Genomic DNA, 72089 nt, shown 5'->3' with positions numbered 1-72089 from the left:
AGAGAATATTTGACCCTGGCTACAGTAGCAAACAATTCATGGTTTTTCTATTTTTGAGGAGCCACTCCTCAAAGATAGACATTTCATTGTTAAAGCGTTTGTCTTATTTATAAGATTTTTTGACCAGCACTTCTTGCATGTAGTCTATCTCAATATCAAACCGAACAGATTGACTGCTACTGAAGCTATTTGCAGCTGTCAGGACCCCAACAACCACTTAGCATTTCCTGTCTTCTATTTGGTGTGTAGACTTCAAAGTAAAATCGTACTGTATATGGAACATTGTAAAGAGTAAAGCGGGTTACTTCTCTGTAAGTTGGGCTCAATGTGTGTTTAGCTGATCAAAATCGGATCAGCATTGCCAACTGTAATAGCTAAAACGGGTACACACATTCTATCATACAAACTTCTTTTTTTTTTTTTTTACTATAAGCAAATTTGAATCACTTTGGTTATCCCACCAGACAAAAATTAAAGCAACAAAAAAAAAATAATAATTTAATGTCAGACTAAACTTCACCATTATTACTGATATTAATTGGATTCCCTATAGCTGATGGCAATGATGGACTCAATAAGACTGAACACCTGAATGGCATCAAAAGGCGCTTCGGTTAGACTGATGTTCACAGCTATGCAAGAATGTTGTTCTAACATTAAAATAAAGATGGAAAAGTTCATATTAAAATGTTGAAAAACTGAAACAAACTTTAAAACGATCCCTTAAATTATGTTGATGCTTTTTTCTCATATTCGTAAGTCTGTAAATCTCCTAAAATGTATTTAATTATAGATGATGCTTCCCTTTGTCCTCTAGACAAGTAGAGCTTGTTGTTAGAGTTAAGCTTTCTCTATGATTACAGCCTATTATTCTTCGTGTCTTTTTATTTTTTTTAGGGTTAATAGCTGTATGGTTAGCTTTGGGAATATGTGATCATTATTCCTCTGGATCGAGACAACATAGCCTCTTTTATTGAGGATGCATGTATTTAAAGTCAAATTTAAGCTGCTGTATGAAAAACAAACATTACTTTGCTTTTAGAGACACATTTAATGTGTTTATATGTGAACATAGGGATACAGACACTCTTACCTATTAACGTTAATATTATTTGAGCTTGGTTTCAGGGTCATTAGATCCTAAAGTACACAGAGTGACAGAAAATACAGAAAAGCTGATCACAGAGGACAGAGAAAGACAAGGCTCACACTAGAGTTATTTTTCATACCTGAGGGGCCCCGCCCTCCAAAACGAAATGCTGTACCCTTTTTCACCCAATTATTCTGCATGTCTCCGCTGCCAACACTGATGTCACAGATACTTCTCAGCCACTTCAGGCGAATTTAACATCAGAGAGTTACGACGGAATAGCTTGTTAGCTCAGAGTGGATATGAAATGATTGACCCAGTGCTGAAGCTCTCAGCACATCAGGGGAAAAAAAATATTCTGGAGTTTCTTCATTTGTCTTTAGTGCCAACTAGATTTATTGACACCCCTGGTACAGATGTGTAACAAGCCTTAAATAAATTCAGCTTTTATTGCAGCGGCTTAATCTCTGAAAAAAATAAATATAGTTCCTTTAATGTCATTATAGTTCTTCTGGGAGGACAAAGAAGAAATACACAGTTTGAACACTAATCAGTAAACTGGCTGTAAATATGTTATACGACATCCATTTGCTTATTGAATAGCACTCATTCCATCATTACCAAGAGTCTTCCTGTCTGACTGTCCTCTTTGCTACTGAACCCAACATGGTTTCAGTAGGATGTAGTTTTGGAGGACTGGAAGTTATCACTATCCCAGTGAGGAAACCAAATGATAACCCATTTCAAGATTTCTAACAGATGCAAATGGATTCTTGTTGAAAATCTTCTTGCATTTCAATGTTTAATGAGGACATGTTGTCAAGGTTGCACTTGGAGGTGAATCAGACCCACAGAATCGTAAATCTTTCACCAAATTTAACAGTAGACATGGGATGCTCTTCTACATGGTGTTACACATTTAAATATAAACCTAAAACTTCCAATCTTTTGACCAAAGCACATTGGTTAGTAATAGTCTAAAGATTTAGCAAACTTCAGGTTTATATTTGTGGTAGTAGGACAGCAGAGCTTTTTGATAACCACTAGGATGTCAATGTCATACAGCTTTCAGGCAAACTTCTACACCCAAACATCTGTGTACCGGCTTATAGAAATAAATGCATAGCTTAAAGGTCCGTTTTAAAAGGTGCTTCTATTCAAGGCTGGAGATCTTTGTCCATATTTAAGGATGGTTCTATTTTAATGTACCTGGTTTCCAGACAGAAAGCTGACATGAGTGTGTGGGTAAGCAAGTTTTCACTGCTTACTTATTTGAAAAGGTCAAAGCCAGGTCCATAAATTGTACAGTGAGTTATAGAAAGCCTCGGTGTTACAGTTTCTGATTCTAAAGCAGTGTGGTGTTTGGAGGAGCGAAAGCAGCGCAGTTATAAAGTCCTCTGTGAGGCTGTGTGGGTAGGATGTGGGAGGCTGTGGCAGCCTTAAATCTGGGGTTATGATAGAGGAAAAACGTTGGCTTTCTTTGCTGTCATATCTGTCAAGCTTTTGTTTTCTATCCACCTTTGCAGTCCAGGTGGTGAAAAAAGAAAGGTGTTGTCACCCTAAAGTTTCTGTAACTTTAATGACTCATTGTATGTTGGAAAGAGTGAAAAGGCCTGGCTTATGTATTTATCTGACTGCTTAACCTATACATCAATTTGTGTAAAAAATGTTCCAGAACTAAGTTGGAAAACTTCCAGACTTGCCTACTTCTTGTTTCTTGTGTTGAACTTTTATCATCTCATTAAGTTTTAAAATATTGGACCTTTTCTTAGAAAAAGGGCCTGTTGTTCCTTCACTGGACTAATGATGCCCTTCTGGTGCCCACAGCAGTGTGCTTCTCATCTGCACTCAGAAGGGAAAACAAACAGTTCATTCTCTCCTTCCCCTTGCTTTCCTGTATGCTTTTCCATTTAACTAGTCCCTCTTTGTAAAGAGAGCATTACGTATCTTTTCATTCTGCTCCATTTTAACAGTTGCCCAGGGTTCAGAGACTTTTACTGAGACATTTTTAAATGTGGATACTGCTCTCTAGGTCCTTGTCTTTTTTTCCTCCATGGCTTCTTAACTTTCTCTCAAAGTAATAGAATTTCATTAATATTCATGTAGTTTTTGCATATGGATGGACTTTGAAAAAATGGTTATACTGAATGGGAAAAAGATGTATAATGAATCCTTATGCTGGTTATAGATTTGTATGATATCATCACATTGTAACCTTGACTACCTATCCTCTGCCCTTACTTTGTAGAGAAGAAAAAGATTTAGGGCCCCACTGCAAATGTGATTTATTAAAAAATTTGCAAACTAGCATCTGCTTGCTTAAAAAAACCCTCTTACCTGATCAATTAAAGCAGTTTAACACAAATTATAAAAAATAGTTCCTTCTAATTAAAGAAAAAAAATACACAGCCTCATTATGACAAGCATCTAGTACTCTTTACTGTTATGACCTTCTTCGACACAGGATACTTAGGAACATCCAAATACAGCAAGTAGGTAAGGACTCTTAAGCCAAAGCTCAAGTGCATCAGCTTCTTCAGCTTCAAAGCGTTGTATGAATACATATAGCACATAAGCGCTGAATAGAAATGGCAGAATGTTCCTATTCTAACTGCAATTGATAGGAAACATCAATCTTCCTCCTCCTACTTCTTTCCTTACTGCCAGAACTATTCTGCAGCACTAATCATGGCGACCGTTAACGCACTTCCACTTTGGCTTCAGTGTCCATCATGCTGATTTGCTCAAAATCTGATTGAGCTTTCATCTTTCTGCCAAATCTAGATGTGATAGTAACAGATCCCTTTAAACTACTTTGGTTTTGCAACATTTTTCCTTTAAGATTTTGAAAGAATTCTGTCGATTAAACCTTTTTTCTAACATGTGATGAAATCTTAACATAGATAAAAGGGTACTTCGGGTCGTCTGTCTCAAGCGCACCTGATGCCACTGATAAAGCCCTTGATTGCTTGATTTAGGTTAGGACAGATCCGGATTTTGTAAATGTATGTTTTTACAAAAAACGTTTCGAGGCTTGAATAGACTGAAACTTAAGTGTTTTTTGAAGTAAAGGATTTAAATGAGAATTTAGATAAATACTTTGTAATATTGATTTTACCTATCCAAATCATATTCCATACCATTTATAAGCAAAAAGAACTCTTCTTTTTTTGTGCTTAACCTTTTTGTCTGCATATCAAGATTTTAAAGGCAAAGCAAAGTGTGGAAAAATAAAACTTTAAATGAATGTCACTTTACCATTAGGCTATACTTGTGCTCACAGTTTTTAAAATGTCCTTAAATTTATCCTTGCAAGTCTAAAATAAGGAACAATGAGTCAATTACTTTACATAAAATAATGAATCACAGTAAATACAGCATCTATTATAATTATATTAGGTCTCATAGTCATTCCAAAAAAGTTAAAAAACAAACCACTGGGCTTTGTTTTCCAAATTTGAAGAAGTTCCGCTTCCCATCCAGGAAACTTTTTCAATTCAAAATCTCTGCATTGCGTTGAGTTCCAGGCTTTATAGAGTGGCCCAAAATGGCCTTGTTATAGCTTAGAAAAGATGCAAATTGAACCAAAGGGGTGGACCAATTCTTCTGGAAGGCAAAATTGAAAAGGAAATTCAGTACAGCTGCTAGGATTAAATGCTTCATTCCTACATTTGGTTATCATCGATCAGTTACAGCTAAGTCCAGTGTTTTCACATCAATTAAAAATTTAGGTTTTCTGATGTTTTAACTTAAAACCGAATCTTGCTCCATTATGTTAACTTGAAATTTAGAAGCTGTGGTATGTGGCTAAATCCCATTTCCATACTCTAACAGTTTTATATAGACCATGACAAAATAGAAGCTACTTTGCTGAACTTTCACAAGTTGTCCAAGAAGCATATATGATAAAGAGAATCAAAACAGCAAGTCTCACTAAGAACGTTTTACACCAATGTTATATCTTACTTTGATTAATGGAGCCTAGGCGGACGTTCATCTGAAGAAACTCATTGTTCTCCTACATCTACCTGCGACACCGCCAATCGGCTTTGAACCACACCTCCACGAAAGCCAGTCAGCATCCAAAGTTGATCTTAAAAGGCCTCCAATCCGCACTAGTCTGCTTCTGTGCGCAGGTGGCGGATGCGCTGTGACTTCATTCAGATGACACTGTTTCAACCCACCTCCAGCCCCTCCTCCACCACCATAGCTAAAGCTTCATTAGAGTGTAATTCCTCTCGGACCCTTACTGCGTTCCCTGTCTCATTTGGACCGATCCAGCAGAAGACCGCCATGTTGAGCCTGCTTCTGCCAGAGGTTTCTTCCCAACGGGGAGTTTTTCCTCTCCAATGTTGCTCAATGCTTGCTCATCATGGACAGGTTCTCTCAACCTGTGATATCCAACTGGACTTCGATCTTCCAGGTCCCTGAGTGAAGCCCTAGTATCAGCTCCTGCAGTCCAATGGATCTCCCCATAAAGCTCAGCATACCGTCTCGCTAACCAGCAGTCTACAGACTGACCAACTTCATCTATCTCCACTCCACCACCAGTTTCAGGCCTGGGGGGGAGAACAGCCCTATTATTTGCTCCTGTTCATGCATATCTATCAAAATTAAGCGCTATGTTTTCTGCCAAGGTCTGAGCGCCAAAGACAAAGTTATTGTATCAATAAATTTCTCCTAATTGTATTTTCTCTTTGTGTGAGTTTTTCCAATTGAAATCATCATTTCCTGTTAAAGACCATGCATTGTTCAGTTGTTGCTATGAAGGTGAAGCTCTGTTACTATATTCTGCATTTGCACTCAGGGTCGCTGTTGTAAAAATACGTTACATAAATGAATTACTTTAGATAATATTCATGCTCTGAGGAAGCCTTCCAGCTAAAATGCATTACTAATAATGTTTAGATAAAATATGCTGTTGCATGCTTTTATTGGCTGCCCTATTTTTCAACTCTTCCATCAATGTTTTATTTCCTGCTCTGGACGTCTTGTTTGAAGAAACATCCAAATTATTGAACAAAAAGTGAATAAATGTTGAAATATTAAACCTGACTGATGAATTGTCCACACAGACTTTTGAATCACCTTTTTTTTTTCTCTGCGTGTGTTTCTGTGTTTGACGTGACGTGTCTGCAGGTTGCAGAGCAGCTAATGACCATCGCCTATGAGAGTGGAGTCAACTTGTTTGACACAGCTGAGGTTTATGCAGGCGGCAGGTGGGTGTTTTAAGAATTAAATTGGGGTTAAAGGAATAATCATTTACATACTGATGTCTTACTGTGGATAGCATCTTTACATTTGAATTTGGCACAGAGGTTTCAAATACAATACTGACATGTTGTTTCACACAAAAGGGCAAGTTTTATAATATCATTAAAAAAGACAAGGTATGCTTGTACTCAAGCAAATTTAAGAGGTAGAATAATCTGATCCTGTCTACAATATTCTTTAGGTTTCCTGTTATAGTTTAATTCTTATACTTTAAATGCTGCATAATTTTTAAAAAAAAAACAAACAACAAAAAAGAAAAAGGATCCAAGGAATACATTTAAATGAAACAAAGAAATATATTTATATTTAAGGTTATTATATTTAAGGCAGTTTAGATGGATAACAATTATAAAAAAAAAAAAACAATTGGTCACTTTTTTTTTTTTTATACACTGTTGTGTTTTTTCTACAATAAATTTTATTTGGGATTGTAAATCAGTCAGAACAACAAAGTACATCAGAAGTGTTTGGTAAATGTGTACATGGATGAAAAAGGACATGAAGGAAGCATATGTAAAAAAAAAAAAAAAAAAAAAAGACATAAATAAGTTAAAGAAGGTGCTCCTATGTTAGGAGCAAAGTTATACTTCCTGACTCAACTTTCCAAAGTAAAACACAGTGGCGGCTGCATCATTCTGTGGGAATGCTTGATGGAAATAAAACAGGACATTTCTGGAAGAAAAGAACTATTGTGATCCAATAACCAGTTTAATAACCAGTTTGAGCTCAAAACTAAATCAAATGGAGAATCTTTTGTAATGATTGGAAATTGACTTTCCCATAAGATATTCGTTTAGTCTGATGAAGATAAAGTTAACTACTGAAATCAAATATTTTAGCCTCTGAATGTTGAAAGTAGGTTGACACACCCATAAAAAAAGCCTGCCACTTTTGATATTTATTTTTGGAAAAACAAATAAGGATCTTTTTATTTTGATTTTATAACCTTGAACCAAAGTATTTTGGTCACATAAAATCCCAAATAAAACTATTGATGTTTGAGCATTAGGGAGAATTTCTTTTGTAAGTTATGAGAAACAGTGGACATCATTAATTACCCTTTTATGACCATGATGGTATATACACCACCCTGTTCCATTAAACTGCAGAGACTTGTAACGTCGCGATGCTTTTCTAGTGTCTGTGTCTGACTTTAAAATGGAGTTTAATAGATCCACCTCATTTGTGTTGCCTTGCAGGGCCGAAATCATTCTGGGAAGCATCATCAAGAAGAAATGCTGGAGGTAATGAAGACATTAACGTGTCAGATTGAGTTAGCATCTTGGAATGTAATGGAGATACATATCGAGAAGTTTCACCTGTGACGCACCAACGTACAGCTTTGCATCAGCCTGGATGTGAAACATAGCTTGATATTTGCAGTCTTTGTTTTGTGATTCAAGGTTAAATCGTATATCTGCTTTATGCTCTCCTGTTCACACGTGCATAGGCACACATATCACAGAACTGCAGCATAAAACATTCACTCTATCAGCGTTTGCCTGCAGGCATTTACTTGCAATTTCAAATATTCATTTTAGGGAGTTACTAAAGTATCCCTGGTTATTTTTATTAATGATCTCTTCTGTAATAGACTGGAAAGTGACAAGTTTTACATGTTTATACACTGACAATGACAAATGGAACATTTGGGATCACCGCCTCATTTAATGTAATCTTCATTCAAAAAGATGCTGACTTATTATACAGTAGATCCTTTCATATTGTACAACAGCAAATAATTACGGATTTATGAGCAGATTTATATTTTTCACGGTGTTTGAGATATTATTAAATAGTAGCGTTTACTGCAAAAACTGCAGTGCATATGGGAACATTTAGCTACCACTGCTTTGTTGTGATTTAGCTCCATCATTATGATGCTCACAGTGGTGTCACGTACTGGGCTGACAGCATTACACCAGTGGGCGTTTTGATGCTGCTACAGTTAAGACTCACTGAACCTGACATTTCAGAATGAGTGTTCTCATGAATGTGCAGAGAGGAAATTTAGTGGTGCAGGAAAGAACAAGCAGCTGAGTAAGGCCATTATCCACTAGTGTGATGTTTATGTCAATAATGCAATGAGAAGGTGCAGCCATATATTGATTTGTCCCATGTGACAAAGGCGTCTGTCCTTTAATATTAGGATCAATACAGAAATGACTGCATTATAAATGTGATGCTGTATAGAAAGCGAAGGGGAAAAAAAACTTTTGTTTGTTTTTCATAAGACAAATTTTTTTTACTCGTTTTCTATAATTAATGGGAAGCCCCTGACTGGCAGTGAAGCAGTCGAACCATCAAGGTGATTGCTGAAAAGCTAAACTGCAAGTCTTCTAGATTTTTTTTGACATTCATCTCTTGTTATGAGCTCCAGATTCCTGGAAATTTTTTTCCCTCACTTTGGATATTTACAAACAACAACAAAAAACTGCTGTTTTAAAGGCATAAGGAGATTTTGCCACTCAGTTCATTTTGAAATGTGTTTGAAAATACAAAGAAAAAGGTCTGCTTTTGAATTTTAAGGCTTTCAGAAAGGTAGTTAATGTAAAAAAAAAAGGATGAAAAACCTACAACAAAAGGGACTCATTTCTCATTCACATAAACACTAGATATGGATGATATTTTCTCTAAAATCCCACACTGATGGATAGTTAGCAACATATGTTTCTGATGTTGTACAAGTCATCTCTCCAATCACTTACCGCCCTGTGGAAAAACTGCATGAGAGTCCCTTTTGTCTGGATAAAGAACACACTGAATCACTTTAGTGCAATTTGTGTCGCTCACCAGGTCATTCTGTTCCTCTCTTCTTCGTAATTTCAGGCGGTCAAGCTTGGTGATCACAACTAAGCTTTACTGGGGAGGAAAGTAAGTACGAAAACACATTTTGTACCTGTTAAATGTCTCTGAATAATTCTCAGACTGTTTACCAACCTGGTACCAAAACGGTAGCAATGGGGTATAAAAAAAAAAAAAAGATTTATTATCGACAGAAGGATAGCACTTGTTTATCTATTTTGTATGTAAATGGATCAAAATTATAATATGATTTAACAAAAACTTTGCTTTATTATGACAGGAATACATCATTTGTGTTATTTCTGCAGTAAGACTTGATATTTGTTGTGTTTCTATTTTGTTATAGTTTTATAATAAGGTTTTAAATGTTTTTTTCAAAATGAGGAAACAGGTTGAGTCACTATAACTCGTAGTCATTGTAAGAATCTGACACAAGCTCATGCTCTGTTACATCACATTAGAGGCCGTACAGCATTAGCTATGCTGGTAATTCAATGCAATGTTTATTTTAAGTTATCTCAACTGGAAATTTATAAGACAAATATTTGACAAAAACAGTTTTAAACATAGGGAAATTAGTCTGTAAGTTAATACAAATTATTTTAAAAAAATGGTGATCAGGTCATCTTGTTTTAATAGATTCTTTAAGGAACAGTAAGGAATTATTTTAGCTTTTTAATATAACCTTAAGTTTTCTGACAGATTTAAAAACATCTGCTTTATAACACTCAAAATTAAACAAACACTAACAATCAGAAAAAGTTTTTTTTAAGCTGTGAGGAAGACCCTGTCCTACTGGGTTTGATAATAAGCAGTAAAAACTTTTTTACTAAAAAAACAAAAAGTTGCTTTAGAGAATTTAAAAAAAAAAACATTCCTGCGGGAAAGATTCAAGCCTCCATCTATTCCTGTGCAGCCAGGATGCCGTATGATGTTTAATGCACACTAATCCATTTACATAAAACATCCTGGAATTTACATTTCATTTGCTTCTGCTCTGAGTCAGCCATATGATTGACAAGTTTTAGGAAAATATTAAACCTTTTTCAGCACAAAAATGACTCTGCTGAAATTAAACCTAAATTAAGGCTGAAACTGATTCAGATTGTTTGTATTTTTTTGTCTTTTTGATTCATCAGAGCCGAGACAGAAAGAGGATTGTCCAGGAAACACATTATTGAAGGTGACATTTAAATTTCTGAATTTTAATTTCCATGTAAGCTAAAATTGGAAAATGTTTCACTAACTTTACTTATAATATCCACCATTCAGTTGAATTTTTCATCTGTCTCTCAGGTCTGAAAGGCTCACTACAAAGGATGCAGTTGGAATATGTAGATGTAGTTTTTGCCAACCGTCCAGACAGCAATACTCCCATGGAGGGTGAGTCATCTTATCAATATTCATCTAACCAACCCTGAAACCAACGAAATCATAAAAATCTGTTTTAATATGAAACACTGAGGAACTTCACTTCTTTTGCTTTGCAGGGAGTGATCGCCCTCACGTCTTAATAAACTGTAGCTATAAAAATGTCTGCTGGTCATAGTGTTCCAATTAAACTGGTAAACAGATGCAATGTTCTGCATTGCATAAAGAATAAGCAATGAAAAGTTTTTAAAAGTCATATTTTTATAGAAAGTTTATTGTGTTTTTTTTATGGAAAAGTATACAAACTGTTGTTTCTATACTTGGGAAAGCAAGAAGAAATCTGAGATTCTTTTTTCAAATTTTTTATACAGCTATACTTTGTTATTTTCCAAAAAGACAAAGTATTTTTGTTGTTCAGTATCAAAAAAGATTATTCATTTTAACATACATCTTATTTCACATGGTTGGAGCGTACAGAGGGAGGAATCTTGGATCATCCCGCTTTGTACAGCCTCCATAGATCCTTCAGTCTCGTCTATTCTCATATTCAAAGTGCATGTTGTCTAAAGGGTTTAGGTCTGGGGACTGAGGTTGCCATTTCTCATTTGAAAAAGTTTAGGTGATGATTTGTCAGCAGACTTTATATCAACTGCTGCTGAAGGGCACAAAGTCAATCTACATTTAATTTACTGGTATATTTCAGCGGTTTTTAATCTAAGATGCTCTCCATGAGTCCACTCACCCTTACAATTTTTTTAGACAGGTTATTTTGTGTATACAAAAATAAATTTCGTTTAAAACAGCTCTATACAATTTTATTTTTGAAGTGCGGCCTTGAAAACAGTAATAAATAGATATATAAAAAAAAGTAATTTTAACATATGACTGTATATTACAGTTCTAACTTTTTTTATTTTATTTTATTTTATTTTTTTACACTCACTCTTACAAATTCCCAGGCTCATTAGTAGTGAACAATGCCCACAGGACTACAGGACCTCCACCATACTTAACAATTGCCATGAGGTGTTTTCATATTCATTCGTTCTGTGTTCAGTGCCAGATCCACCAGGAAATTATTTGTCACATCGTATTCATAGAAGAGGAAAACAGGACATCAAGGATTCCCGACAAAATGGTTGCAGAAAATCTGTTTACCCTAACTAAGATTGGGTTCTTAAACTCAAATGCAGATGTTTGTATTCAGTCATTTCATGAAAATAGCATTTCTATGGCAGGTCAGCACACCAAGTTTACACACATTATTAGCACGGCTTTGATGTGGAAGAAATCCAAACTCCTTTAGCAGACTAATGAAATCTGAATTTATTATTCAGAGAGATGAGAAAATAAACTTTCTGATTTGAAGCATATATATTGGGAACGACAATTAATTAGGTGTGAGAGTTAAAACTTTTACCTACAGACAGAAGCAGAGATTTACCTCATACACCTTTAACACACTTGTCTAATTTTAAGCTCTAAATAAGAAGAGGACAAATAAATATATAAAATCATGGATCTATAACTTGATCATGAAGTCATGTGCTACTGCTTGGTGAACTAGATATGTGAGAGATGATTACATTTACCTGCTAACATGACTCCTTCCTCCATTTTAAACGTTTTACAATCTCAGCCTAAGAAGGAATTATTTTGCTTGTTTTTTGTAATCACTGTTTCCACATTTATGGGAACAATAATGTTAACAAAGCTGAAGCATTTGATGTTCATTTTAAAAATCCAGACCTCCTTACTGCTTTGAGGGTCAATCAATCACTTCCAGATTTAGATATGAATTAAGTGACCACAAGGGGGCGTCTTTAGACTGTAGAGCAGAGGTCACCAACTTTTTTAAGACTGAGGGCTACTTAAGGGGTACTGAGTCATAAGAAGGGCTACCAATACGTTCACCTAAACTTTATGCATAAAAACAGATTTCTACTGTTTCTTCTAATTTTCTTTAAATATCAATTTAGAATCTCTATAAATACTTAAAAGCTCTATATGATTAATATGATTAAATGCTCTAAGAACAGCAGAATAAAATCACATTTCAAACTGGCAAGCTCTGGTCTGTTTTCAGAAGACAGTGAGGGCCCCATATGGTCCTTGAGGGCCCCTTGGTGCCAACAGTCACAGCTTTGGTTTCCCCTGCTGTAGCACATTTACACTTCTTTCCCAGATTGTCGGATTATCCTTATTTATGAAAAAACAAATAAACTATATTTTACACTCTTGACCCTTAACTTCAATATGAAAACCCACAAAATGTGCCTATTAACAGTTAGAAAAAATGTCTTTTTGGATGAATGTTAACAAAAAGCACAAGTGTGACATCAGCTTTCAGAACAAACTTATCACTTGCTGATTAATTGAACCCGACCTTTCGTTTGTTCCATTTCTACCTCTAAGTGCATCAAAGCAGATGTGAAAGGGTGTATTTACTCTCATGTGGTGGTTTTTAGACATGATGAATAGTATTAAATTAATCTGAAACCCTGCTGGAAATTGATAGCGTTTGGTCGACACACCTGATTGTGCAAACCTTGTTTTCTTTTTGTTGTTTCTCAGAGTGAGCTGTGGTTCTGAACAACAACAAAGACTTCTCCCTTTCTTATCTCCAGCCTTCTTATTGATTGCTTTTATTTCCCCCACTATGAACTCCCACCGGTTACTTCCTCCCACAAACATCAGAGCTGTTGTCCTGCTTTCCAAACTCGCTTTGCAGTCCCTCCTCCTACATCATCCGGAAATCGTGGCAGGCTGAATTTAAATGCAGGCCCAGCATGGTTGCAAACAAAGAGAAAATGTCAGGAGGGCAGGGCGAGGGCTGGAAACAAACAGCAGGAACAAAGAAATTGGCATCTTGTTGTTTTATTGTAACATCTTCTTTCCTTTGCCAGGATGCAGTTTGGGAAGGCAGACTGTTAATTATCACTTCGTAAAAGAAGAAGAAACAGAAAAGCTTTTCTCAAAGTCTGGACTAGTGAGATTTAAACTTTTTCCTAAAATCCTATGCTATTGTTTTTTTCTCTTCTTGTTTTTATTTCTCCCTATTATCTGCTGTCTTGCCAAGAACCAGTTGTGTGAAGTGAGAAAACTAAAGTCCGGCCACAGTGACTGATGGTGTTATAATTGGAGTGAGCGCATTGTGATGATGAATAACCATAATGACAGCCCTAATTTGAGTTTTTGTTGGCTCAGACTGCCTCAGGCTTGCCCGGGTCAGCAATGTTGGAGCTTTAATTGCTCCGTTAAAAACACGGCAGATTGAATGTGATCACCGGGGCTTTGAGTATGTGAGCTTGTTAGTTAACCCCTGGGTTGTTACTGTGTGGGATGAACCATATGCAGGTAGTGGGTTTTTTTCTCAACTTGGGGGCTTCCTTGTTACACAGATTTGACCTTTCATGGTCACTGTGCTCTGTTTTCAATCATTTATTCTAGATTGAGGAGCTTGCACAGATAAAATGCCTCCTCTGTCATTGTTTCATGGGTTTCATTAATCTCTGTTTGGCTCCGTCTCACGGCTCCTCTTGTTTTGTTTTTGTTTTGTTTTTTGCTGATTAAGAATATGACACCTGCTTAGAAGGCAAGTAACAATAAAAAAATGTGCTGATGGTATTTTTCTGTTTTTTGTTTCTGGAGAATAAAAGTAACAAACCAAATTTATGATATAGATAAAATTTGAAATCTTACTTCTCTCCTTTTGTGATCTGACTTCATTTAGGTGACCATTTAATGTTTTTTTTAGTCCTAAGGACCGAAATTGTTTACCCTATTTAGACTTAGACGTAGACTTAGACCAACTTTATGGTCGTTTTGTGTGCACAGAGTGTATAAAAAACAAAATTCAGTTGCACACAGTTTACAACAGTGAAACAGTTAACATTACAATTTATAAAGTGAAGCAGAATTTAAACACTATAGGAGAAAAGCAACCAGTTGCAAAAGGGTATTATATGAAAAAAGATTTAGTGCAGTGCAAAATAAATGTGGTGCAAAATGCAGAAGAACATTGAGTTGTGTGCTATTTAAAAGGGTTATAAACGTTCAACACGTTGGTAGTGCAAAATAATGTATTATTTACAATAATAAATTGTTAGTATTATGATGACTTTATTCTGAGTTTATTCTCAGAATTAAAAGTGAACTACATAGGACTCTATCAGCAAAGCCCAGGTTTAACACTTTAATAAAGTAGGCATACTTATAAGCCGATATGATTCTGTGAGAATAATCAGTTTCAGTCAGAAATCAAAAGCCTTTTTTGTTTTATCCTCTTCTGTATTAAAGAAAAAAATTTAATTGCACACCTTTTATTTAAAAGATAAAGTTAGCAATTTGTTTATCCAGCTGACTGATTTCATTTAAAATGTGCTCTTCCTGCAGAAATAGTTCGAGCTATGACCTATGTGATAAACCAAGGTATGACCATGTACTGGGGGACGTCTCGGTGGACCGCCATGGAGATCATGGTAAGCAGATCTTCTTCTTAAACCTTTTTAGAGACTTTCATAAAACCGCCAGTTTATTTTAGCCCAGTGCAAAACATTTTATGCCAATTACACCTATATTTAAATGTCACAGATGGGGTTTCTATGAAATTAAATCAGGGTTTTTGCTAAATGGATTAACATTAGGGATAAAAAACCTTTATACCCATATATTTCTAGCACGTACCGGTATCTTAGATCCTGTGAACAGAACCAGATAGTTTTGTCGCCCACAAAGCTAAGGCTTTAGGTGACCGATCATTTTCAACCACACCTCTGTGACACTGGAACTATCTTTCCTGGCTTTTAATGAACTCTGGATCTTCTTTTGAAAGAAAAGCAGCAAAAAATTACATTTTTATAGATATTTTTAGTAAACTATTTCTATTTATTAACATGTTTTAGGACAGCAAACATGTCAATCAAATATGTTTCACATATATGACTCATTGAATTACTGACAAGTATAATCTTAATGTTTCTAATTCCTGTCCCTTTATGGCCATTAACTGCTGACTCGGAAGTGTGATGGCTGATGCATTCAAATCAACATGTTAATGGCCACACACAAACGACGAGATCTCACATTAGGTCCTGATAGGAGAACACATTCTCCATCTCAGTTCGTACCTCTGAGGGGAGTGGAGAAAGAGACAGGATAATTTTCCCCAGAAGGGGATTTCTAATCCAGTCCGATCAATTATTGAGGAGCCTGTTTACCACCTGGCAAAGGTCAGCAACGTGACTTTAAGAAGCAGAGCCAAACATCAGAAAACAAAGGCTCAATAAAAAGCTTGAGCCTGGGTTTACCAGCGTGGCATCATGCCATGAGGCCCAGTGCGCTATTACCGTGTCCTCCTGATAGTTATAAGTATTTAAGACTAGAATGGTTGCTCTTTTTGTGAGAGTTAAAACATCTCTTTGGATGAGTTTTTGATAGTTGTATCAAAAATTCAGCCAGAGATATAGTTCTAGCCTTTCTTGCAGCCATCCAGGTAAAGATCATGGGAAGGGGAGAAAAAGGTAACCAGAAGTACTTTCTACCCAAAGATTGGCAGATAATTTGGATGCAGCAGTAATTCAGCCTTGAGTTAAAATTTTAAGCACACACTACAACTGGCTGAGGTTGTAGGTTTTATTTCTCTTGTTCAGCAGGGAGGAAAAGGATGCTGTGGTTCTTGTTTCGTTACAATATTTGGTCCAGCTGAGCAACAAAGGATCCGGCACTCAGATCTTTGACAATATTCAAAAGTCATTACTGGACCGGAGGATTTCATTAAAAAAAGTCACCAAAATTCACCTGCGATGCTGCGGAAAAGTTATCAATGCAGCTTTGATCTTAAAAAGACAATCCAAAGGTAACAGGACAGAACTCAGGGAGCTGTTAGCCTTATTTCACGGAGTTTGATGCTGCAGGAAATGAAACACCCAGCGACCCTGGACCACAAAGGCTGATTATGTCCCTGCAGGGAAATTGTAATTAGAGGGGGAGGACAATCCTGTGTTTCTCTGAAGATTTAAGATTGGGAGGAGGAAGAACCAGTGATGAACAGGGCACCCATCTCAAGTTGTCTCCTTCACACCCTCTCTATGCACACTGCAATCTGTTCACATCCTCTCTCCCTGTGATCCCACTAAAACGCTGCTTATGTCTTTGAATAACTTGAGCCCCGATGACAGCTCTGTTATTTAGAAAGCCTCGGTAATGAAGGGGGTTAAAAAGGGGCGTCGGTGTGTACGTGATGAGGCAGCTGTTTGCTATATATGTCCTACTGCCCACATGATCAGGCTGTAGGCACATGTCCCAGACTGCTGCACATTAAGGTACATTATGTTGCAAAAAAATATATTACATTTTCAATTTTTTTTCTAAATCCCTGTTTTGGTTTTAATTTCCCTCTTAATTAAAGGTGAACGATATATGAAAAATCACATTATATTTCAATTCCAATACCATCGGTTTTCTCTCTTCTTCCTTCTCTCACCTCTCCAGGAGGCATATTCTGTGGCACGGCAGTTTAATTTGATTCCTCCGGTGTGTGAACAGGCAGAATATCACCTCTTTCAGAGGGAGAAAGTAGAGGTGCAACTGCCTGAACTTTACCATAAGATAGGCAAGTATTTTTCATGGTAATGTGCATGATAAACATCTTTTTGTTAGGCTGACCAATCCTTGATAAGACTGATGATAAAAAAGAAACCATTTTATTCATTTTTCATTCAGCACCTGGACCCCAATCTATTTTTTCCAGCATGAGATGAAGAAAAATTGTAAAGGTCATCCCTTGTTTTGGGTTTCTGTCCCCAATATCAATCTTGGTCTTTACAGAAACCCAGAGTTTATGTTAAAACAACTCAATGTTGTGTATATGCTTATATTTTGTCCCTATCAGAGTCTCTACAGGACAGCATAAAGATTACAACCCAGTATTTTAGAAAACACTCTCACACATCCCTTTTTACACTTTGTTGTCAAGCTGTCTATTACCAGAACTCTTTCTGCTTAAGTTCCATTTCGATTTCCTTCATCACAGGAGTTGGAGCGATGACTTGGTCACCGCTAGCGTGTGGCATCATAACAGGAAAATATGAAAATGGCATCCCTGAATCATCCAGGGCCTCAATGAAGGTAAGCCCCGGGGTCATCTGCTCTGCTCTACTCTGCAGGGCAATGATCCTTAACTCATGCACACCATTTGCTGGAGCAGCAGGGAGAATTTGAAAAATTACTAGACATTAAAGCCTTTTTTATATGGATGCCTAAAGCGTACAACTTTTTCAAATGAAACTGTTGAAGCTATGGGTATATTTTGATGTTGTGCTCAAATATAAGTAGAACCTTCTGGTTAAAACAGCTATGAAGTATGCTGATCCTTGTGTTTGCTCCCTGATGACTCCCCTGTGTTTGGGCATTTTTCTTTATACTTAACTTCTCTACTTTAAAAGTCTCCAGTAAAGCAGGGTTAAAGGAATAATAGCTATGCATATATGTTGTTTTGCAACTGTGAAAAATATTTCTTTGACACTTTTCCCTTTGGATACAATTATTTACCCTATCTGTGGTCTTTTTTTATTCTACATCTCTGGAAATAACTTCCTGTTCTATTGATTTTTCATTCTGTCTGTCTGTTTTGTGTCTCCCGCCAGTCGTATCAGTGGCTGAAGGAAAAAATAGTCAGTGAAGATGGAAGGAAGCAGCAAGCCAAGCTGAAAGAGCTCAACCACATTGCAGAGAAGCTGGGCTGCACTCTGCCTCAGCTGGCTGTGGGTAAGGATGAGTGACAGATGCTGCTGAACCAGCAACTCAACTGTGACTGTCACCTTTTAAAGAAACAATCAAATGTGTTTTACCTAGCTGGTGATAAAACACCTAAGTAGCACCTTTACACCCTTTCAAACTCCCCTGAGATAGCTGCATCTACTTAACAGAAAAACTGATTCTTTATCAAATTCACTGATTCAAAACAAAAATATTCAGTGTATATTAATGATCAAAGGAGGTTTTTATTGTGATTCCCTCCAGCCTGGTGCTTAAGAAACGAAGGAGTGAGTTCAGTTCTTCTGGGAACATCCAACCCTGAGCAGCTTACGGAGAACCTCGGGGCCATTCAGGTAGCGGCACGCACCTTCCTGCTTTCATCTGTGTTTGTTCATATACATCTGGGTCATCATAAACATTTAGGGTTAATGCCATGCCATGTTAAAGTGATCTATCAGAATTTTGAATTGCTTTGTTTTACTGCTTTGGCACTTTTTGGGGGACAATTTTCTTTATCATCAACAAGTACTTTAAAAACTGTAGCGACTGGTCTGACTGGATACACATAATACGTCATGCTTGAAAAAGTTCAGTCTGGGCAACTGTACATGAAGTTTTCTAGATGTTTGAGTAGCACTGAGATTAATACAGTGTAGGTGTAACAAAGAATTAGGGGAAACAAAAGGTGTCTTGTTCCCTCCCACTGGATTGGCCAACGATAATAGTAGTCGAACTTTATTGATCTCACATTCAGAGTACCTCTGAATTTGACCCATGCCCTGGGCGAGCAGTGGGCTGTCATTACGTGATGCCCGGAGAGCAGTGTGGGGTTAAGGGTTTTGCTCAGGAACCCAGAGTGGAGGCTGTGGGGATCTTACCGGGTACTTGCAGTCCTCTCAGAAGACAAGCACAATGGTCTGACCACTAGGCAAACACTCCCCCCTCATGGGCCAAGATTGAGCCCCGGACAAGGTCATTCTTATACCCCATGAACCCATGTGTTGCATTATGTGGATGCTTAACTGTCCGTATCAGAAACTGACACACCATCCATGCCTTGACCTTTATGCATCTTGCCTCTTTAACCCCAGGATTACACATAGCTCTCCTTTATCAGTCCGGCTCCAAGATGTGCCCATATCCTGTGTATTTTTAAAGACACGAAGGCTGTCCTGATTAGATGGCCTCCGTACACACAGTGATATCAACCATGTGAAGGAAGGCCTTCTACTCTTTCTAATCTGGCTAACAAAATAACAATGCACATGATGTATAAAGAATAAACCTAACACTTGCAAAAGAAGAAAGATGGTTTGAGTGAGGGGTTAAGGAAGCCATCTTTGTTAACCTAGAAAAACCATTTCTCAACAGAGGAGGTGGTCATAGGAGGTAGATATAACCTTTCACCCACCTACAAAACACTTTTAGGATATCCAGAAGATTCACCTCTCCCCCACCTGACTCACAATTCAATGAGGCATGTGACCGAAACCACTCTGACGAGGAAGTTAACGAGCCATCAGAACCCCCTAACAACCATCAACACCCCCCAGGTGACCTCCATGGCCAATCTGGTAGGAGAGATCAGAGCCACCTTTAGTTCCCGCTAACGCTTTGTTAGACCTACAGTACAGCATATTAATCTCAGTGCTCCCCACCCGTATTTAGAACTGAAAAAGCTTCTTGGATGAGAGGAGAAACATCTTCTAGAAAAAAAATCACATCCAGTAGCTTAGACTGAACTTTTTCAAGCTTGACAAGCTTGACTGAGAATCTTCACAGATATAATCCGTCATGTTCAGGACTTTTTGGGAGGAATGTGCATCCAGGTCACTGATCTATTTCAAAGAGCTCCTACAGATCTTTTTTTTTGACAAAATCCCTTGTTTCTCACAGTTACAGTTCTTTGTGTTTTTTTTTTTTTTTGCCAACTTTTATTGAATGAATATAAAGCTATATGAGTTATTTACTCTAGTCCGGCTATGTAGGTGAAAACTTAGAATACAGAGGCTGTTAGGAATGCTTACCCCCCCCATGTAAAGACCCTCTGTTCTATCCAGATCCTTCCTAAGATGACCTCTCACATTGTGTCAGACATCGACCACATCCTTGGCAACAGACCTTACAGTAAGAAGGACTACCGCTCTTAGACTGCACTGATGGACCAACTACAGGTCTGCTGAAGACTACCTGACTACATCTCTACCTTCAACTCTGCTTTGGTTTGGAGTTCAGATCCACAAGTTCTCTCCTTGGATGTGCCTAACCAGCTACAGACCACTCCAGTCGGAAATGGATAACCATGCTACATCCGAGCATTGCATTCTTTAACAATGCTTGGTCGAGGCTTCTGCTTCGATCTTCTCTAATACTGAGGTTCATCTCAAGTGCGGTTCAGCTTAGCCGGGAAAAGCTCAGACTTTCCAGAGCTTCACACGCAGCTTACTAGATCTAAACCTTCCTCCACTGATCTTCGAGTCTTTGCTGGTCAGGAAGCTTGTAAAGAGGTTTCATTAATACAACTATGCAGAACTTAGAGTAGCTCAGACCCAATAGCATGCTAAAACACACATTCGGCTTTAGAAAAGATGAATTTAAGTCAAAACTTTAGCATGTCCACAACTACGACTCATTTTGCATTAGACTCTACATTATAGAACTCTTTCAATTCAAAGTGCCATCTTTAAGAGCACCTTGATTATTCATCTGAAGACATATAAAGTACTTGAATCAAAAACCTACTTAATCCAGGCCTGTTTTCACAGCTAATTTAAGCACAACAGAAAAAAAGTTCTTTCTTTATATTCCACAGCAGGATACAGAGGCAGCGTATGTATTCAAATTAGACAGACCTCAGATGAGTGGACAGGTTGAGCCCTCACCTGCATGCTGATCAAGTTCTTTATTTACTGCTTTTATTAACATGCCAAACAGCGTGGCAAAATAAATGACCATATGTGCTTCAAACTCTCACCTCCTTTGTCAGAGGTGCCTGATCCTACCCTCTTCTTGAAAGGTAGTCTTTACCAACAGTGACACACCAACGCTTGAAAACCAAGCTTTATGCATATAAATAAGACCAACAGTCATCTGCTCGGGTCATCTTTGAAGCCCTCTAAATATAATCAATCCAATATTTTACAGAATATTAATGAGTAGACATAACTGGCTGCAGATCCCGGAGTATAGCAACCAATAGATGCATGTTTCTCTGCTACAGTGTGCCTCTTTCCTCTTTTTGATTAGTTTTTGGAGGGAAATGCTGCAAGTTCACCTGCTGTGCGACCCTGGCGAAGCAAGATGACTGTGGTACCAGAAAAAAAAAGAAAAAAAAACTGGACATGCTAGAAAAGGGCAAAAAGTAAAGCATGTCGCCCCCGTGTGGAAATGTTAATAAACTGCATCCATGCTTGACAAATAAGGAGACATTAAATAAAATGTGGATTCCTCAGTTTGAAGTTATAGATGAGATAGCCTTTCTATGGAAGCCAAATCAGCATTAAAGAACATTGACTGTATTGCTGAACGCTTTTGGTTATTTTTTTTGGTAGGGGTTAAAAAATACATTCTTAGTAATGAGCCCAATGTATTAGACAAAAAAAAAAAAACTTGTTATAAACTGCTTATGAAATCTGAAAATATATTTTGACATTGTAAAAAGAATGGCTTGTACAAGGTTGTAAAATGTATATAAAAGTGTAAAGCTTATCCTGCAACATAAGCAAACTACCAAGAAGCCTGTCTTGCATATGAGGGCTTTCCTGCACTGTAAGACAACTCTATAAATGAGATGTAAATAGAGATATTTTATTGCTCTCCTTGCAGTGTTGCTGCAAACGTTGCATCAATTTAATCCTACTCCCTCAGAGTAACTTGATAAACATATAGTCTTTGCTTTTATCTCTGGAGGGACATTAAGCTCAATAGGAAGAGCAGAGGTCACTTCCATTGTTTCCTTAATGTAACATTAACTATGAACTGGCCTGTAACATGCATTACTCTTGCACCCCAAGCTCCTACTATCATCATTCTTTTTCTGACTCCCAATAGTTCAATAGTAAGCTATCTTTGGGATCAGTGGAGATGTTGGCTGTGTTTCAGAGGAGTTAATGTCCTTCCTTGGTGTGCAGCACAGTTGGCCTCTAAATCTCTGCAGTGGCCGTTTCTGTGCTTGCCAAAATGGTTTTACACTGAAGTCAAATAAAAGGCCGTTTTTATCTCACAGCTTACTTTGAGTCATCTAAGACTTGGACCTTGGATATGTTTCAAAACTAAGGTGTTTTAGGGACAGAAAAGCTGAGAAAGTACAAAAAAAATACGGTACATTGCTTTTTGTGCTAATTGCTTTATGGTAAAGCTGTTATTTGTACTCATGGTACAAGTAAATAAAAAACAAGAAAAGCGTTTTCATGATCTCTCAAAATGTTGTCAGAGTGCTCCTGTGGTTTAGAAGTCGTTTTAAAGGGATCTCACTGAAATTGATATAGTGATGAGAATTTAACCTCCACCCCTCCCCTACTTGTTGTAGAACAGCTAAATTTTACTGTTTTAAAAAATGTTTTGGTTGTGAAAAACACTGGGTGCTGTGTTGTGGAAACTTTAGAAGAATCGTACAGACCATGCTTGTGTGTTACCAGAGAAAACATTTTCAGGGTTCCATTTTCACCTTACATTTTCTTCCAAGGAGGCAGACTCAATTTAATTATTTTTTATTTAATTCAATTTTTGCTGCCTCAAGAGATTTTTACTACAGTACCTGCAGCAAATCATATGAAGTCATTACACAAAATAAACACAAAATAAAGGAAAAAAACTGATGGTAACAACCAGTTTTTCCTAAGGTAAGGTAATGTTTAGATCTTTTCACATTAATTTATTCTCCTATGCTTGCAATGCAGAATTGGTTCTCTCTTGTTCAGATACAGGGACTTAAAGTCAGAGGAAAAAAAATTATAAGATCTTTTGAAAGTTTGAAGATCAGTTGATCACAAAGGGAAAAATCTGCATCATTAGAAATTAACAAAAGAGACGTTAGGCCCGTTGTTATGTAATTGAGGTCGCAGCCCTCATCATTGTGTTAGTCTATGGCAGGGGTCTGCAACCTGTGGCCCCAGAGCCAATAGTGGCCATTTGGACCTTCCTATTTCATAACTCTACTTAAAAGTTAAAAGGATCAACCTATTGTTTATACCTCCAGATATGTCTTAGTGAATATATTAAGTTTTAACATTAGAATGACACCTACAGTCCTATCAATAGGTTTCCTTTTTTTTTGCAATTAGGCTGGAAACTATTCATTTTCATCTTTTTTTACAAAAAAATATCCTATAAAATGAAATGCAGCCACCCTATATCAGCACAAGTTTTATTTTGCTTTAGTTTAAAATAGAATAGGAAAAAAAGTTGTGCTTAAAAAAAAAAAAATCTATCTTGCACTTAAAAAAAACCTATATATATATATATATATATATATATATATATATATATATATATATATATATATATATATATATATATATATATAATTGTCTCTAATGGTTGCAGACCCCTGGTATGGCCAAACAGTGTCTTAATGAGGAAATATGTTCAGGGATGTCTTTCCATACTAGTATAGAGGCATTTAAATTTTTAAATAGTATAAATCATCAGAAAAACGTCAGAACAGAATCTTGAGAATCAAAGCTGTATTCATAAGTAAAAACTAATGTTCTACTTTAGCTTATTTTTTAACATGACAGTAAATAGTAGCCTGCCTTTTTGATTCCAGTTCAGTGGGAATATTTTTTGTTTCTGAGCTCTTTGGAAAATAGAAGGAGTTCCTGCAAATGAAGGTGGATCGTTTATGGAAAAAAATGGGGAAATACATCTTTTACCAATTACTGGATGCGGAGTATGTTTGTGTTTCTGAACCACTCTGCCCCAAAGACTGCAGCAAACTATTTTGGACTAAAAAGCCATACAAAAAAAAAAAAAAAAAATGAATAGATAATGCCGGTAAGATAACAGGTAGACCTAACACCTGTTGCCTGAAAGAGAAAAAATATTAATTAGCTGCTATGCAATAAGATCCAAACACAGGTTTAAAATAAAAAAAGTCACTGATCCAAAAATCTATTTTTTAGTGAAATATGACACAAACAACCCCCATTGTTTTCTACCTTCCTTCTGTTTCTATATTTAAATGTCAAACCTAAACGTCTAGAATATTTTTTTTTATGTGTGACGTTCCAAACATCCGTGTAATGTCTCTTTGCTGAGGAGTGCTCTCTCTGTAAATATCCTACGAATGTGTGATAATAAATACATGCATTGCCAATGAAAACATGGTCTTTGCTTGATATGTTGAACAGGGTGTAACAGTCATAGCAAAAGTAAAGTTTCCATTACTGTCATATATGAATAATTGAAGCTTTGGTGAAACAAACTTCAGGATTTGTTGAATGACTTGCTCTCTAACGTGGCTCAGGCCTGGACTTTATGCATATTTAGGAAAGCTATGTTTTCTATACACACACACACGTTCCAGGCACGTCCCACCGGGAGGAGGCCCAGGGGGAGACCCGGGACACGCTGGAGGGACTATGTTTCTTGGCTGGCCTGGGAGCGCCTTCAGATTGCCCAAGTGGCTGGGGAGAGGGACGTACGATGGATGTTTTCTATACTTTTATTTTAGTTTTGATATCTTTCCCATGGATCTTTAGGAATACAAACAATGAAAGGAGTGTAACTTTGCGATGAACGTTGGTGGGACACTCCTAGGGTGGTGGGTGATGGACCTACAGTTACTCGACACAAACGCTTTCAAAAAGGTTTGTATTTTCCAAAAATGAGCTCAAACATTTATTGAATGCTTTCCTATTGTTGAGAACACAAAAAAGCCAAAATACACTGATAATTATATTTATAGGTAGACAATGTATATATATATATATATAAAAAAACGGCCTATTCTGATGCCAACAACAATATATCATACCTCCCTAGTATGTACACTATTTCAGTTTCATCCATTCATGAAGCACTCCAGAAAAATGTGGACTGATTGATGGATGTTTTCCCTTTCAGATACATTAGTGTTTATCCTCCTTCAAAACCAGAAAAATCTAATTTAGACATTCTTGCCCTATTGCCAAAGTCTATGTATTGAAATAATTAGTGGGGACCAGTCCTTCAGAAAGTCACGCCTGTGCTTCTGAGGCCTTTCTTTGCTTCTCATACACTTTGTAGACACTTTCTTACGACCCTGTGGCATTTTCAAAGAACCGCGTGAAAAAGGTTAGCTTCAATAATTGGCTGAAAAAGTAGCTCACACATCTACACCTGAAAGTGTACATGAGCAGAAAAAGATAGCAAGCTGGGGACGACGTAGGGCGGCCGTACGTAAACATATCACCAGAATGATTGACAGTTGGGAGGACCACTTATTTAGATGATCGGAAAAATCCTTCACTACACCTTTAACATACGGGGGTGAACGGTGGGCTATATTTCAGGTGTTTTTGCAATTTATCCATAGATTGCAGTATCTGCCCTTTAGCTGAAATCACTGAGCGGCCTGCAATCTTGATAACTATCAACTGCCTGATAGTTCAGATTGGAGAGAATCACCACTGAACTCTTGTTAGATGAATAGACCGCAACGATTGCCTCTCAAAGCTCATCTCCAAGTCTTTTCCTCTGTAGCATCGGGGTAACGCAGTAAAAACTGCTTTTAGGGAGCTGGTTGCAACTGCTCTGTGCTTTTCCCAATAAGAGTTATTAAACTGGTCTGAACAAAGGGAAGGAAGACAAACAGGTAAAGCTGGTTGCTTTATTTGTTACAAAAAACAAACAATTTTGTGAAAGTGAAATGTGGTATTCTGAATCTTTTTAAACCACAACAGAAAATGTTGATCCTTTGTCCTTTTCTACTTCCTAACCCCCCACCCCCCCATATTAAACATCAACCCCTTGACTTCCTGCCGATCTATTCTTGGTTTACTTCGATCCGGTGGACAGAAGAGCAATGAGTCCCGAGGAGGCACTGATGGACAGAATGTAGTTGCTGGGAAACATTGGGTTAAGGAGAAATAAATCCATCTTTTCCAAACAACAAAATGTTCTGATTATAACTACCCTCATGCTTCACAAACGATGCAAGAGCAGATGTTTGATCAATAAAATTTCTGTTCAAAACAACCTAAAGAGAATTTATTTTTGTTAAGCAAACTAACTGTTAAAAATGTTTTGCATTATTTTTACTTCGGATCATCAGATATCTCGTAATAAATGCTGAAACTTGAAAGGATACACAGTTGGGTTGAAGTTCTTGAGCAAGAAGAAGGAAGCGACGATGACGAGCACCAGGAAGAGGGTGTTGTTATAAAAGATGGAGAAGGTGGTGGCTTCATAGTCAGCCACCTCGTTCTTCTTCCACAGGATCCTGGAGGAAAAAAAAAACAACAGTGAATGATAGTTTCACTAGTGTTGTTTAGATATTAATTTAGTTTAAGTTGTTTAAAAAAAACCCACAATATTCAGTATAATTTTATTAATAAAAAAAAAAAAAAAAAGTAATTTCACCTCTCATCTTTCTCTTTGCGTGACATCTTGCGGTTGTCTGCTTCAGACAGCTTCCTGGTTACCTCCTTAGAAACGGCATCCTCACGTTTCTGGGCGACTCTGTAGAACAAAGGAGTGTTAACTCCACTCCAAACTGTGCTTTAGACCAGATTTAATTAGCCAATAAAAACAAGTCGATCATAAATAGCATATGAGCTTTCAACATTTCCCTTAATCGTCGACATGATCTCAATGAGAGCTTCTGATTATCCTTCTTACTTGTGTTTGAGCACAAACTTGACGTTCTTGTAGGCGAAAGCCACCAGGTATGTGCTAACCAGAGTCATCACTGCATACAGAACCGCAGACTGGACAAGGTCCATGTGCCAGATCCTCCAAAACAACCCTGTGAGGATAGGAAGAAAAAATATAGAATATAGTTTTATATCACAGATCACACGTTACAATTAGTTTAAAGTCTGCAAAAATTGCATTGACACCAAACCCAAATTTCAATATTGAATCATGGAAATCATCCAATTAAAAGTCGCTGCTTCCTCAAATCATCTCCAGCTGCATGAAAAGTTTAGGCAGAACTTTACACATAAATCATCAAGTGATATTTCAGAAGTTCAAAGCGCTTTATTTATGTAAAAGTTTAAACAAACAACATTCAGCTTATTTGGGTTGGATGGGAGTTTCTGAATATCTTTTAATGCTTTGATTGGATTTAGGTCTGGGCTTACTGTGCTATTCTTACACATCAATATGTTTTCATCTAAAACCTCCAATGTAAAACTGGCTGCATGTTTGGACATTTGCATCACTGGATTGTGAACTTAAAGCCTTTTGCAACATCTAACAGTTCAACACATCTTCCTCTCAGATCTAAACACTAAATGTAGAGCAAAAACACTCATCTGGTCAGAGCATCTCTTTTATGGGTCCGATGTATCCCGTACCCGTTATCTCTTAACATCTTCCCTTAAACGCAGCTTTGATTGATGTCTTCTCATCACATTCTTCAACCTGAGCTGTTGATGTTTGTAGCTCCTCCAGAGTTACTGTGGTTCACTAAGCTGCTTTGATCAATGTTTTCATTAACCTGTTGATGTTGGAGATCGGCCTGTTTTCCAGTGTAGTCCTGTTTCTCTGACTGTGACTGGCTGGATGTGCTCTCTTCATCCTCTGACATGGGAGCTGGCTCGGAGCTCGTCTGCCTGGCTGTGTGTTTTCTAGACGGCGCTGCCTTTTACAGTTGCTTTTTCTATCTCTGCTTCTGTCTCCTTGAACCCCAGTTGGCCTCAACAGATGGCCGCTCACACTGAGCCTGGTTCCGCTGGAGGTTTCTTCCTGTTAAAAGGGAGTTTTTCCTCTCCACTGTGGCTACAAGCATGCTTAGTGTGAGGGATTGCATTCGAGTCAATGAGTTGATGCAATAAACTGGTTTTCCTTAGATGGAAAACTTTGAATCCATGTGACTGGATGATCTGGTGAACTGTAAAGTGCCTTGAGATTACATGTATTGTGAATTGGCGCTATAGAAATAAACTGAATTGAACCTGTCAGCTAATCTTAGTAGTTTATAGTCGTGCAACACTAAGTTTAAAAGGTGAGTTAAAGAATGCTCCAAGAACAACCTAAAAACTGCTTTTTACTTTTCCCTAGTCTGTCTATTCTGTTCATTGTTCTTCGTGATGCCATTTCATCAATCTACTGTTCATTTTGAACTAATATTGATTTCTGAGTTAATATTCTTTAATATAAAACGTGACATGACTTTTCCAATCCTTCCAAGACCCAAAGTTAGCTTAAACAGTTAGCAGTTGCTGGGCTACTCACAGATAGGGATGGCTGAGACGATGAGAGCATTTCCGTAAAACAAAGCCGTTGACTTTGCCGACAGGTTTCTGCTGAAGTCCTGCAGTAGAAGGTCCTCTTCGGACTGCTGCTTGTTGCTGCCTTTGGGGGGCATTTTTCTAGCTGAAATAATCTGTGCGTTACTCTGAAGCGGACAGGAGAGGACTGACACGTCGGTGAGCGAGAGGAAGACGGACGCGTCAGCATAAACCCGGAACTACATCGACTCATTTCCGGTGTAAAACTAGGAGCTGTTGACGAGTGCTGCCCCCTGCTGGAAGACAAGGATAGCGGATTCGTAAAAAAAAAAAAAAATGTGTTAAAATAATTCACTTTGGCCCAGCATAGTTTCTATATTTGTGTTTTGCTTTTTTTTAGAGTAAACACATTTCCAGTAATATACATTAAAGCACAGCAGTGAACTGAAAACCTAAGATTTCTGTAGGAGACAATTATTTTTTTGTTAAAAATTAACAAAATTTTTTGTTTTTGTGCATAATCTAGCTAAATTTATTTTACTTTATTGTTTGGTATCTGTTATGAGATAATGGTTTTTGGTTATTTAGTCATGTTCCTTTGTTTTTGGTTAGTTATGATTAATTTGGGTGAATTATTTTTATAAATAGGCTGTCAATGGTAGGAACCAGCATACGGAAGATGATTAGGGCCACTGAATAAAAAAAAAAAAAAAAAGAAGAAGTTAACTGATTGTTAAATTTTATTTCAGGTTAATATGGGAAAAAAGTCAGAATTCTGAGATTAAAGTCATAATTCTGACAAAAAAAAAGTCAGAATTCTGACTTTTTTCCCATAGTAAACTGAAATAAAATAAAAAAATCAGTTAACCTTTTTTTTCTTTTTTTCTTTTTTTTTTTTTTAGTGGCCCTAATCCTCTTCCGTACCAGCATGCATCTGGGTGGGCGTATGTTGTTTTTTCTTTCTTTTACCAGCGCAAGAGAAACTTTGAGGAAATATTTGTCCTTTTCTGTGTGCTTGCATGAAGAGAAAATAAACTGAGAAAACAAAAGGAGTTTACCTGGAACATTTTTTCTTTTGCCTGGGTAAAATCAATCCATGGTGCATCTGTGGCCTTTTTGGATTTCCACTTGTTTTGTGTCATCAAAGCTGGGCCACAACAAATACAAAAAAAAAAAAGAAGAAAAATCACTTTTTTGCTGTTTTCGAGTGTCCTTTTTTGTTTATAAAAAAAATACAGATTTTTATAAATTGAGGCTCTGGTTAAAGTTTATTAGCACTTATTATCTCACCTACAGTGGTTCTTTTTTTTTAAAGGAATAGTACACCCAAAACATGATTAGCCTTCATTTTCTACTCACCCCCATGCTGAACAACACTCTGGAGTACTTTTCTGATATCTCAAATGCATCTGGAGATCTGGGAGGCTTCTTGCTGTCTGCTGACATTCAAATAATGGAGGTCTATGGTGACCGAGACAGAAAGGTCCATAAAAGTCCACAACGATCACGACCCTACGGAAGCCGGCAGACCAAACCAGATGAAAGTGCGCATTCAGCTCGGCAAAGAACTCATGCTCTTCCTCAACACTGAAGTCCTCAGATATTTTTCTTTCGTTGTTTCTTTCTTTGCACAGGTAAACAGGACATTTCTTCTTCTACGCTTGCATTATTGGCAGAGCAGACGCTGAATGCGCACTTTCATCTGGTTTGGTCTGCCGGCTTCCGTAGCGTCGTGAGCGTGCATGTGCGCGCTTTCAGGAAATCCTATACACTACTGTTTATGCTCTAAAAACATTCTAAATGACTTCGTTTCGAGTAAATTCTGGATGCTACCCACTCAGGACACTTGGAATACATTGGACGAGCAGTATGGAGGAATATTGACACGTTTTTTGTGGACTTTTATGGACCTTTCTGTCTCGGTCACCATAGACCTCCATTATTTGAATGTCAGCAGACAGCAAGAAGCCTCCCAGATCTCCAGATGCATTTGAGATATCAGAAAAGTACTCCAGGGTATTGTTCAGCATGGGGGTGAGTAGAAAATGAAGGCTAATCATGTTTTGGGTGTACTATTCCTTTAAGCTCCCCATTTTTCCTTTGCATACATTCTATGCCTGTCCCCTGGATAGGCATCTTTACATTTAAACAAATTGTTTCTCACACAGAACATAACACATACACGTTAAAAGATGTAAACATAGCTGAACCTTTGATTGAGAGCAACACTTTTTAGTGCACAGGGTGGCCTCCTGTCACGGGCGTCTTTCCTGTAGTAAAAATCTTTCAGTTTTGCTTCTGGCAAGTTTGTCTTTTACTTTTTTCTAACAAAGGATGACTTTGGACCAACCCATAATATTGCAGTCAAAGCAACATAAAAAGAAAATCTGAGATGTTTTACATTAAATTAAAGGACCAAGTCTCATTCATCATCTCTGGTTCGTTATCTAAGAAAATACAAAAAAGAAAATTATATACACAATGACACCAGATAAAGATTATTTAAAACCAGAGGTTTTCTATTCCTTACATTTTTAAAACAAACGTTACTTGTTACTCTTGGCTTCGGTTTTATGTTTACAAATATTTATTTCAAGTCATGTGCGCCATCCAATGCAGATCGTTGGCTCCATCCACATCTAGTGAAAACTAGTGTAATTGGATGAGTCATATAACGCAACCACTCATTGGTTATCTATTCGTCGAATTTGTGCCGACGCCAAAGGATATCATCAGAAGCAAGCAGGTGTTCTTCAAGCTGCAAACGTGAATTGTCTATGCCATGCTACAATGTCAGATTCAGAAAAAGATGTTGAAATGTCTGAAAGGTCAGACACAGGCGAGAGTGTATCGGGAGATGGAGACCAACAAGACCTCCCTCATCCTTGGCCCTATCTCAACAAATTTTTCTAAATAGTCGAAAAATTGAGCTTCATATTCAATTCATAACGTGCCATCTGGCTGTTTTTTAAAGATTCCTTTATACTTTTACACTTTAAGTAGTGTTTGGAGCACATACTTTTTCACTTTTACTTGAGTAAAGAGGTCAAGTTGATACTTCAACATTTACTAGAGTGTTTTTAAACTGCAGCATCTATACTTCTACTTTAGTAACAAAAGTGTGTACTTTTGACACCACTGTTTAAAACAGTGATATTAGTGAAACTTTTGCCTTATATATAAAAACAGAAACATCTTAAACACATAATTTGGCATCTATTAGGTACAAGTTAACTGAAAGTAAAACAAAGTTTTTTTTTTTTTTTTTTAAGGAAACTTATATTTATTTTAGTTAGGTCTTTTTTATGCCAAGCTCACCATTTTAGCCTGGTCTGCACACTTTATTTGGAAGACTTGCATATATATTTAACCCTATGCAGACATGCAGAGGATGAGGAAGTAGGACACAAAGCTATTTGATGTTAAGATAAGATGTTGTGGCTCTCTCTGACCAGCATTTTTGTAATATTCTCTTGAGTATTCATTTCAGTGTTCATACAGATGACAGGTCCATTATTCTTGAAGAGGTAGGCAGTGTGTCTGAGACGCAATGTTTTAATCAATTACATTATTGAACTAATATTAATTTATAACTGTATCTTGGAAATGTAGGACTGATCTCTACTGATTAGACTGGGACACTCTGTCAAGATTTTAATCCCCCCCCCCCCCCCCCCATGTGTTACGTTATCTGTGTCTCTAACTGCAGCAGCAGCCATTCTTTCACTTCACAGAGCCAATCTGCTTTCTGCACTAACCAGCCCTACTAGTTCTTCTTCCAATGCTAATGTTCCCTGGCCAATAAAAGTTGTTGATGTGGTGTTGTGGTGTTGTCAAGCAGCTCATCCAGTCACTGAGCAAGCAGACCATTAAAATGTAAGCAGTTCTGGATGATCTGACATGAGGTGTCTCATTAAATGTGTCTGATTATTAACTTCCCAGGACAGTAAAAAAAAAAAAAACATTAATAATAAACTTCATGTTTACAATTGACTGTAATTCGCAAGGGTAAAAGAAACATAATTTACCCAAGGTGCTGAAGCTTGTTTTAGCTCAGGGACTCCACCCTGAAATCATGATCTATGGTCTGTTACGAACTTCATACAATTTGACATTTGAATCTCACATTGCCATGATCTTGGAGCTGATGACCGGCTTAATTATTCATTTCATTCACCTGTCTGCCCAGTTTTTAATTGCTCCTCCTCTAATCCACCTGGCCTCTGTTTAAAGTGCTTGCATCCAGTTATGGGGGCCAGGTTATCTCGTTCTCGCATGCCGGTAGTGAGACGATTTTTAGGCTACGTTCACACAGCAGCCTGAAGTGACCCAAATCACATTTTTTGGCCCATATGCAACCTGTATCTAATCTTTTCATGGCAGTCTGAACAACACAGATAACATTTTTTCAAATATGACCCCGGCCACTTGGCTATGTGGTCCTGAATCTGATGCGAATTGGATCTTTTCAAATGCGACCTGCGTTTGAATGACAAAGTCGCATTCATCCGACCTGAATGCTATTAATACCCGACAAATGTCACTATTCTGGGTCTTGCTATGAAGAAGCGGCAAGAAAAACAACAACCATGGCGGGCGATGATGCGGAGAGCATTATTTATGTTTAACCATCTTGAAAAGACTGGGTTTTTATGGTTGGGAAAGATCGCCAGATGCACACCGGCAGTACCATCCATGTTTACTTCCCTAAACATAGAGCATGCTGGCCATTGCATGCTCTTCTGTAGGACACTTGCATTATATGACTACAGTTCACACAGGAGATCACATACAAGTCGCATATATTTGGAAATGTGAACGCCAACGCAAAAAAATTGGATTTCTGAATACCTGATCCTGACCTGTTCTTCCTCTTAGCCACTGAGCCTGCCTGTTCCCTTCTGAACTGTTTGCCTGAACTGTCTTTAGACTCCTGGACCTCTGAATCTGTCTGTTCTTGCTCTGATCTGTTTTCCTGACCTGACTTCGGTCTACTGCTTGTTCTCTGTTCTCCGGGCCTGTAGCGTCTGGATACTCTTGGCGTCGCCCACCGCATCTTGTTGGCAGCCGACAGGCTGGATCTTACCTTGTTCTCAGGACACGGGCTGAACTGTTAAGCCAGGTAGACGCCCTAGCCGCTGCAGCTGCTGAAATACATCTGTGTTTTAAATAAAAGCTATTATCCCACTGTCTGTCTCGCCTTGAATACTGGGTCCTCCGTTTTGAGTCTTGACACACATTATTCTATACTACACTAAAAAAAAAAGCAAATCAAGCCTGTATGAAAGGGATCAGGCTTTAGAGCGGAAAGCAGTTCTAAGTTATTTGCAACAATATTTTTTCTGCTCTTTTATTTCTCTCGAACATCTCACTGGGCTGATGAACTGCCATCAACCAAAACAATGTCCATGGTGTATCTCTGTGTTGCCATGACAACAGCTTGTAAAAAGAGAGGCCTTCATACCTTTCACCTTCAATTAAGGCGCCTTTCATATTTTTAAAAAGCAAACTTTAAAATCAGACTGAAATAAAAATGCACAGGACAGCAAATACAAAAATGAAGCTTTTATTGGGAAATTACTAACTTTGTTGAGCAAACAGGTTGAAAACATAGCTGAACATGTTTCAGCACCACCTATTATCTCAGAAGTTTGACAGCAGCCAACAAACTAAAACAAAGAGGAAGAAGAATCCAAAGTTTCTATAAAACCACCCATTATGAGATCAGATTGCAGATCAGTCGATTAGTGACCTGTCAGGTGTGTCATCACTGATAAATATCATAGATTTTATTTATAAACCACTCTACATTCACAGAAAATCAGAAGGAGCTTTAGTTAATAAAACAAACAAAATAATAAAACTAAGGATCTAAAGCATAAGCAAATGTTAAAAAGAACAATCAACAATAAAATAAAAACGGAATATTGAAGAAATAATTTAAAACATGGTCATTATTAGTATTATAAAAAAAGTAATTCTGATTCAGAGTAATGGTTCAGTGAAGGAGTTTTTCTTTCTAGTTTTTTGGTCCAGCTGCTGAGTGGAACATCCGCCCAGAAGCGAGTCAGAAGAATCTTTTTTCCTGGGTGGATATTCTGTTGTCTGAGTTTCCCCCATTCAAACTGTAAAGCAAAGAAACCACTTCTTTCATTTTTTATCATTACTTACTCTGAAGTTTTAAATCAGTTCAGATTTATTGTTAAATCCAAACAAAGTCATTATAGTGTCAGAATTTAAAGTCATGCCAACATGAAAAGTGAAAACTTAAACTAGCCTTTAACGCTCTCTTGAACTCAATTGGCTTTGTTCAAAATGGACATAGACCAATGGATCATGTTCATGCTTTGGACCTTGTGCTGAAATATGGTATTGATTATGCAGAAAAAAATGTATTTCCTTACAACTCTGTCCTATCTGACAAGTTTTTTTTTTTTTGTCTTTCAAATAAAATTTTGAAAGAATTCTCTTTCCCCAAAATAAATTTTGCTGTGGCAGATGTTATCTCATCATGCCATCTAACTGATTCCCCCTAACAAATTAATTATTAAGTTGAAAGAGTAACTTCTAAAACTGTCCCCTGAAAAATTAGCAATTTACTCATAGGTAACTAGCCTTTTTTGATTTAGAGCTACTTTGAAGAATAGTTTTCCTATTTTAACTTTAGGTAATTGGCTTCCTATTGAATCAGAGTATAATTTAACATTCGTCTTATACATATAAAACTAAATAACCAAACTCCATCTTAAATCTGAGTTCTGATTGTTTATTAAGTTAAGAAACAGAGCGCTTAACCTATTTCCAGAATGCAGGTTTACAAGTGATCCATACAATTATAATGGGAGACAGATCTTTTAGTTAGAGAAATATTTCTTATTTTCTTTTAAACTGTAATTTCATTATTTTGAGATTCACACTTTAGCCACTAGAGGCCCCTGTCTACTGGTGTTTCATATTTACTTTCCTGCAAACGTGTTAATGGTTTGGCCATTATTGGGTCACCTTATCAGAAAGTTCTGACTTACTAGAGTTTCTAGATAAATTCAAACACAGAAAATCAGGAAAAATATATTTAAGGAACTGCTTTGATTTTTTTTTTCCATAAGAAACTGAACTGCCAGCAGAAATCCAGGATGATTTGTTTTCTTTGAGATGATAAGATAAGATGGACTTTATCAATCTCTTGGTGGAGGAAAAGGTGCATTGGGTGTATACAGTATATATATATATATATATATATATATATATATATATATATATATATATATATATATATATATATATATATATATATATATATATATATATATATATATATATATATATATATATATATATGTTTATTTATTTTTTTTATACATGCAGTATATACCCCAAGTATATATTCATTGCATCCAGATACAGTATATACAGCGGATCGAGAATAAACCTAATAAGGCAGAGATTTAAGGTGATTTATGTACATTTAAGGGGATTTAGTGTTGTACATTAAATTAAGGGTAAGGAACAACTGTGAGGTAGTGATATGACTGTAACAGCTGAAGTCTCTTATTTAACAGGATTATTGCACAGGTTACTGCACAGGGCATTAAGTAGTAATTACAACTTAGTTTTTGCACAAGTTGTTGCAGTTATAGTGCCGTATTGTAAACTCTGATCGCAGCAGGGATGGATGGCCTGCGCTTGTCCGCCTTTTTACAAACGAGGGGTATAAGTCTTTTACTAAAGGAGCTGCTCAGCTTCTCTACAGTGTTGTGCAGGGGGTGAGAGGTGTTGTCCATGATGGAAGTAACAAGTGGATAAGTTAACTGCATCTCCTCCAATAAAAAAGGAACCAGTAAAGTCTTCACACGTCAGATTTAAATGGAGGGTTTCCTTTCTTATTCATCAAAGGCACACATTCAGTTTGCTACTTAAAAAAAGAAAAAGCTCTGCAAGATATTTCCATCTGACAAATATGTCACATCCCATGGTGTATCTCTGAGTGTGACCATGCCATTATAAAAGCTAAACTTATTAAAGACGAGCCCCTCTAAATGTCCCTTCCACTCTTTATCTCATCGTCAAAGTCTGTCACATCCCTGCCACCGGGGACGTTTCAGGAGCGGGGAAGGAAGAAAATAAAGAAACAGACAGATATGTGTTCTGCTGCTGTGGCTGACACACTGCTTAACCCCCTGCTGAGCTATTTTCTTCTTGCTTCCATGAGAATAAGCTGCACACATGTGCATCTGAGTGAGTGCATGCGTGTGAATGGCATGGAAGAGGCAGGTTTGCGTGATGTCCCTGTCTTTAAATGCGGATAGGGCTTATGGATTATCTGCTCACTTGAGGAGAGCAGAAAGGAGGCAAAGTGTTTCAGAAAGAGTGAAGAGGGAGATGCCAACACTCTGCCTGGCAAGACTGGCAATCCCTGTTCCCTCATGTTTATGCCTTCCTGATTACTTTGGCTTTGGTGACACCACAGTCATAATCACCAAAGGGCAAAAGGCGCACACATTCAGAACCGCCCAGACCAATTTGAAGGGAACAACGAGGAAACAAACATTCCTTTTTTACCAGCCAGCCTGGTAACATTTGCTGTCACTCATTAGAGACGTGAATAACAGAGCTATTCTTTACATTCCTAAAGCTAACAAGACTATCGCTATATATACAGTGGTGAGTTCTAAGAAAGTATAATGAAAAAGGGTACATGTTTTTTTTTTTTTACTTTTAAACATAAGGATTAGAAAGAGTGTGGCTTGCCTTTATGTTAAACTACTTTGTAGAAGCACCTTCCAATCATGTTACAGCTGCATCTCTGCTGGGTTGTCTCTCTGCTGCCAGTGTGCACCCATAAATGAAAAGATGTTACTCCTTTCCTCTTTTCAAATTAGCAAAAGTTAACTAGGACCACATGGAGAGTGATTGTTGACATCATAATTCAACTCTTAACAGAGATGGTCAATAAGATTTGGGTCTGCACTTAACTGGACCTTTTCTGACAAATAAGGATTCTGCGATTATTATTTGATGACTATTTGATACCCTGTGCAATAACCTGTGTCTCTACATTTGACACCCAGTGCAATAACTATATATATATATATATATATATATAAATATTCATCTATATAAATACTTATGTAAACACCATGTGCAATAACCCTGTATAATAAACCTACAAAAAAAAAAGCTGACATATGTGGACGCCCTGTATATACTGTATATATCCCATGCACCTTTTTATTCCTGTGGCACCTTCTTCTTCTCCTTTGACTATTTGAGCCGATGTGACGAGTAAACTTTCTCAACTGTGACATACAGTAAATAACGACAATCAATCAATCAATCAATGATCTAAACCCCTTCTTTGTTGGTCTGCCTGTATTTTTAGGCATTATGCCTTGCTGGAAGATGAACCTCTGGCCCACTCTGAAGAGTTGTGCTGTTTTGGTTGTCTTGCAGGTTTGCCTTTCTGTAATGTAATGCAATGTAATGTAAATCCCTTTATTGTCCCACAGTGGGGATATTCACTATCTGTATTTGGCCCATCCCCTTGGGGTGCAGTGGGCTGCCATTGTGTGGCATCCTTTGAGCAATGTGGGGTTAAAGGTTTTGCTCAGGAACCCAGAGTGCAGGCTGTGAGGATCAAACCTTGTCAGAGCACAAGCTCAATGCTCAAACCCACCACGCCTTTTGAAGCTCCAGCTGCCCTTTCTGTTAAAACATCCCTTTTTGGTTGCAGATATTTCCATAACAGGTTGCACTTTTGCATGTAGGCCAGAAAGTTAAAACTAATGGTTTGCAGCTAACTTTAAAGAGTTTTTCTCAGGGCTGTCTTTCAACAATAACTTTGTTCTTGGCACTCATTTTATAAAGGCCATATATACAGAGTCCACAACTAAAAGTTGGACATACCTTCTCCCACTAGATGTGGATGTCTGCAGCATCTATTTCTGGAGACATCTTGGCTGCTTCTTTGATGGATTTTCTCCTTACACCTTCAGTCAATTAAGTGGAGAACATTGTGATAGCAGGAGTGCAGTTGTACTTATTTCCCTTTAGGATGCTGCAATGAAAAGTGTTCTGTGAGTTGTTCAAAGTTTGGAAATAATTTAAGAACATAGAAGATAGCCCTACTTTTCAATTCCCACACGACACAGTAAATTCTTTGATGTTTTATTGAATCCATATTTTTTTCAGCTAAGCTCAGTAGCAGCATGGAAATCCAGTAAAAAAAAAAAAAAGGAACAGAAAGTCTTAATGCATCAAAAATAATCCAAGTAGAAAAATCATAAAAAGTTGAGCAAATTGTCTGGAAAAAAGACTTGCTCAACTTTTTTTAACAAGAACAGAAAGAAATATAAAAATGTATTGAGTATGACCAAAGAGTTTAAAAATATTAAGGCGATGCTCATAAAGTGAATTACTTTTACAAAGCTTTGAATATCATAGAAGTCCCCTGCAAGTTCCATTTCACAAATGGTAAACACAATTTACAAGCCTAAGTGTGGTTAAACGACTTCCTCTGCCTTCTGAGGAACAACAGAAAAAAATATACTTAGTCATGTTTTATCACAAGCATGTGTCATTAAAGGTCTCAAGTTAAATGTCTAGGGAGGAGTTTAAGACTTTTCTCTTTTATTAGAAGGTATATAAATTTATACCTGTAAGTTCACATTGTTCACATTAAAGAAAATAATACATTAACAACATTCAAATAACACCAAACTGAAAAAAAGTTTTACCAAATTAACCAAAAGATAATTTTTTCAAATACATTATAGATAGTGCATTTTTGTTTAAAAATAATTCTAAAAAAAAAACATCCATGGCAGATTAAATTACCTTTGTACTTTTGTCAATTTCAGTGTCTGATGTTTTTCAACCTTTAATTGGAGGGTAAGTAGACCTTCAAGCACGACTGTCTATTGACACGCAAACTCTGGGTGATTAACTTTTTTATCTTATCGACCTTTTTTATGGTCAGAATAATGCTTAAAACTATGTTTTTAAGGTTAATATATACAGGTTTGTCATATTTGGGACAAACAAGGATTTTAATTCAACTACTGACAACCAAACTAATTCTATGTAATCCTCTCACTTTGAACTTAATAAGAATTTAGTTGAATTAATATTTTCTGTAACAGTTAATTGGACTAGACTTCTTGATATTTCCCAGGATGCTTAGCTCATGTTTTTAGATCCTCTGTGGCACCAGGAGTCAGATGGAACTATTTTATATGGAGGTGTCTCTTAGTTAATGTTAATTTATGAAGTTTTGTAATTATTTCTTTTTAACACTCCATTATGCTATTAATTAGGTTTTTCTTTCTGATAAGACAAGGTTAGTAAAACTTCCTAGATGTTTTAAATATATACTAGGAAATATTAGGAATTGAAAATATTGTTATTAGTGAAATGGTTATGTCACCTTGTTCCACAAAGCTAGGTGGCTTAAGTGTCAGGAAAATAGGTAATCAAATAATGCACCTTCATAATATTAATTAAACTGAACTAAATTGGGAAAATTAACCCTTTTAAGCACCTGTTGATTATTATCCTTCACAACATTAAAAACTGAAGTCTGCAATACTGGACTTATTGATAATAATTTGTCTTCATTTAGTTATTATGATAAATGTAAATATATAATACTCTTTACATGTAATCAACTAGGTTTACCAGAACTAGTTGAAAAAAATTGTAAATGTAAATTTAACAGGAAATGTTGAAGAGTTTGAATATATTAGATACCCTGATAGCAAATCCTGAATGATTATGAAACTAAAAATAAATGCTGCATGGTTGTCAAAGTATTTTGCACAACAAAAATCTTAAAGGTAGGATTGATTTGTATTATGACCCTTAACTTTAAAACTCATAAATAAAAGACAGCCCAATCAACTGTTACCTATTTAATAAATCTAGTTAAAGAAAGCTGCAAGAGAGTCCAAAGAGCTCTGCTGGTGTGCAAGTCATAATGATTGAATGCGGCCACTCACAATTGGCAAACATTGCAGTCTAGACGTGCAAAGCCCAAAAGGCTTGCAGTGAAAGGTTCATCTAGAAAGTATTTACCCAGGGAGGCTTAATGTAAATGTACTTAAAAATTAAAAATTGTTTAATTTACAAAATCCAATCCCATATAAAGTTAATTGAAGTCTGTGCTTGTGATGCAGCAAAATAAAAGAGGCTCATGCTGTATAGTTCCTTTTGCAGGGTGCTGCATTTAAAAAAAAAAAAAGAAAAAAGAAAAAAAAAATATATATATACATATTTATATTTAGTATATATTTTTAGCGTATAGTTTTCTGTAGAAACTTGCATTTCAAAGGTTTTACTATTTTTGGTTTCCAGCACCTCAACTATATCCAGGTTGAGCAGTAGACCCACTAAAGTTTTCATTTAACAGAAATTAAAAAAATTGAAAAAATAGGCAGAAACAGATCTGTAATACTCTCTAAGTATCTATTTACACTACTCATATAAACGTAAAAGATCTACTAATTTTTAAGAGAGATTTTAGAGAGCTCCTAAACATTTATTTTTGTTAAAAATTACCATTATTAAAGTGTTCCACTTCCTGATGGGAGATGGCCTAAATTGTTCATTAGGAGACAAAAAAACAGAACAAAAAAACAAACAAAAACTACCCACCCATTTAAGTATAGCCAGCAGCTCTGCACCCGTTCACCTCTCTTCTCACGAAAATTCACCCAGACACGGTTTCATGTGATGTTTCTTCAGTATTAATGCTTCCCGCCTTGGCTCTAAAGCACAGAATTGAATGTGGTGGAAGTGGGAATGGAAGGTGGAGCACAAACAGGGAGGTGAGCATTTTGGATTCCTCTTCAGAGAATACAGAAGAGGAGGATGAAATGGGGTGAAATATTTGTCTTTTCAAAGGATGCCAGACATGTGTTTACACTTTCTGCCCACTTTCACCATAAATAGCTTCCTTAAGCCTTTGGCTTGTGTGCTTGCATGTTAACCTCCATGTGACTGTGTGATTGGGACAAAAAGAGGATGGAAAATGTTGGGGTTTGACTAAATTTAAGATTTTTTTGTAATTAATCTAGATTACTTTCTTTGCTGTTTTAAAAAATCTGCAGAGACTCGGAACAAATCAGAAATACACTCCATCTATTAAACATTTAGGATTGTTTTGAAGAAAAAAAAAAATATATATATATTTTTTAAATAATCATGCATTCATCATTAAACATCCGTCAGTTTTGTTTGTTTCCATCCAGTCACAGCTTCTCTTAAAATCCTTCCTGGATCTACTTAATCTTTTATTACTGAATCCAATTTCTGGAAAATTCTCGGAATCCACAGAGCACCAGAGGCAGATTTATTAATGCATTTTAAGCATCAAAGTTTGACTTTATCTCGGGGTCACTGGATTTATCATTTGCTCTGTTTATAAGCTGATAATAGGAGTGATGACATGCAAGCATATTGTAGGTGTTGTGCAGCTGGAGTCTGATAGACAATTATTTATCAGGTCAGCTAGACCCAGGCAAGGAGATTCAAAGCTATCCGGACTGGGATGACTTTTCCTTCCAGGGCTGGTAGAGTTATAGTGACCCGTTCAGGCAGAGCTCAGTCCCAAAAGAAATGCTCACATGCTTCCATTCCTTCACTCTAATATGGCCCAGATTTCACTGTGTACCCACACAGAAACATTCAGATAAGAGTGTACGGCTGTGCTTTAATGTGTGAATAACCCACAGAGGGAGTGCAATGTGTCCCAGTGCTTGTCTCTTTACAACACTGTTTGTTTTTGACTAAATGACATAGGAATTTATAGCCCTAAATAAAAAAAAAAAAATGTGAACACTACGCCCAGAACAGTGTGTGTGCTATCAGTGAGCCCATGTGGAAAGACACGAAGGCTAACCTGCTGCCAGCTTGGTGTTCCTAAGAAGCAGAGCGAGCACAGAAGATGTTGACATTTTCTCAGTAGAGGGAATCTGCTGCTCCATCTGCATCTGAAAGGTCAGTGCAGCCGTTTTTTGGGCCGCAGTGTGCGTCCTACTTTATGTACATGTGCCACCACAACCGCCAGAAGCGATGTGCTTAATGTGGTCGCCTTTCTTGTTCATTCCGTGTGAAAAGAGCAGAAGAGGGCTATAAGCAAAGGTTGCTGGAAGTGTTTGGCATAGCACAAACAGAATAGCAGGAATCCACCCCCCCACCACCATCATAACAACACATACGACATTTACACATTCTTCTTTTAAAAAAGGAACTATATGGGGAAATCTTGCAGTATTTGGGTTTGGTTCTGACTTATCAGTGCTGCTCTTTCATACATATTATTTTACTTGTATTTATAGAGTACTATAATATAACTTTCTAGTTAAATGAGTCAGTGTGTTAAACTATGTGTTGCTTACTGTTAACACAACATGTGGCACAAACAGCAAACACATGTTCATATTAACTTTCATCTCTATATATTTTTTTGCTATCTTCCAATAAAGTAACTTTCAAAAGCATAAATATCTCAATAAAATTAATTAGACTTTGTGCAGTAGTTAGTAGCACATCCCTGAAGACAAAAGACAAATACCGGTTTATGTGCCCGGAGATGTTACATACACTGGTTTAATATTTGAAACATAAATAACTCTTAACAGACAGTTGATAAATCTGAATGCAGATATACAAAACCATTAACAAAGATAGTTAGTCCATTTTTTTGAAAGAAGGCTATTAATAGTGTTGCGCCAATGCTATTTTTTGGGCCCGATACCTGGCTGTGCAGAATCGGCAGATACCGATAACATCTGTTTGAAATTGATGCGTGCGTATATATGAAGAACTGCATACTACTTGGATGTTAAATAATTGCCACCACGGCTTTGTCAAGCTGCTGCCTAACTTTGTGAATCAGAAAAAAGACTAATACAAAATGAATTCAGTAGAACTTTTTATTGCCTACCTGGAATGGGTGACAATAGTTGAATAAACTTTTGGCTCTCGAAATAGTATCGGTGCCATATTTGTCGGTACTCGCAGATACCAATACCACCATTTTAGTGCTGGATCAGGCCCCTGCCCGATACTGGTATCGGTATCTATGCAACGCTAGTTATTAAGGTGCTTTTTTTCTCCATTTTTGTGCATCCGTCAATCCATCCTTATTAACCAATTTGTCCCAAAATGTTGAGTGCAAAAGATTTTAGTGAAAAAAATATATTAAACTCTCTGTGTTCCATAAAAGCACCAAGGCCCTCATAAGCTAAATTATCAAATAATGAACTGCTTTTTCAAGCAAGAAATTTTATGTCCTATTACTAGATTTGTTGCATGTGCAGTTGAAAGCAGGTGCAAAAATGGTGGAGACGGCCCTATTGAAATGATGATGTTTACTTATGCTATGGAGAGTTTGGAGAGTAGATTTTTTAGTAGGTACTAAAAAGTAGCAGAAATTTGCGACAAAACTGAACACAGGTGGCATGTATGACTGCTAACTGGAGAAGATGCAGACGGAACATAAGAGAAGGGACATTTTCTGTTGAAATGAAACAAATGATAAGAACCTATTGCCTATTAGGTGACTTTGAGGCACAAACTAGAGCAAAAACCTCAGATAACAGGAATTTCACTTTTTAACTATTGCAACATTACAACTTTCTGAAAGAAATGTCACTTAGGAACAGCTGTCACCTCCTCTTTCCATACACCTGTAGATTTGAATCTGTTTATAATTTCTATTATTAATGGAGAATTTCTCTTTCTCTCTTTCAAAAATATATGGGTGAAAAAACTGATAATTTTTTCATTTGCCTCAACTTTCTAACAACATCAGAATTTACTGTAAGCTGTAAACATCATGTATTGTAAGACCATTCCCACGAACAAATTCATTCTTAAAGCTACAGTGTGTAATAATTACAGGGATATAAAGTCAGAAATTTAATATATTATACATAACTATGTTATTTATCATCACCTATGAGCTCAGCCTTTTAACCATAATATTTGCGTTGCCTTAGAATTCGTTATTTATAATTCCATATGAGCGGGTCTCGCAGCCATGGGGGCAGACATCTTTGCGCTACGGCAAGCGCAGAGGCAACAAACTAGCGATTGCGAGATCTCCCATTACACTCAAAAATAACTACGGCAAGTTGAGAGAGATTAACTGAGACGGTACTGAACAGTAGATGGCAGTATTATGCCTGAGAAGCGTTTAGTCTGCCTGAAACCAAAGAAGAAGAAGAAGCAGGTATACTGCGCTTCAGTAACAAGAAAGGTGAACAAAGCGGCAGGCGTGAGTGACTTTGCAAACTGTTTGGCACTGTGTGGCCAAACATCAGACGAATGGAGGATCATGCCTACTCTGTATCACAACGAAAAGCAGCGGACACCGAACCCCCGTCATCTAAGAAGCGGAAACACGACGAGAATAAACGCAAGCGTGAGAAGAAACGACAAAAAACACGGACCAACATTGGCACGGCATTTACACGATGGAAGTCACTGATGGAGGAAAAAGGTTTTCAAAGTGACGCTCGGACAGGTAATTAATCCTACACACACAATTGTCTAATATCACTGCAGTTTTTGGAGTACAGGATGCTCAGACCTGTCTAAAACCATAACATGCTGCGTGATGATGCTGTTACTCTCCAGTATACTTATTCAGCAACGTCCCTGACGTTTCACAGGTAATGATTCAGTAATTTTCTGTAAAATAATTTTCTGGATATATACCTCGGTTACTTCTCTCCGGCTCCTTTGGAGATCTTCAAGCCTTTCCTCCTCTGCTCTATTCACCCCGCTGGCACCGCTCCCTCGCCTGGCCCTAGCTGCACGCCCACCCCGGCCTCTCTGCCCTCGCCCTCTTCCTCGCCCTCTTCCTCGCCTTGTAACCCCAGTGCCACAAACAAGACTTGGACTCTGTAAACGGGGAATATATATTCTTCCAGCGAACACAATCTCGCCGTTAAACAAATGACTACAATTACTTCGTTTGTTTATATCACCATGCAAAGCAGCTCACCAAAACGTCACAACGATGTAGAAAAAATAACGGGTATATTTATTATCTTAAGCCAACATGAAATCTATACCCTACACGGACTAATGAAATACTATCTGTAAAATTATCTATGTAAACAAACCTCATCACTTGAGAAGGTAGGTGATGCGGACGTCGTGGAAGACATTTTGTCCCATAACGCTCGCCGTACTGTTGGGGGGAGAAGCGGTGGGGGGGGAGACGTTCATGTTGCTGCAGTCTGCAGTCTGGACGTTAGATGTCGCTGAAAATTACACACTGTAGCTTTAAATGGTTTGTATGAGTGATTTAGGAGAAAATGTCGCATTCACCATTTTTTCTCAGGTAGGAACACATACAACACAAGTCCTTTAAACTTGATGTAGGAGTCTATCTATCTATCTATCTATCTATCTATCTATCTATCTATCTATCTATCTATCTATCTATCTATCTATCTATCTATCTATCTATCTAACCTATCTTTTTTTTTAACAAAATGACTACACTTAACTACATCATTATATATTATACAACTCTGTAATAATAAATTAAAACTTTATTCTATCAAAAAATACTTGCAGCTGGCTTGTCAGTATCTAGGGGACAATGGTTTAATTTTTTGTCATTTCTTCGTAAGAAAGAACTGTCAGAGATCAAGCTACAGTATGGTTGGAATAAGGTGGAACAGAAAACGGAAGGAAAGTTCAGCAAAGCTCCTCGAATGTTGAGACTTCCATTAATTTCACTCCATTGCACCTTCCTTGCTTATAAATGCTAAATATTATGGGTTTTGGTCTCTCTGAATTTGTTAAATTTGCCGAATATATGAAATATATGAAATTATATATTTGAGATCACCTTATCTGATTTAAACAAACAAGTAGAGAGTTTTTGGGAGAGCATGATGTTTCTGGGGGGGGGGGGGGGCTAAAAAGTTAAAACAAAGTTTAAAGACTGCTTGCTGATGTAAAGATTAGAAAACATACCAGTCTGTGTTTTTTCTTTTTTTAAACTGAAGATGTCCATTCCTATGTTGTTGGGTTTCAAAAGACATATCACCTACTAATGGTGCTGCAGGTAAAATAAATCAACCTTAGCATTTTTATTAGCATCTTGCACAATCAGATGTTAAATACACAAAAATCCTTGGTATATCATTGCACAAGCAGGCTTTTAGCTAGAAATGCATACGGCCATACATTGCACACCTTTACTAAGAAAATTACAAATTGTACACCCTGTTTTTGGAATGTTTGCCACCGGAAAACTCACTCAATGTTCAAAATTTCACAAGCAGCAGCTGCTGGAGTTGGAGAAATTTAATTTTTGTTACTTCACTCATCCACATCAGCCAATCAGAGAAGTGCTGGTGAAGATTCTAAATAATCCAGATTATAGTCATTACAAAAAAGTTAAAAATTAAAAAGCAAACCACCAGTTTGAAGACATTTCGCCTCTCATCAAGGAAGCTTTTTTAATTCAAAATGTCTGGATTAGCCTTGAGTTTCAGGCTTAAAACTCAACACTAATCCAGACATTTTGAATTAGCAGAAAAGGAATGCAATCCTGTTTTTGATGGATCCTTGTTGTTTTTTTGCTGCCTAAAACAATCTCATACCAACAATTAAACAGTTTTCAGATAACCTATTCAGACAGTGTGAACTAAGCAGATGTTTGTTTATTTTGTGGTTGTTTAACACCATCATGATGGTAAGTGTTATAATATGTAGAGGCTCATAAGGATTAACCTGCTGTTAGGATGTTACAAATGGCAGATTCAGATGTATTCTTTGCTTTTGCCAGCCAAAGCTGCCAGAAATCTTGACAGATGATCTAGTGTTTTGGAAGCAGCTTAGATAAGCAGCATTCATAACATGTTACCTCCCACTTAAAGTGGCTTCCGTCCTAGTTTATACTTAAACAAGCACTCTAAGGCCAGGTAGTAGAGCCCTTCTGATCCGCACAAAGCAAAGCCTCATTTATTTTAATAGACTTGGATTCCATCCTAATGATGTAACTATGCACAAGCTTTTCCCCAGTTTAGAAGATAATACATGTATAAACAAAGCTCAGCTCAGGCTGCCACCACGTTTTTGATCTGCCAAAGATGAATGCGTTTGCAGCGAAATACGTTTGGAGGGTGGAATCCGTAAGTTCAAACCGACTTTTCAGGCTTGGTCTGAGAGCATTCCTGGCTTTAAGTCAAGCTCTTTCAAGCTGGACGTCAGCAATTTATGATGCTTTTGGACGAGAGGTGAAGATATTTTTTTAAAGATGTCAAGTGATATTACATTACAACATCTCAGTCATATAAAGAGCCTAAGCTTTTCATCTCACTATGTACATTTGACTAAAAGTAGAGACTAATTGCCTTGAACTGGGTAAAGAGGACAGTCATGTTTTTAAAGGATCCATTAAGTTGAAATAAAAACTAAGTGTCTTTTTCACATTTTAATAAAGCATTTAAAGAAAGGAAAATAAACCCAGAGACCCAGAGACACACAGCGAATATCTCTAACATGTTTGTGCACAGCACACCAGAGTATAAATGATTGGACATGTGGCTGCAACACATGTGTGAGATAACAAGAATTCCTTCTGGACTTACTGTGTGTTACATATTAAAATCCAGGATCAAAGCTGTGCAGTTTTTTCTGCTGTTCAGGCACACCACCCTCTAAATCTTTGAAACATGGCATCTGTCTTTATACTGCTTTTTTGCCTTACTTATTGGTTATAATAAAGCATTGTTTTTAATTTTTTTCATCTTATTTTTCTGCTTCAGCCTAGGTTTAGCTTTTGGAATTTTTATGCTGAAGATTTTGTGTTCAGGTAAGTAAGGGAAACAAAAACATGCTTCTTCAGTGCAATGCAGTGCGAATTTCAAATTTGATACATGAAAATATTATAATTGTTGTCAAGCCAATCTTTCGGTCTAAAAGACCAACAAAATAAGCAAAAACAAGAAGCTCTGTTATGTTTCTGAAAGTTTGTTCTTTTGTCAGTGTATTTGACTGTCAATGTCATGGTTTTGGTTATGTTATGCTTTACTTTGCTCCTTGTTTTCTAGTTTTTATTGGTTTAATTCCTATTTTGTTGTAATTTCTAGATTTATGTTAGTTCTCTTGTTGTCCTCTGTTGCCCTCTTGTGTGTGTGTGTGTGTGTGTGTGTGTGTTCCTTTCCCCTTGGCTCCCTCGTTGTCTCCTCACACCTGCTCCTTGTCAGCTCGTTAGCCCTCCCTTTGTCTCTGTCAGCTATTTATGCTCTCCCTCTGCTCTTACTCTTTGTTGGTTCCTTTGTTGTTGCTGGTCCTGTCTTCGCTGTAGTCGTCTCCCCTCGTCTCTCACTGGCTCCTTCTACGAGTTTTCTAGTGATGGTGAGATGAAGCCTCATGAGGCATTGAACTGTTTGGCCAAATTGCTTCAACGAACCCCACAGTTCATGAGGCTTCATGTGAACACGTCACCACCTACTGGTGGAGTGCAGATCCACAGTTTGTAATAAAATCTGTGATTTTTTTTTTTTGTAACTGTTTTTCTTTTTTCCCCTTTTAAGTTCCTTTGAAATTATTAATGGTTGGTGTGTATAATAAAATCTTTTGTAAGTTTTTTTAAGTGTAAAATTTCTTAGAACAATCATTTAAGGTGCACCGTTTTTCTGCCATTTTAGTGAAATAAACTCAAGCAGACAGTGAAAGTGTTTGTGCAAATTGGGTAATGATGAGCAGAATGAAAGGTGTTAGTCATTTTTATTCAAACATGATAGTTTTTCCACGTTTTTTGGTTTTAATCAGGTTGGAAGTTGTGTTCAACCAATCTTATGACTAAACCGACCTAATTTTCCCAATCTATATTTTTACTCGGGCAAAACAATGCAAATTAGTCTCATCAGCCAAAATAATTAAGTTTAATCGCAACTTTCAAAAGAGAGAGACAGGTCTTGAACCATCAACCTCTAGCATGAGAGACTGTCCCTTACAGAAGACGCCACTCTTGTGGTTAGTCTGCTCTGGGAGAAAATACTTCTTAACACTGATGTAATAACACTGGCTTTGTCTGGTGGTTTGCTAAAATTTTTATCTTTACATTGTTTATTCCAACCAAATTAGCTTTAAGCAACTAGATTGGTTGGAAAAACAAGCAATTTATTCTTAGAATCTATCCAAACTTTATCCAGCTGACAGCAGCTCTCCTCCAAACTCCCACATCTTGACTGAACACTGAGGCTGTTTAGATGCCTGTCAAAATTCTTGCGCTTCCCGAACCACATACCGAAGCGGTCACGTGGTTTCACGGTAGCGAGGCCTCGGACGTCATCAATTTTGGACCCTCCTCTAAATGAATCGCGCCTCGACACGCGCTTCGGGGAAACGCCCCCTCCATTACTCGACACACGCCTCGAAGCCTCGGCTCATCTCATAACATCACTAGAGTTTTCCCTTGATGTCTCCATGGTTCTGGTCTGTTACATTTTTAGTTGGATTTTTGGACTGCCTTTGTTAACCATTTTCATTAAAACTACAAGTATTCACCTCTGCCTCTGCATTTGGGTCCTCCAAACCACAACCAACCCTGACAGTCAAGCCTGTTTACTGGTAGAAGTATTTACTATAGGGCTGAAACTAATCATTTAATCTATAGATTAATGGCAGATTAATAATGGGACAGCCAAAGCCTCCTTAAGAAAGACTCTTTACGAAATCTAGCCAGGTAAAACTATTATCTGACAAGCTTGTCTCGAGTGGTGCTGGTGCCTATCTTCAGCAGTCAATGGGCGAGAGGCGGGGTACACCCTGGACAGGTCACCAGTCCATCGCAGAGCAACACAGACAAACAACCATTCACACTCACACCTAAGGACAATTTTAGAGAAGCCAATTAACCTAACAGTCATGCTTTTGGACTGTGGGAGGAAGCCGGAGTACCCGGAGAGAACCCGCGCAAGCTCAGGGAGAACATGCAAGCTCCATGCAGAAAGACCTTGGGCCGGGAATCAAACCCAGAAACTTCCTGCTGCAAGCCAGCAGTGCTACCCACTGTGCCACTGAGCAACCCCAGGTAAAATTAAAACTCTTCCATCTGGGGAGTTCTGGATAAAGCATATTGAAAGGCGAAAAAGTTTCTTTAATCTTAGATGCAAAACTTTTACATATTTTTTTACAATGTCGGTATAGTTACTGCTCTAATTCCCTAGTTTTATGATTTTCCATGTTTCTTCACCATTAGTACAGCTCTGGTTGACTCCATGTAAATTGTCCTTCTTTTTGTGAAAGGCATTCCAGTTAGCTTATTATATTCTATAGAGATATTTTACACTGTTTAGGTTCAGTTTCTTAACAAACATAAGTGTTTGTGATATTTACAATAACAAGACAACGTGACCAGATATTGGCAAGCAGGCAATGTGTAAAAGAGGAAGTAATCGAGTCAAGCAAGTCAGCAATTCCTCAGTTGATGAATAAAAAGAAAAAAAAAAGTCCAAGACCAAGTTTGACAAATAGAGCAAAAAATACTGAATTCCGGAAATGTTCATTGAAGCAGGAGGTAATTGATGCGTGACTAAGTACTATCTGCAGATGCCGATGGTGAACAACTATGTTTATGTTTGCCGAGGAAAATCCTCTCTAAGGTTCAAAAAGGACTAAGTAAACATTATTAGGAGGAATTTTAAGAAACTAGGTCCCTTTAAGGTAACCAGGAAGTTCAATTACATCATATGCTGCTGTAACAAACCCCTGATCTGCAGTTCTTTGTTTTGTTTTTTGAACTGGATGTTTAGATAAAATGAAGTCTATGGTTAGTTTTAATTACTACTAATTAAATAGCAAGTTCATACCTATTACATCACACAATTTTTTTTGAATACATGTCCTATCAGTAAAGAAATACATCTTGTTGTTGATGTTTTGCTTTGATTTCACAGTGCGTGGATGAATCAATGTTAATTGTCCTTTTTTGTGTGATATGTCTTTGTCAGCTTCTTGCTGAGACAGGAGCCAAAGGTCTCATCAAGAGAAGCTGTGCGTGCCTGAATGTGAGCATGCAGGAACAAACGTGTTACTGAATGAGAAGCTAAGTGAAGAGCCAGGCAAGTGTGTTAGGTGCATGTGTGCTTTCAGCAGCCGCCCTAATAAAATGTGAAAGCCCTTCAAGTCACCTCTGCCAACTCATATCAACCATTCCATTTTTTGTCCCCTCTCCTTTAGTTTTACACACGCTTTCCCTGTTACATTTAAACGCATGCATGTTGTGTTAGCGTGTAAAAGAAGCAGTTCAGAGCGCTCCTTTGTCGCCTTGGTTCTGTGAGCCAGGCTTTCCTTTGGTATGTTGATAATTCAACTGGTAATGCCATAGATTCCAGACACTCACACACGCATGCATGCAGACAAAGGCACTCTAGGCATGTGGTCATGAAGCTGCTGGCATGAAAGGGAGACACCAGGGTCTCACAGCAGAACAAAACAGCTTCCCTAACATGCACCAATAAGAAACACAGTATCAGAGAAAACAATGGTGTGTTACAGTGCTAGTGTGCGTGCAGATATATCTAGAAAATGATTGTACATAAGCTTGTTTCACAATCTGACAACGTGGAACTTTTTGATAAAGACTGAAAATATTATTCACAAGTCGTCACAACAGAGGAGACATGTTTGGGATTAGCGCTATATAAATAAACTGAATCAAATGGAATTTACATCCAGGCGGTTAGTTTTTCCTTTAATAAATAAGTTCTTTTGAAATCATTCATCATGCATCAGATCCAATGAGTCACCAAAAAATAGTTTTATAAAAACATTTTTCAGAGAACACACAAACATCTGTACTTTTGGATTTGATCCCGCTCTTCGTGACCTGATTCTGATTAACCTTATCTCCTGACCCTTCTTAAGAAGAAAACCCAGACATCATCAGCAGTGATTAATGTAACATGAACATTGACCTTGATGTCCATGTTAGCTGGTAATGTGCATTTAACAGCTGGCTTTTATTAGAGAAGCCTTCTTTTACATAAATTGACAGTTTTTCAAGACAAAAGCTGAAATGGTTTATTTTTTAAGAAGGCTAACACAGTGACCTGTGTAATAACATTTTCAAAACTCATTTCAAAATTGTTTTCCTTGAATAAAGATAATCCACCATAAAAAAACAGAGAGACAGTCACAATGGAGTTCTGTATTTAAGGCTACATCAGTTGTTACGTACTCCTTGTCTGACTTTGGTGGGGGGTTTTTTCAAAATAAAAAGTCAAGTCAAGTCAACCGAGTATTCTCCTGTAAAGTGTTTTTAATTTTTTTTCCATAACATTAAGGTCTAAACTTTGACTCAACCTTTCTAAGACATGAAAATGCTTTGATCTAACTACTTTGGTTCTGCTGCCACAGTCTCAAGTGTTTTGTAACCTCTAATAGTTGTTTTTCTTGCTGTAAACAACTCCTGCTGTATTTAGCTCCACCTACCTTCCTGTCAAAATCTCAAAACATTGTTCCTGCTGAAGTCAATGAAAGAAATTCTTTGCCTTTTGCAAACTGTGACTATTATTCCCCTCTTTCTATCAACAATCTTGATCCCCCCCCCCCCCCCCCCCCCCCCCCCCCCCCACTCTTCCAGAAGGATAAATAAAACTCAAATCTTCCTATTTGATTTGTGGTGCTATGTAGCTCCCTCACAATTTCCTCCATTACTTTTTCAGTTTTGAATAGAACCTTAAGATGACATTTTTTGTCGAACAATGGTCATATTAAACGGAATTAATGTTCCCTAAATCACCTATGAAGTCCTGAAAGAAGGGCTGCATTTATACTGGGGTTGCACATTTAAATATTGAATTTGAGTTGTTGTAGCATTTATATGTGCCTCATGGCTCTGGTCTATTTGCTCTTTATTTCTCCTGCCTACTCTGCTCAGTATCTAATTACTACCCATCTAATCCACCTGCTTTTGCTTATATATATAGGACTCAGTCTCAGCCATATAGGGCCAGATCATTTAGGTTTAGACCATTGCTGATGCTATAGTTAATGTTCTCATTCTTGGGGGCCAGTGGTGAGAGAGAGTTTTGGTGTTTTGTAGCGTTCCTGATTTCCTGATCATGTTCTGCCTCTTATCCACTGAGCGTGCCAGTTCATGTCTTGGCTCAGTGGAGAGAGCGAGTTTATAGTGTATCATAGTTCCTGATATCCTGCCTTGTTCTGACTGTCAACCACTGAGCTTGCCTATTCCCATCTGAACATTCTGCCTGAGCTCTCTGTGGACTCCTGGAACCTGTTCTGATTGGTATCACTGACTAGGCTTTGGATTCCTGGACCTCAGACCCTTCCTGTTCTGATTGGTTTCCCTGACCTGGCTTGGAGTCATGCTTGCCCTCTCTCACTGCAGCATCGGGGGACACTCTGGGCAGCACCTGCTGCATCTAGTTGGGAGCCCTCCGGCTGGAGGTGGACAGAACTGACAAACCAGGTAAGTGGCTTACATGGATAATCATCTTCCGTCAGATTATCATGGTCACTTACCTGTGTTTTTCTCCACCAGAGTTTCCAGTGATGGGCGGTGCCCCGCCCTAGTCGCAGCCACTGCAGATCCGCCGCTCAGCTTCAGATTTTCAATAAACGCCTTTTAAGTAATCACTGTCTGTCTCGCCTGAATTCTGGGTCCTGCTTTCTGAGCTTTATTACAAAGACATAGTTTTTCAAGTTGTCTGCATCCATACTCTACTTGCCAATGGTGTATTTTCCTTGTTGGATAAACTTTTCATTTATTTCATTTATATTTGTTTACTAGATAAGGAGGAGAGGTGTGGGCTTTTAAGGATGTGAATAAAAGGGAAAAGATGGGCTGATTCTAATTAATATCTTTGTCTTATGTTGTAAACTTTTTTCATGCTGAGATTAAATGAAATTTACATGGACTACATCAATGAAATTAACTATCAGACTAACAATCAGCCGGAGGCCTTGGTTTTTAGATACATTTTTCAAACGGCTTGAAAATAAAATGTTTTCACAATTTTTCCTACTATTTGTTCTGTTACAAAAACCTCATAATAAAAGACATCAAATTGTAAGATTATTACAGAGAAAAAAGTTAAAATGGTTGACTAAGCACAAGCATTTCTGCAAGGTGTTTTTTTTTTTATTTTTTTTTTTGACTCCTACTTTTTGACATGACTATAAGTTGAAACTTGATCACATCTACCTTTCAGCCTCTCATCTGTCTGCCATCCCATCTTCTCCACACCCATGTTTTCCCTCTGTCATAGCATCTTATGTTTCCCCTTTCTTCTTCCAACCATGTCAGGTCCACCTTGCTTGTCCTCCTGTGTCACCAAATATCCATCAGTAATGGTGACAAGAACACAAAGACATCACAGAGATGGAGGGAGAAGAAGAGAAAATGATTGAGAGAAGGAGAGTGGTTGGTTTGTGATGACATTTCACCTGTACTGACGGAAGAGCCTGGAGGAGCGGTGAAGGGTGACAGGATGACGCTTTCCTGCCTGAAAGGACAGTTTGGCAGAACAGTCGGTCGGACAAATATATATATAACAATGTTGACAGAAAAACAGCTTGTTGCCAGGATGGATTATTCATTTATGGCTTCCCCTCTGTCCCTGTAATGCAGGGTGTAAAACCATCCCCACATGCTTTCTTCTCTGCATTGTTCTGATGTGTGTTTGTTTGCATGGCAACCTCAGCAGGCATTCAGTAAAGCAGCAATATGTTATATATAAAACCAAAGGAGATGGAGCTAAAGGTGAGAGCTTGTGTTTATGTGTGTGTGCACATGTTTTTAAGGCAGCATGCGGAACATGTTTCGCCCACAGTTTATTTGTGTTTGTTGGAAAGCTGACTCACGGGGTGTCTGAACTTTATCCCCCTGTTGATTCTGCACAGGAAGCATGTGCACAGCAGTTGCCTTTGTTTTGAAGCAGGGTTTAAAATCAAATCAGTCTCCTCATTTCCTCGTAAGAGGACAGTCGGGAAGAGGAGCAGAGGGGGCAGCAGGACCACCAACAGAAGGGGGACAAAAAGCTTTGGTAACTTCTTCACGACAGAGTGAGGTGAGTGTGGGTGGCAGCATGGGCTAATGAATGAAAACACAGTCCTCAGTTGGGAAGTTCATGACCTTCTGAGGATAAACACACTCCCCATGAAATGTCCTTGGGTAAAGCAGTAATTCCCACCTGCTCTCTGGAAGTGTTGTTATGGGTTTTAAATCAGAACTCAAGCTGTGCCTTTACAGGAAGGAAAATCAGTGAGTTTTTTCTCCACAGGGAGCCAGTCTCATTCATTTATCTTATTTATGTTAGTACCAGCCATACTTAACGATTTTAGCATTTTGTCATGCTCTATTGTTCTAGTACATCCACTGGATATTTGTCTGGGGCCAAAATCTTGTCTTTAAGTTACCGTTTTAACAAGAATCAATTCACACAAACCCTCCATGTGTTTGACTCCAACACTGTGACCAAGTCAGAGCTGAAATATCTTATCAGAAACTGATTTGTCCAAAACTAAACTTGAGACTTTTGAACAGATACTGTTTGAATAATACCAAATGTCTCAAATGGGGTAAAAGCTCTTGTTCATGTTCATTTTGAACATTTAGTGAACATATGAACAAACACTAATGTTTTTGTGTAGCTGTCAACGATGTTTCTAAGCATGTATCTGGTGCCTATCTGCAGTAATGGTTGAGTAAGTAGGGCCTATTTAGGTCAGGTGGTCTATCACAGATCATTGAGTTAAACTGGCTTAATATTTCACATCTCAAAATGCTTTAGCAAAAACAGAAGCATGTTAATATATCTGTAGTTGTAAGGATGATGTGATCTTTTCATGTGATGCTTTTTGGAGAGAGCCAATTTAACAGCTACAGGCTATGTGGCTTTTTGTTAAAACGTGTTTTTAGAAAACTTGTTTGTATGGGTAAGTTAAAGTTCTGAAGAACTGTGCTTAATTTTTTTAGTTTCTTTTATTCTAAACTATTTACATATCTTTTGGTTTAGGATGCCAACTAAACTTAAATATCAACAAACCAGTCAACTGCTCTTAATCCCCCTGAGCATCCTAACAGCAAACCCATGCAGAAGGAACTCCTCAGTAAATGTTTTTCACTCATTTTCTGTCAACAGAATTAACAGAAAAGAAATTTAATTGTTGGAAGTTTTATGTCATTATCTTTATATCTTGTCAGTTCTATCTTTTGGTGAGCATGCTGTTCAACTGCTTAATAACGTTTAGGAAGCTGAATGTAAGTCAAAGCTCCATAGAGGCTCACACAGCAGCTTTTCCTTTAAGAGAATAATAATATCAGCTTCTAGGGACTTTTCTCTGCACCTCGGGACATGTCGTGTCAAATCAGAGGAGACAGAACAAGGGACCACCTTAAAAAAGTGATAGGTTTCACAGGAGAGTTACCCTCCCCCACTTGGAGCAATTTGACCTCTTTCCATTGTCCCCCGCTCTATACACACCAGTGCTACGGCAACAACAGACAGGCAACATAGCTAAACAGATCCTGAGATCTAATAGGCTGACACCGTAGCCCACACCTCTTCTTCCTCTTCCCCTATGACAGGGGTGTCAAACTCATTTTCACTGAGGGCCACATCAGCGTAATTGCTGTCCTTAAAGGGCCAGATGTAACTTATAAATGTAACTAAATGTAATTGAATGTAATGTAAAATAAATGTAACGACTCCTTTATGTTAAATAATTCATTATTTATTATAACTTATTCAAGTGACAATTACAGTTGCATAGAAAACATATGCTTGCTTGTTACTCTAACACACACGAGTCACACAGCCGCTTCCTACCTAGTCCTCCTCATCGGTCTCTCCCCCTCCGCCCGAATCACTATCATCGATATTTTGAAGCATTTCTAAAACCTGTTTCACTGTTAGGTTTCTTCTGAACGCCACTTTTTCCATATTAGCCAAAAAGTTCTAGGTAGAATGTTGGTTGCTAGGCAACGGTACCAATCGTCAATCAACCACGGGAAGAATTTACAATGCAACTAATGGAGTGGCTCATCTCTAACAGCAGCGATAAGCTAGGTTACATCTTGCTGCAAAAACAACCTCTTTTGGCATGTAAGTCAAAATCCTTGACTGATTCTTCTGACAGGAAACGCAAGCTACCTATAATTGACAATGAAGTTTACTCTGGAAACAATACATTTGGTTTGTGCAAAACTAGAGCAAATATAGTGAGCAGTTTTAAAACATGCTTTGGGTTTTCTGTTTTTTTATGACATTTGGATTTTATTTTATTTTTTTAAGTGTTGGAAGGCTTTTTAAACTACCGTAAATAGGAAAGTCAATGTCCCATCTGCATTTTTAGTACAAATTGGAACAAAATGCATTTTTAGGAATTTGGTACAATTAAGATTTGGTTCATATATTACAGTTCCTTTTTTTTGTTATTTTTTTGTGTTGAAATTTTCCCCTTTTTCCCCCTAGGTAATGAAAATGTGATTGAAATACTTAATTGTAGTCCTGAATAAATATGTATAGCTGTACATCTACCAGGTTTTAACAAATGGGATGGAATACAAATATTTGTGTGACTTCTGAACAGCTTTTCAGAAATAATTAAAATACATCATAATCAATATTGCTGCTTTTGACTCTAATAGACTAAAGTAATACATCTTCGGGGTCTTCCACTCTTAGCGAGGTGGAGAAACATCCAGTGTTTGCTTTGTTGCTTTTTCCTATTAAGAAAAAAGACTTTGATCAACCAAATGTACTAATGAATTAATTACATATGGCCAAATTAAGAATGGTATTTATAAATGAAATGGTGAATAACATATTATTACATAATACCTCCTTATAGATATATAGATTAGATTAGATTTTACATTTTGTACTTTGAATAAATATTAACATTAGAATCTTATTCATTTTAAGTGGAGTTTGAGACTCATTGGAAAAGCTTTATTATTTGAAAGGCTTTATTTACTGAATAATCTTTAAAACTGAAGTAAATTTGATAATCAGTGAGAATGGTTAAATTATGGAGATTAAAGTTATTAAAAGTAACTTTTATCTACTGCATGAATACTCACCCAATAAAGCCATGTGTTGGAGCAGCTCCTGTCTTTGTGCAACTTTCAAATGTATTTGTTGAATTCATGAGAAAGCTGTTGCCCATGTGTAACACAGCTGTGCACATGGGTATGGTACATCTTTTTAGATGTGTATGCATGTGTTCTCGCTAAATATGGGCGGTGAAGCCACTAGCTGAAAGTTTTTTGAGGAATGGAAATAGTTTTCCTCCAACCACAGAATTCAAATTAAGAAAAGCTGTTGGTTCAGCAAGGAGAAAGTCACTGGCATTTGGGTTTCATATAAAAAGAAAAAAATATCTCTAAAAAATGTTTTGCATTCTAGGGAAGATAGAAGAAGATGTTCTGGCATTGTACATAACTCACACTAGGGCCTGTGTCATATGGAGACATGATGCTATCTTATAGCCAGGTTCAAGGGTGTAACTTTGAAATGAACATTGGTGGGGACACTTTAAGAGTGGGGCTGATAGACCTACAGTTAATCGACCCAAACGCTTTCATTAGATTTTTGTATTTTCCAAAAATTAGCTCAAACATATATCTATTGAATGCTTTCCTATTGTTGACAACACATGAGTACCACAATACACTGATATTTATATACATAGTTAGACAGATGCATTTTAGTGCAAGATATACATATATATAGGGCCCAAAAACATTAAGGTATTAAAAAATAACGAATAACAGCTGATTCCAATATCAAAAATCGATATATCATGCATCCCTAGAAGGACAATTTCAATTCCATCCATCCAGAAAAATATGCATATGCTGCATTTTAAATATAGCATAGTATATTCTTTTCCTTGTAAACTTTCTGGTAAACTTGCCGATATATTTTATTGCATGTTGCATATCCCAGTAAATCTGTTTCACCTTTAAATCTGCAGCTCTCCCTGTTTCTCTCTGTGCTCTGTTAAAAAGATTTATGAACCTTTCACTGATATAACGATATATAATGTATGTAGAAGCTCTGCAGTCTGATTCTATCTGTACAATAAGAAAACGTGTTCATTTTAAGCTGTAGCTGAGAGTCATGGTCCTCTGAGAAGCCAAGCTTTTTTTAACAAGTAAAGAAGAACATTCAAACTATGTTTTCTCAAGGTTCATGCATTATAATACTAACTTGTATAAACTTACAATCTGTTGCAATTTTTAACTGAAAAAGCTCCGGATTTCTAATGAACAAATTTTTCGGTGGCATCTCTAATTTTTTTAACTAACTCGTCTCCTAACTTTTATGTAAACATCTAGCTCCCGTTTAATGCTGCTGTGTGTCTCTCCTCCAACCATGTACAGTAGCTACTTTGTACGTCAGTGAAATGCAACTGCAAATCAGATGTCTCAAAGCGAAAAAACTGATGATGTAACACCGAGAGGCGGGACATGGGAGCAGAGCGACAGGGGAAAAAAAAACACGGACTTAAAATGCTCTGAATCCAGATAGCTGCACCCAAAATCTGTTAGCTTTGGCTAAAGTAAATGAGTAGAAAGGGGAAAAAAGGCGGACATTATTGGTTTGGGATTGTCCCCACATGGCTAAAGTTGGTGGGGACATGTCCCCACCAGTCCTTCAGAAAGCTACTCCTGTGGTCAGGGTAATCTATGGGATTAAGACTTTAAGCCTTTCCAGACCTAAACTTGCATGAATGAGAAGCATTAATATCTGTAGTAGCAGTTTTAAACATTCAAATACCAAAAAGATACCTTGAGTATGTATTTTATTTTTATCTGTATAGTGTTTTTCCTCTCTGAGATGTATGCTTATATCTACAGTAGTCTTTAACATTTTGTCTTTTCTTATGTATTTGACTCTTATGTACCCATAAGCTTTTTTTCTGTCTAATCGGTTAAAGGCCAAACTCTTGTATTTCTCTTTAATTATTTTTATAAATATTTAATTGAAGGCGATAAGAAGATCAAATTTATTATGTGCAATAAAATAATGCCCCCTTTAGACTGTTTTGTGGTTGCGAGGACCCAGATGACCAAGAATTTATACAGGCAATAACCCCCTTGCAAAGTTTAATGTAAAACATAAGATCTTGACCTTATAAAATAAGGGTCATATCCTGCAGACTGCTTAGTAGAAATATGAATAGGGTGGATAATCCTATGGATTTGGTTTGTGCTGTAATATAGGTAAAATAGCTGCTCTTAATCTTAAAATGCCATTCAGAAAACATTCATATTTCCAGACCATTTTCACCATTCTCAAACAAAAGACCATTGATAAAGACTTAGGGAAGTACTCTGCAGAAGCATGGTCAACAAAAATCACTGAAACAGAAAAATCGAGGGATGAAAAAACTACAGAGAGAGAAATTATGAAAAATTGGACAAGCATGATGAACAGGAAACAAATTTCTGCAATGTATGTCCTGTTTCTCTGCGTCATTATTTACGATGTAGCAGAGAAACATAAAATGGAAGTGAATCTGCAGACTATGACTCAGTTTTGATAAAGGCAGTATAAGTGTCAACCTATGTGAAGCCTTTTCACATCTCCTTCTGGTTCTTTAATACTGGAAATAAAAGAAAAACAGGCTGCTGAATACGTTGGAAAATTTGCAACATGAGCAATACAGTTCTAATTAGGGATAATATTTATAGCGCATATGTACCACCTTACCAAAAAAAGTGTGATTCGAATGTTACAGCAATGATCCAATAACAACATAACTTAATCTCATACTATGCTATGCAGTCTTTCTGTCAGCACTGATGAAGGTTCAAACACAGCAAGGAAGCCCTGCAGTTGCTAAGCTCCACAATCTCTGATCTCTCTTGTTATTAATTATTTGACTTTGTGATGTCCCAAAAACCTGCATCAGTTCTTTACACTTAGACTCACATAAACACATTTTTAGATATTCAAACTTACATAATGATTTCGAGTATACATTTTATTAGGCGTACTTTGTTCAAATAAACCTGGAGACACATCATTTTAAAACTACCTTGATAATTTGTTGAATTAATTTGACAAGAGTCCCTTAACTCTTCCATTCTGAAATTAATCTAACCAGACATGGGTTCCCATCTTTCATACCCTTTTACTTGAAATTCAGCAAGTCGTCTTTGTGCATCGCATTTAGATGATTACATGCAGAAAATATAGACCGTTTAAGTTGTTAATAGGGGGTTTTCAGTGACGTCACTGGCCAGCTCCCGGTCCGCCATCTTGGGTGGCATATTATCGTATATTAAATATATCATGTCGCGAATAGATAAGTACGCCAGCACGCTAGAGCCACCAGATCATGGAACATATCTGAGGAAATGTTCCATGATCGACCATATGGACCCCTATGCCCTCCACGGTGCCTTGTTTAGCACTAATCCAGATGATTGGCCAAATGTAGAGCACGGTAACATAGTTCATTACCCGGTGTTCAGTGAAAACCCTCTGCACACTCTGGAGGAAATGAGAGCGTACAAGGGTCTAGAGGCTCACAACCAGTTCACATCTGGCTGGGTACGAGATGTCGAAGTGATGTACATGAAGGAAATCGCCATCATACGTGGATGGGTGAGTTTTAATAAGATGGTAAAAATGTAAACAATCCGACGCAGGGCTCGCTATGCTAGGTGGCTAACGGCCGGCGGTGCGCGAACAGTTCCAAAGCTACAAGTCCTTGGATACTCATGTGCAGTTTACGAATGGATGGGTTCAGGAGCTGCAGCTCATAAATGTTTCAAAGGTTTGGTTAGTAACGTTAACTGCCAAACCTCCCTAAACCCTCCAGGTTTCTCACATATTTGAGCCTTTTCCCGCTGGTTGAAATCAAGTTAAGGTGAAATTAATCAAATTAAAACACGGCAGAGAGAGGGAGTCCAGTACGCGGTGGTCATAGGCAGTAGTCTGAGTAGCGGCGGCGGAGACGGTCAACATTGCGGCCCCGGAAAGTAATACGTCATGACGCCCAAGCCCTATTATTAATATATTCTTACATGTTTTAAATGCTTGACAGTTAATTACCTGTGACAAAGTGAGCACTGCAGACTCTGGCGTGTTCCAGCTTAACACCGTCCAAATCGGACCTGGATATCCGTGTCAGCCATAGGTGACGGCGTTGTTCAGATAGCTGTTTTGTTTTTTCACATTGATTCACGATTACGGCTGGTATGCGATAGAAAGAGCGTTGATCTCCACCTCCACGGGCCGTGCAACCAACAATTACACACGATTTCACAATTTTTCACTGTCAATACTGCCTAAGGCTGCCACCCAATATGGCGGACGCGCTGAGTAGTCACGTGAGCGCGACGTCACATGAAAACCCCCTATTGAGGATTTCTACGAACCACCACATTTGAACCTGATGGTTGATGTGGTAACATGCTTTCAAACAGAGTACAATAATACCATACCAAAATGTGTAGCAGGAGCACTTCTCCTAGAAAAAAAAGAGATTTTAGAGATTTGTCTCTGAAAATATTTAACTGATTCAAAGAGATTCTATAAATTCGGCATAAATAAAATGTATTAAAGAGCTGAAATAAAAAACATGAATCTTAGAAGACGAACAGTATCCATTATGGTTGAGGTATAATTTACAGGAAGGTGAAAAGGTTAATTAAATTACCTAATCCTCAGTATTCAGTAAGCTTGTATAGCCTCCTGTGGCTTATCTAATGCCAAAGCAGTGTCAAAGAATGAAACCAAAACAGCACGTCTCCCAGCTCATCCCATCCCTCAACCCACAAAAAAACACACTCAACGGACACGTGTAGAACAGCGCTGCAGTCAGCCCTACCAGGAAAATTACAGCAGGACAGTCTGTCATTTAGTGATTAGAATGAGGAAGACGTAATGCAGGGCCCGACTGGGAAAGGAAAACAGCAGAGTCACGCCACGGTGGGTGGGGGTGACGGTGAGCAATGCACCGTATGCAGAGGGAAAGGGAAACACATGGACACATGGAAACAAAAACTTTAAGGAATCAGCAACTGTCTTTTATAGATTAGAGGAAATAGGTTTTTGGGAACCTGACACCACATGAAAGTCATATACAAGGAAGCAAATCTTTAAAAAGTAACAGTTTAAATACTGCTGGGAAGCAAAGGGGACGTGTGTGAGGTGATTTACGTTCACTGTAAACTATGTGAGAGATGAGCAGAGATTTCAGAGGTGCAAGGAGAGTGGGGGGTGGTCTGTTTCTACAATGTGAGCCTGGAAAACTGGAGGATGTGGACCAGAGAGGTATCTACGACATTCCACCCCTCAGTACCTGCTGAGCTAGTTTCTGGGTCATTAAAATTCCTCCTCTTCTCTCCAATGCCCTGGTTTCATCCCCGAGCAACATGCTGGCTCATGTCCACCTCCCTTGTGTCTACCTTCACTCTCCATGTCTGTTATCTCTCTGTTGCAGAGCATGCTGCTGTCTCTATTACTTTCTTTATAACTTTACGTGGATTTCTTTCAGACTGCCTCATTTCTGTCAAAGTCTTGACAGAAGTTTTCTGCTTTCAGGTCATCGAACATAGCAATTCATCCTTGACAGCACACATCCAGTCATGGTTTGTTTTTGCCTTTTTAATATCAAAACTTAAATTTTTCTTCATCTGACCTTCCTTTCCACCCAGTGTGCCCTTTCTTTCCCTCCAGATCTTGCTTGGCAGCGTCCTCTCGAATCTAGCTTCTGTTCAGTTTGCAGATTAGGAGGCAAACAAGGTAAAATGTCAAACCTTACTTAACTCCTTACCCCTTCTTAAGTTTGTTTTGCCTACAACAACAACCACAACAAAAACAGCCAAGACTGTAAATAGAGCCAGGCCTTCAGTTTCAACTGTCACCTGCACTGTAATTATTCTAAAAACAGTTAAACCGCAGGTAAAGTTGATTTAGAGACACCTGCACTTTCTGATGATGACTGTAAATACTAAACAAAGTATTTCTCTGTTGCAACACAGTGTAAGTGGATCAATAAAAGGGGTTTACAACACTGTTACAACAAGATCTGTTAATCTTATCTTAAAAATAAAGATTATCAGATTTAAAAGATTTTCAGATCTAACAAATCTAACTACAGAACCCTAATTAAAGTATTCATACCCATTAAATATTTTCATTTTTGTCAATGTCACAACTCCAAGCTTCATTATGAATTACTGGGACTACATGTGACGCCAACACGAGCAGGTCATACTTGGAAAGAAAAACGAAACTCATAAAATCCAGTGCATGCAAAGGTAAATAAAGTCTGTTTACTGTGCTTGAGAGTTGTAAAAACACTGCAAATACATACATGTGCTTCAAGGAAGGAAAGAACACAAAACACAAAAATTAGACAAGCAAATATAAAATAAAAAGTCAAATTGCAAGTTTGGAAAGCTTGGAAAATCAGTCAGATCCACAATAAAGATATAAAAGTAAGTTTAGTGTAAGTTGTTTTAAAAACTGAGGGTCCATGTGAATACCGATAATCTGCAAACACTTTTAGCCAAAGTAGAACAGCTTCAACCACTGATCTCTATTTATTCACTGGATCGCTGATTAACCGTTGGTTATACGGGGTTAAAGTGAAGCCACCAGCCACCTTATTGGTACTCCGTAGTTAGACCGGTTGCAATATAAACAATATGTGCGCTGCAGCATTGAACAACGATGATGTTCTCATTTTCACGGGGACTTGAGACTTTTAAAATAAAGATAAATTCATCACTTTGACACACACTTGCAGTTTCATAGCATCAGTAGATTACTTTAACTTATAATAAAAAAATAGACACATCACATTGCATAGTCATCATGAAGTCAATGAAGTCTATAGATCATGTAATATAACATATCATACAAATCCATCACAATAAAATGAATGTGCTAATGGAGCATAATAATACACATGTGCCAAAAGTGCAAAATTGATGATGTACCTGCAATATACATGTATTTATTAAATTGTTATATTAACTAAATGTCAAATATAATTTTAAGATTTTACATAAAGACTGAATTACAAGTAGATTTCTGTTAATGCTTTAGTATTTTTCTTTTTGCTATTTTGCCTGCAAAATGCCATATACTTTTATACTATGTCTGTGTATTTGTCTACAAATCTGACAGATTTACAATAGAGCTAAATTAATGAACCAATTGAATTTCTCCAAGAGCTCCAGTTTCTACACTAGCAAAATCACATAAATTGGCAAAATAACAAGCAACATCAAGTTCATATTTTGCTTTTTGCTCGTACTTACAACAAGCATCTGATAATTTGAAAAATCTAAACATACAAGTATGTATGCGCACACTGACACTGACAGTGAAATTACCTGTGAATCATCTTCCAACGGCCAGCAAACTACTTATTTTTTTTAGCCAAATGCTACACATGTAGGCATTTTTACACTCCGTGGGAGTGGGGAGTACCAGCATGGCGGACGGTGACTTCACTTTTTTCTGGCAATCAGCAAACCAGTGAAGAAATAGAGATCAGTGGCTTCAACAGTCGCCATGATAAGTACCTTATTTCTACAGTAAGGCGGGAGGTAGGAAAGGGAAGCAGGATGCTTCCTGTAGGGCTGAATCATTTTGCCAAAAATCAGAATTGCAGATATTTTCAACCAATATTGTGATTGGGGATTTTATTAAGATCTCCCTTTGCACTAAGCACAAGCATGTCGATGTTTTACTCCAGGCTTTCATTTTTTCATCACCTTGTAGGCCTGCTTGACCAGAATCCAGTGCTGCAGGACTTTGCAGTAATACCCTGAAAAAAGTAATGCAACCGTTTTTGGCATTTACTTAATCATACTACATTAGTTACTTTAACACAATTGTTTCATGTTAGCAGGGTAGGACATTAAACGATTGTCTTAAAGTAACTAAATATGATTAAGTAAATGCCAAACACTGTAGCATTATTTTTTTTCCAGTGCATTTGCATGAACAATTTTCTTACTTCTACTATAATGCATAGATTTAGGTGCTATCTGCAACTCTCTATTCCATTCTGTGCAACAGCATACCCACTTTAATCATATCACCGCCACCTAAAGGGCTGGAAGGAGAAATTTAGTGTCTTACTGTTGTTAAATCTATTGTGACTAACATTAAGCACTTCTGTGAATTGCAAATAGCATTTTCCCTAAATTGCAATTATATTGCAAATAAGATTAATTGCCCAGCCCTACTTCCTACTGATTGTTAATGTGCTCCTATCTGGTGCATCCATTCCCAGATTCCTTTGTGAAACATGCCTTTTAGTCAAAGCCCACTTCACAGATCAAAAATACCTTATTCCCCATCTTATGTGTACACAGCTTCATATGTTAACAGGTTTTATAGTCCAAAGCTATAGCTGTTCACCACATTTTGGTCATTTGCATTTTTTGTGGATCTTTTTCTAAAGGCTGTCCATATTTGGCATACACATACATTTCCATCCAATAATGTCATCCAAAAGGCTAAATGCTGTGTGGATTTAGAAAAGCAGTTCTTTGCTCACTCAGCCCTGACTGTTTTCAGGAAAGGAAGGAATAGGATCTAGAAACAGTAGCTCAGAGCTACAATGTGGTGTGAAATTCTCTAAACAGCCTCATGACTCTGCTATCCAATTTATTTTCCTATATTTGTCATGATGGGTTCACTGAAGGCGACCCAGTTATGCAGAACACCACTGACGGACACAAGGATGAAGAGTTCAACAGTTTATTAAAGCACAAACACACAGAATGTACTGATTCTGGTTCGGGGCCTGGATACTGGTTCACCGGAGTCTGCGTGAGAGACAGCACAGTTAGCGGTTTGCTGGCAGGGTTTTACTTCCAGAAGTTCACTGATTGTACCTTGAGGGTTCTTGAGGTTAACTTTGGGAGAGTCACTGTTGGTTCTGGAGAAGGGTTTATCAGCAGAGTCCGTTAGCTGCTTCAGCGTCTCACGTCTTGTTAGAACAGACCTTGGCTTGGAAGTCCCAGCTCTGTCCTGAGCTGCTTGAGGTTTCTCAGAGGGATCTTCAGGGTTTGGCTCAGAGGTTCGGCTCGGCAGGTTAGCTCTTCCAGAGCTTTCTCAGAGGAGGCACAGGTTTCCTGGAAGACAGAGATAATAGTTAGAATCCAGACTGGATTCAAAGTCATGGAGATACTCAGAGGATCTAGGCTTTAGCGCTGACCAACTGGAACAACACTGCGGCGTTGAGGCAAGGTCTGAAGACAGCTTAAGTAGTGGATCCTCTGATGATCTTGACGAGCTGCAGCTGTGCAGGGAGCTCCCTCAGAGGATCCACGGCGGACTCTGCTGGAGAAAGATGGGATTTCTCCAGCTCCCAACAATATTTGAGGAATACTGATTGTTATTATCAAAAAATAAATAGAAATCACAAAAGAAAAAGAAAAAAAGAAACCTAAAAGACAGAAAGCATCTGATTTGGATCTTTACAGATAAACATTTAAAATATAAAAAGGATTTAATGAGAAATTACTCTCTGCTTTCACTGTTGGACACAGTAAAGATTGTAATAAATGTTGTGCTTCGAAGTTTTCTATGATCAATCTTTTAAAGCAAAGTACGATTTTAACTAAAAAAAAAGAAAAAAGAAAACGCATCAAATGTATCACAAGTTGTATTGTTTAAAAAAAGGTCAGATTTAAATCATAGCTATAAGCTATTATTTACCATGTAATATTTACATTAGTCTGTTGGATGTCCTGTAGTTTCAGGGACGACGATACTCTGAAACCTGTTGTTTTTCCACTTTGAGAAGTTATTCTATTCATATAACCCTAAAAATACCTCTGTTTTGTGAAACTTAAAAAGCTGGTCAGGTAAACTGGAGTAGAAGTTCCAACCTACATTGGTAACTGTACTCAAGTTACCAGTTAGTAAACAGTGTTGGGCACGTTACTTTGAAAAAGTAATTAGTTATAGTTACTAGTTACTTCTCCCAAAAAGTAACTGAGTTACTAACTGAGTTACTCCACAATAAAAGTAACTAGTTACTAGTAAAAGTAACTATTGCGTTACTTTTCCGTTTCTCGCCCCCGTAAATCTCACCACCCGGCCCCCACCTTCTCGCCGTTTGTTTCCAAAGCCAGCTGAATAGAGCGGACGACAAAGACAAGAACCTGCAGACAGTTTAGCATTTATTGCAACTCAACGTAAATGACATCAGGGGGGAACGCGATGTGAAGTTTTATAACAGGACATTCAGATCTGGTGAGTATTTGAAATTAATAACTGGGGATGTCTAATTCTGAAATCCTGTGTGTTTGGGTTGTTATAGATACTGCAACATCTATCTATCCATCTATCTATCTATCTATCTATCTATCTATCTATCTATCTATCTATCTATCTACCTATCTATCTATCTATCTATCTATCTATCTATCTATCTATCTATCTATCTATCTATCTATCTATCTATCTAGATCTATACTCTGCATGTGACATAAAATATGGATCTCCATCCCTGCCACAAAGGCCATCAAATAATGTTTAAAATAAAAAATACAGTAGGTTGAGAAGGCAGAGTATCCATCCATCCATCCATCCATCCATCCATCCATCCATCCATCCATCCATCCATCCATCCATCCATCCATCCATCCAGATTTCTCCCTTTCTCCATATAGGCTATCATTTCTGGCTGTTGTCAGGTTCATTTGATCGTTCACGCTCTCCATAGTTCTCCTGTGGCGCGAGCACAGAGCGACTGTTGCGCGCCTTTAGCGAGCATGCGCGTTTCCTGCCGCTTGCGCGGTGACTCTTGCCGCCTGCGCTGTGTGGAGATGCAGAGGAAACCGTTATGTGATGGGGAAACGCAGCTCTACGTAACACCGGTATTTCCATGTGGAAAACGCTGTTTTGCTGCTGGAGTCATCCTCACTCTCCATCTCTCTTTGTGTGCTGTACGTTAACACCCACCAGCAGAAACACCCACCTTTTCAACTGACAGACGGAATCTCATCCTCCCCTCTCTCATGACAAGGCGCGCACCTCTTGATGACCTAAAAAATAATCTTTAATATCTCTTAAACAAAAGTAGCACAAACAATATTTTTTTCTGCACAAATCTGCACTAACGTTGCACTAACCATTCAGTCTATTTGCAGAGTTTTTTGACGTGGGTGGGGTGTCAGCTTCACGCAGCTGCGCACGAGTCCTATCATGAAAAAAGGTTCATTGTGCGACCTGAGTAACGCGCAGTAACGGGGTGTCTGCAATGGTAACTGCGTTATAGTTACAGTCAAAGTAATTAGTTAGATTACTCGTTACTAAAACAAGGTAACGGCGTTAGTAACGGCGTTAGTTTCAACGCCGTTAGTCCCATCACTGTTAGTAAATCACCTAGCCTCGTGAGACCATCCTGATCTCGCGAGCTCTCAAGATTTCACTCGCTAGTCAGTCTGGAGACTCTCCGTTGAAGAAAATTTGGAGCCGTTCACCAAACGAACGTCCAATCAGCGTTGGCTTTGAGGCAGGTTGAGGTGTGACGCAACGAGAAGCGCGACAGTTCAGTCTAAAGAACATGGCGGCTTCAGCCGATGAAACTAGCGTTAGCATGGCTATCGAGCAAGTTTTATCGGAATTACAGAGTATTTCTTCACTGAAAGAAGAGCAAAACACTGCTCTGGAGGCTTTTCTCAGAGGAAAAGATGTTTTCGCTCTTCTCCCGACTGGTTTCGGCAAGAGTTTGATCTATCAATTGGCTCCTCTTCGTCGTCGCTCTGTTACGTCATATGCTTCGTTGATCTGATTGGTTTATTTGGCCCGTCTATCACCAATATAGGCCAATCAGCTAACCAGTATTTTCGCCCTTTCCCAAAATTACTTCTACGGAAGGTTTCCAGATGGATATGCGGAGCAAATCCATCTGGCGGAGCCAGGTTATAAATCACCAGCCATAAAACAAAAATTTTCAACTGCATCTACAACTTGCACCTTTAGAAAAGGATATAGTAATTATGATGTGAACTGCTGATCTAAGAAATTCATAAACGGAAGGCTTTGGTGAAATGACTCCAGACCTGCTGACCCACAGCACACAAACACACACATAACTCCCTCCATGACTAATCTCCCACACTGCTCCCCCCCACCTCAAAATAGAGTCTGCCTTTGATCAAAATACATTGTCAAGACCCACTGGGGGACCTGTGTGCCTGTGAGCGTGTATGTGCACGGGGGAGAACCTTAAGACTGTTGGGGGTGTGAGGTCCTAACCTGAAGTGCCGGATATTGTTCCACTACTTCCTGCCCTCTAAGCCCTGACCCAGAGGACTGCAGCAAAAAGAGCCTTTTGTTTGGCTGACCCTCAGCCTCTTCTCTGCCCCTCCCTGTCTCCTTTTTTCTCTCCCTTGTCCTTTATTCCTCTTTCTCCTTGAACCTCAAACATACACTAATGCCAAACTCTTGGGACTAATCATCAAAGCAACCACCAGAGCACACAACCACTCGAACACACACACACATTCCTGTTTTTTTGCTGCATATAGCCCTGAAACCATGCTTTGAACCCAGAAGAAAGTCATTCTCACCTTAAGAGGATTCACACAGATTACATGTGACTATGAGACAATGCTTTAGCTTTTAGCATTGTATCTCTGTAGAGGTGCAGAGCCTTCATCAAGAAAACGTAAAGGTTTTTACCTCTTCTAATGTCAAAACCACATACTTCACTGTATTTTGAATCCAACTGATAGATAAAGAGAGGGTGGAAAATATTTTTACAAATAAAAATCTGGACAGTGTGGTGAACATATGTATAAATACCCCATCCGACCGAAACTATAATTCAGTCCTACAAACTGCTATCAGAAAATAAGTTAAGAGTGCCATTTACTGTTTGTTTACTTTACAGAATGCAAGTAAATTTGACTAATTTGTGTGTATGGGTGTTCATAAGGATGTAGCGTTAGCCACATCAGCAGCTTTCAATGGTTCGTCCACCATTGCTTCCCAGTTTCTTACACAGCAGATAATAAGTTGTACAAGCAGCAACACTTACCAACTGCCTGTAGGCGAGTCCCTGATCGTTGGAATCTCAGCCGTGATGATAGCAAGGCTGGTTTATGTAAGCACGCTTCTACGAATGACGTAAATCAAGGAGGAGGACCAAAATTGTGCTCTTTAAGAGTGCACCCTTGAGGGATTTTCTGGTTTTAACAAGAGCCCACTTAAAAAAAAGTCACTTTCACACTTGGATTGGGCAGCAGGTTTGAACCAAGGCCCAACGCACACATTTTAACATGAAACAGTCCGATTTCCGGGCGATGATACCTTTAACCACTTCACCATGGGGAATACCAAGTCTAATCTGGGTATAGATTCCAGCTGTTCTTTGAGGATTTTTTTTAAGAGAGTGTTGCAGAACAA

General features: G+C 37.8%; 2 protein-coding genes and 1 long non-coding RNA gene across 5 annotated transcripts in view; 1 reads left to right on the top strand and 2 right to left on the bottom strand.

The window, feature by feature from the left end:
- Window positions 1–22101, top strand: part of kcnab1a (potassium voltage-gated channel, shaker-related subfamily, beta member 1 a) — a 125060-nt gene extending 102959 nt beyond the window's left edge. For 2 of the 3 annotated variants that reach the window (XM_038285562.1, XM_038285561.1), the window contains exons 4-14: window positions 6230–6309; window positions 7564–7608; window positions 9194–9238; window positions 10309–10352; window positions 10466–10552; window positions 14936–15021; window positions 17033–17153; window positions 17574–17668; window positions 18187–18307; window positions 18563–18651; window positions 20359–22101. In XM_038285562.1, the coding sequence (XP_038141490.1) occupies window positions 6230–6309; window positions 7564–7608; window positions 9194–9238; window positions 10309–10352; window positions 10466–10552; window positions 14936–15021; window positions 17033–17153; window positions 17574–17668; window positions 18187–18307; window positions 18563–18651; window positions 20359–20448 (903 nt within the window). In that variant the 3' untranslated portion in view covers window positions 20449–22101. Of the gene's footprint in view, window positions 1–6229; window positions 6310–7563; window positions 7609–9193; window positions 9239–10308; window positions 10353–10390; window positions 10553–14935; window positions 15022–17032; window positions 17154–17573; window positions 17669–18186; window positions 18308–18562; window positions 18652–20358 lie in introns of all 3 variants that reach the window. The other variant, XM_038285560.1, reaches the window with a different exon arrangement.
- Window positions 22102–26094: 3993 nt separating this feature from the next.
- ssr3 (signal sequence receptor, gamma) lies at window positions 26095–28908 on the bottom strand. Its single transcript, XM_038285531.1, has 5 exons — window positions 28682–28908; window positions 27119–27245; window positions 26861–26959; window positions 26589–26720; window positions 26095–26342 (listed from the first exon to the last, which is right to left on the bottom strand). The coding sequence occupies exons 1-5, from the start codon at window positions 28812–28814 to the stop codon at window positions 26276–26278; spliced, it is 558 nt and encodes a 185-aa protein (XP_038141459.1). The 5' UTR covers window positions 28815–28908; the 3' UTR covers window positions 26095–26275.
- A 25971-nt stretch (window positions 28909–54879) lies between these two features.
- On the bottom strand, window positions 54880–71749 carry LOC119783832. Its single transcript, XR_005280865.1, has 3 exons — window positions 71722–71749; window positions 55123–55181; window positions 54880–55001 (listed from the first exon to the last, which is right to left on the bottom strand). It is a non-coding gene; the product is annotated as an uncharacterized LOC119783832 (long non-coding RNA).
- Between the last annotated feature and the right edge of the window lie 340 nt (window positions 71750–72089).

Source organism: Cyprinodon tularosa, unplaced genomic scaffold (genome assembly GCF_016077235.1).
Source record: "Cyprinodon tularosa strain WSP-4 unplaced genomic scaffold, ASM1607723v1 ctg211, whole genome shotgun sequence".
NCBI classification, from domain to species: Eukaryota; Metazoa; Chordata; class Actinopteri; order Cyprinodontiformes; family Cyprinodontidae; genus Cyprinodon; species Cyprinodon tularosa.
This window is presented reverse-complemented; position numbering and strand designations above follow the sequence as displayed.

Bases quoted from the DNA above. Each gene is read 5' to 3' on its own strand.
- ssr3 (XM_038285531.1), bottom strand. From the start codon at position 28,814: ATGCCCCCCAAAGGCAGCAACAAGCAGCAGTCCGAAGAGGACCTTCTA. The intron at 27,246-28,681 runs GTGAGTAGCCCA...CTATCCTCACAG, and splicing joins CGTCTCAGCCATCCCTATCT to GGTTGTTTTGGAGGATCTGG. The intron at 26,960-27,118 runs GTAAGAAGGATA...TTTGTTCTACAG, and splicing joins AAGTTTGTGCTCAAACACAA to AGTCGCCCAGAAACGTGAGG.